The sequence below is a fragment of the Petaurus breviceps genome, unplaced genomic scaffold (assembly GCF_028583685.1).
Source record: "Petaurus breviceps papuanus isolate PSGF00001 unplaced genomic scaffold, PetGlider_PUasm1.0 90638, whole genome shotgun sequence".
Classification (NCBI taxonomy): Eukaryota; Metazoa; Chordata; class Mammalia; order Diprotodontia; family Petauridae; genus Petaurus; species Petaurus breviceps.
The window spans coordinates 7,840,012-7,912,100 of record NW_027187295.1 but is presented as its reverse complement, the minus strand read 5'-3'; the positions used below and the strand labels follow the sequence as shown (position 1 = coordinate 7,912,100).

The 72,089-nt window shown below is 37.2% G+C and overlaps 1 long non-coding RNA gene across 2 annotated transcripts; it reads right to left on the bottom strand.

Moving 5' to 3' along the window:
• Positions 1-23,876: 23,876 nt before the first annotated feature.
• LOC138143319 (uncharacterized) lies at positions 23,877-62,451 on the bottom strand. 2 transcript variants are annotated; one of them, XR_011163668.1, is made up of 4 exons: positions 62,108-62,210; positions 45,537-45,724; positions 37,106-37,245; positions 23,877-24,489 (listed from the first exon to the last, which is right to left on the bottom strand). It is a non-coding gene; the product is annotated as an uncharacterized lncRNA (long non-coding RNA). The 2 variants fall into 2 exon arrangements; XR_011163669.1 differs by lacking the exons at positions 45,537-45,724; positions 62,108-62,210 and adding an exon at positions 62,337-62,451.
• Between the last annotated feature and the right edge of the window lie 9,638 nt (positions 62,452-72,089).

The following is a 72,089-nucleotide window of genomic DNA, read 5'->3' as shown; positions in this document are numbered from 1 at the left end:
AAGAACAGCTTTGTCTCACCTGTTTTAAAGATAAAAGCAGCCAATCATAAGAATCTGCTGTTACCAATGTGTGAGAAGACTCAGGAGGCTCCATTTTAAGCAGACTAGGTAAGCTCAAAATTCTGGATTACAACAGCATCATACGTGAACACCAACTACAGCATACTCCAGATAGTACTCAAAGGTTTTAAGATAGTTCTGGACTCAAACATTTGTACAAGTCAGACTTTTGAGAAGTCCCCTTCAGGGCAACAGTAAAACAATGGAGTAGGACAGGCTCCATTCAGTTTAGTTTGGTAGTTAGTGTTAGAGACTGAAGCAAAATGAGACACTTCTAGTCAATCTAGCATCTGCCAAAAGGAAGTTTACTTACCCATAAAAAGAATACAAGATATTCAGCAAGGATATGGCATTAACTCTTTGGTTGCACTTGCCTTTGTGTTGCCCATATTGGTTTGCTTGTCAGATGTCCAAGGTAAAAACTGCTTACTTCTTGTGCACTGCATTGAGGAAGCTATACACTTTAGTAATTTGAACCAATTAAATCTCAAAGGTCAAAACTACACTAGCAAGAATTGAGGAGGACCCAAAGATAATACAGTTATCCCTTCCACATCTTGACTTCCCTCATCATGGTTTCAGTATATCCTGGATCAGTATAATAAATTAAATGGAAATTTGGGAAGAGTTTTGTGGAAGCCACTCAAAGCCCAGCAGATGACACAGAAAAGTCCAGAAACTCGGAAATGCAAAAAATATAAGAATAGTATTGTATATCAACATATTTTATCTTTTAATACCATGATAATTCGGACTTTTTCTCTGGTTACAGAGGGAGGGCCAAAAAATTTTAGGCAGATTTTTGGGATTATGGTGGCAATGTGTCCCTAACCCAGGTATGTAGAAGGGATAACTGTAATCCTCAGGAGCAAGGTTAGTCCTGTTTATCCAGTCTTGAGGCCGTACAAGATGGGAATCCCTTAGAAGTTCTGAACCTCTTGAATCTGGGTGTTGACCATTGGGCATGATTTTGTGCATGTGTGAAATTCTTGTGCTTCCACTACAGCTTGCAGACATTTGGATGGGAGAAGGTAACAAAACACTGGTGCCTTGTTCAGACAAGAGGCCTTCCTGACATCTATGGCTCAGGAGTAGAGAAAACTGTAAACCTGGGTTTGCTCTTAGGGAGGAATTATCCATGTTTTCATTTCCTTTGGGCTAAACGAGAGCAGGGTTGGTTTTATTTTCCTTTTTTGTGGTGAGCCTTTGGAACTTGTTCACTAACCTTTTCCACAGAAAACTGCCATGAGGTTAAGAATTTTAGTTGAGAGCCATGGAACATACACATCTTGATTCCCATTCATTCTGTTAACTGAGAACAAGATATACTGCAGGACCTTTAGTCCAGTGAGAACCTGCTCCATATTTTAGGTTAAAATCTTATTCTTTTGAAATTTTTTCCCTTTCTTTGGTTTGCCTATTTATTCTCATTTTTTGGAACAAACACCCACACAACCCACACCCCCCCCACACACACACACATACACAGACACAGACTCCCCCCCTCCACTAGCTTTCCTTTCCAAATAAATCCATTAAATGGATACTGTGCTCAGAACACAGGGGTTGGTATTAAGAAAACGATAAAGTTTATGACCCAGTCCCTTTTCTCTCTCCCCAGATTATCATGAATACCTATTTATGTGTTTCATCTTCTTAATATAACATATACTCTTTGCAAACAGGCTATTTTTGGTTTTTGTTTGTACCCCAGATCTTAGCACACACCATTTTAAAAACTGGGACAATTAACTCTTTTGTCCTATGTAATTTCATTTATGGTTTCTTGAAATGGGACTCTGGAAAATCAGATTTTGATAAAGCTCATTGGGATTCAAATGGAGTTACTTGACCGTGCCTTAAATCCATATCATATCATAGGCTCCTTAACAGTCTACCCAATGGCAAACTTTTAATAAACTGCTTTTCTTTGGCTGAGAAAAGACTTAAGTCGAATTCATTTGGCAGGACCCGGCATGTTGGTATTTTAGGGTCTTGAGCACCCCTACCCTATACCTCATCATTTCATGATGACCCTCTTCACTACTGCCCACTGGATTGTTACAACACCCTCCAGGAGGTGATATCACCCACTTTGGGGTGATGATGGAGCTGCTCTATAAGAATCTGGAAGTGCAGGTTTAGAGCTTACAACAGAAGTCAGGTTAGAAATAAAGATTTAGAAACATTAGGTAACAGTTAAAGCTATAGGAGTGATAGAGATTGCAAAGAATAGAGAAAAGTAGTGGGCCAATGATGGAACATTAAGAGTTGTCAGCCTTATAGGGTTAGGAAGAAAATAAGGAGAAAGAGAAAGATCAATTTTAGATAGCTGCATGATGGCATTGTATACATAACTCTGGAATCCATAAAAGCATGTACATCATAAGATCATTCGCCACTAGGGAAATGCCCAGGCCATTTCTTGCTCTACTAAGTTGTTTCTTAATAGGTAAAACCATTAAAAATATGCACCATTATTTGTTGCAGAGAATTTAAAATTAGAAAAACTTATGAAGAACTCAATTTGTTGTTGTTGTTCAGTCATCTAGTCATGTCTGACTCTTCATGACCTCGTGGTTCATAGCATACTAGGCCCTGCTATCCTCCACTATCTCTCAAAGTCTATCCAAGGTCATATTTGTTGTTTCCGTAACACTATCTATCCTTGTCATCTTCTGCCATCCCCTTTGTCTTGTGCCTTCAAACTTTCCCAATATCAACGTCTTTTCCAATGAGTCCCATCTTCTCATTATGTGGCCAAAGTATTTAAGCTTCAGCTTTAGTATATGACCTTCCAGTGAATAGCTTGAAATTAATGTCTTTAAGTATTAACTGATTTGATCTCCTTGCTATCCAAAGGGTTCTTCTCAAAAGTCTTCTACAGCACCACAATTTGAAAATGTCAATTCTGAGGTGCTTAGCTTCCCTTATAGTCCAACTCTCTTAGTCATACATGGCTACAGAAAACCATAGCTTTGACTATATGGACCTTTACTTAACTTTAGGGCAGAGGAAGTCAAGGATATTAAAAATGTTGGGGGGAAAAAGGGTTAAAATTTATCAATTGAAAGCAAAGGCTTGTAGATTACCCAAGAGCCTCATAGCAATAGGTCATCAATATTTTCTTAAAAAAATAATCAAAAGGCACTGGACATACTAAATACTGATTAATAATTTAATTGATTACATTTTAATAGGGAATGATGTAATTATTGTAGTAATCATTCTTGAATCAACTGTTTATTCTCCATCTTTATAAAGGAAAAGGAAATTGTCTGTGATAATCACCAGTAGTTGGATTGGGGTGGGGTGTGGTCTCTTTTTTTAGGTATTGCTAGCAAGATTCTTGTCAGAATCCTCCTTAATAGTATGATCATTCACCTGGAAAATAGTTATCTACCCCAGAGCCAGTGTAGCTTCAGAAAGGACTGAGAAATGACTGGTATGGTATTAGCTGCCCAACAAATCCAGGAGAAATGCCAGGAGCAGAATAGAGGTCAGTAAATGATGTCCATTGATCTGACTGAAGAGGTTACCCACAAAGAGGGTTAGGGTTGCTCTGGAGACCCCAAAATACCAACACCAACACACCAGGTCTTGCCAAATGAATTCAACTCAAGCCTTCTCTCAGCCAAAGAAAAGTAAAGTTTATTAAAAGTTTGCTTGTATTAGACACAGAGTAAGTCTGTGCTAGGTCATTCTATGGTGCTCTCACTATTCTATGGCACTCTTACAAACATGAAGACAGGATAGGGTCTTATATATAGAAGGTTGTGGGAAGAATCTAGGGGTGGTCTAGGGGAGGCATTTGGGGAGGGTCTTCAGGAGTAGTTAATGAGGTCAACTAGTGATTAAGGGTGGGAAGCCACCTGGAGATTACAGATAATGGTGGGCTAGGACAGTTTGGGTGGGAAGTAGATGAATAATGGAGGGCTAGGCTAGTAACTAGGCTAGAGTTAGTAGTTAGCAGTTAGTAACTAGGCTAGAGTTCTGGGCTTAGCCACAATGTAAGGCTTTATTGCCTCATGTAAATGCCTCATCAAATGGGATGATTTAGTCAAGAGTCCAAGGGAGGTTGCCAGAGCATGTACCTCAAGGACTCAAGGAATGGCCTCCCAGAGCCCATACCTCATCATGACCACAGCCTTTGAAACTGTCTGTCATAAAAGCTTGTGGAAGATTATGGCAAAATTTCCTTTCCTGGAGAAATTCATCATTATTGTATGCCAGTTTCACAATGGTGAATGGAGATCACAATGGAGATGATGTTCTCCTGCTTTCCCAGTAACCAACAGGATAAATCAGGGCTCTGTGATTGCTCCTATGCTTTTTAGCATGCTGTTTTCAGCAATGTTGTAAGATGCCTTCAGTGAGGATGAAAATGGTGTTAAGGTCAGTTACCACACTTGAAAAGGCTACAAGCCAAGACTAAAGTGGAGGAAAAGTTGTTATATAACTTTTTTTGTTTGAAGATGATTGTGCACTCAATGTAGACTCTCAGGCTGAGGTGCAATAGAGTATGGATTGATTCTCTGCTGTTTGTGCTAATTTTGGTTTGTCAATTAACATCAAGAAAACAGATGTTCTCTACCAGCCAGCACTACACCATCCATATGTGGAACCACTTGGTTACAGCAAACTGAGAAATTTTGAATGTTGTGAATACATTCACTTAATTTAGTGTTGTACCTGAAACACATACAAGACCCAAGTAACAATTTAGAAGTGAACCCTTTATTGACAATGTTGGCTGACAGGGTCCCTCCCCAAGTCGTTCAGCCCAGATCCCAAGCAAAGCCTCAGCTTTTAAAGGCAACCCACTCGGGCCAATGGTTAGGTATTACATAAGCAGGAACTTGCAGAGACTAAAATCAGTGATTGCTCAGTACACATTTTGAAACTCCTTTGCCCACCAAGTCTCCCTAGTCGGGGCTAAACCTGGCAGCCCGCCCACCTCTGTGGAGAGCTGATTGGGGGAGGGGACCCAGAATGGGGCCAAGTACAACATTCCCCTCTTCTTATGTGCATGTGTCAAACCCTTGACACAGCTGGGGCCACATCACACAGGTCATTCAGCTCTGTGCCCAAGGGCTGGTAGTGGGGATCCCTAACAATTAGCAATTTTAAAAAGTTAATAGGGACTTAACAAATTGTAGAAAATGATTAATGAGGCAGGGTCCTATAATCAGGGCCATAGTCAGGAGGAGGAGGGGGCCATGCACAATATTTACACCACTCCTCATGGACAGAGTGTCAAACCCTTGACCCTTGACCCTTGACATGGTATGGTGGGGTAATATTTTCCCATTGCTCCTCTGGTTGAATTTATTCAGGAAAGAAGCTGTCCCAGTAAAGGTCAGGTCTGGACTCTTGGGAAAGCTGTCTGCATCTGAATCTGATGTCATCTTTTTCAGATCCCTTGGCTCAGAGGAGGGGTAATGTTTAGATGACTAGAGTTCCTCAGTGCTTTTTACCTTAAACAGAAAATTTCACCAATCACAGTTTAGAGCCAGTTTTTATTCTTATGGGCCGCAATCAGCAATAAAGATTTACCAGGTCTCACAAATGTAAGGGATTCCATTTATCATTTTTCTTTCTCAAATCTAAACTTGTAAAAACTAATTGATAGAAAACCCTTCTCCCTGTTGTACATGAACTTGCAACTTCTCAGCAATTCAAGTTCATTGTTTAGGAACTACATGACTAAAACAAGCTCCTTTCCCCATGTTGAATGACCTTGACTAACAGAGATAGTTTCTAGGGGCTTTGGCAGTTTTTCATCATAAGGAAAATTGATGTGAATTCTAAGCAGGAGAGACTGGGGGAAGAGCTAAAAGTGATGCCCCTGTTTAGCCAATTCTCATACATGCAGGAGGACTGTTCTGAATGAGCAGAACTAGTCAGAATAAAGTTTTCACCCAGTTTCCTCCTTTCCTCATACAGTAATAAATTAACAATTTTAGGTTTTATCATTAAAACAGTAGTCCAAATAACTTAGTTGACAATCTTACAAGTTTAAACAATCTTAACTGAAATTTCCTTTTAAATAAAGACAAACTTGGAAGCTTATGATTTCTCAAATTACAATACTCCAAAATATTACAGCTCATTACAATCCCATTCATCATTTTTTCTGTTCCTCTGACAGTATAATTCTCACTTTAACAACTTTTAGACTTTAAGAGAAACTGCTTCTCTTACAACCTAGATAATACAACTGTTTACCGGTAACACAATTATTATGTTAAATGAAATATCATTTATCATGGTAGATATCAGCAGTATTATTACTACTTATTTGTAACCCAATATTACAGCTTTAAATTATCAAATTTTATAACATAAGAATCCAATTTACATGCAATACAAACCAGATTAAAATCGCTGTAGCTTTCTCTGTAATTACAGGTAATGACGTAGTTCCTGCTTTTCTAAATAGCAGAGATACACATTATAAGACAGGACTAGCAGAATAGATAAAGTGACACAGCTGGTTTTACACGATTTTTTCATCTTTTAGTTTTAACAAAATTCAGATAAAAATTGCCTTATCTAACACAATTCTGACTCACAATGGCCCCTCCATTTTTACAGTATAAGAGAATCTTAAATTTAGAGATACCATAATAACACAATGACAACCAAATCATTGCGTGCAAAAATTATTGATAGAAGATTGATAGAAGATCCTCTCCCCACAGTTGCAGAGCCTGTTTGTGGACCCAGGGATTTGAAAGGAGAGAGGATCACTTGCATGCTGAGAGGTGTGTGCTTCAGGTACCCAAGAGCCTAGGGCTTTTGGTTCTCATTTCTCACTGTATTCTGGAACCACAAGGAGCACTGTGGCCCCCATTTGGTCAGAGCTGGACCAGAGTGAGAAGGCACCATAGCCCTTGCCTTGTCAGAGGGGGATCTACAGAGAGAAGAATCTTGATAGATTTTGAAAGTGAGAGTTTTGAATCCACCAATCTCAAAGCTTCACTTCTGAGGCATCTCTTTTACCGATCTATGTATTTTCCCAATTTTCCTAAGTGTCAAACAGTACTTATATTAAGCATCAAATTAAGAGTGAATTCAATTGCCTTTAATTTCATCAGGTGAGGTAGGAGGTAATTAGCCTGCCTGCTTCTTTGATCTGAGGGGAGGAATTCCCAAAGAGGGGCCCACCTCCCCACCTCTGCACCTTCTCTAATGCCCTACTGAGGAGGGGAAGGAACGGCACAGGGTAGAAAGTGTGCTCAAGCAGAGTGAGGTGCCTATTCTTTAAATTTTGGAGACCAAATTTCTTAAGACAAGTGGCCAGAGTTTCCTTTCAGGGAAGGCTCCTGCCCTGCCCCTGCAGTCCCAGAGAGAGAGAAATTTCCCAATTGCCCCAATTCCCTCCAGAGGGAGGGGGTGTGCAAGTCCCAACCCCAACCCCACTCCCTCTTTCCATTTCAGAGGGCAGAGAACTCCTCATGCTGTCTCTGCCTTCCCTCCCACATACACACACACAAACAGCTACAGCAGGCTTGGGTTGGGGGCCTGCACCTTCGCCCACTGTGGCTTTGCAGACACAAGGTCAGTCAGCCTCAACCCTTGTCTGACACCAGAGCTAGGCTGGCCAGCTCTCCCCACCCTCCAGCCACTGCATTGCAGAAGGGATACCATGAGGCCCTCCACCCCACCACCCTGGCTCCCTCTGTGGAGGCTGGGGCTGCTTCCTCTTCACCCCTCCTTTTTTTTATCTCTCTCTTTCTTCAAAGGGGAGAAAAAGAGAAAGTTGAAAGCTCAAGAGTTGCCCTTGCTGTTTCTGAACACAGAGGCTGTTAGTTACAGACATACAGACAGGCACACACTTCACACAGAAACACACATAAGACTCACAGATTCCAACAGATACACCCACAGGTACCCCCAGTCATGCACCAGATGGCAGGCAGCTAGCTCTGCCCCAATAGGTCCCCCAAGATCCAGGAAACTGGAAGTTATTGACTGTGTCCAGTCACCCCAATTTCCCAACAGACGAGTACTCACAGAAACAGAAGCCAGAAACCAAACATAACCTCTATAGTCTGGGACAGAGGTCTGGGTCGCAGAGCTGAAATGAGATCTGATTGATGTCGGGGGATGGTCTGGCCTTTCTCAGCCTTGAGTTGTGAGCCCTGAAAAGATTTCAGGTGCCGGATGCCCAGAGGTCAGGGCTGAGCTGCCTCCTTCCCCTGAGGCCAAGGATCTCTCAGGTTGGGTCATGGGCAGTGACATGGAATGCTGCCAATCTCCCTGGGGCCTCCAAATGTTGTACTCAAAATACATGCAAGACCCAAGTAACAATTTAGAAGTGAACCCTTTATTGGCCATATTGGCTGACAGGGTCCCTCTCCAAATTGTTCAGCCCCAATCCCAGGCAAAAACTCAGCTTTTAAAGGTAACCCACGTGGCCAATGGTCAGGTATTACATAAGCAGGAATTTGCAGAGACTAAAATCAGTGATTGGTCAGTACACATTTTGAAACTCCCACATGCACTAGGTCTCCCTAGGTAGGGATAAACCTGGCAGCCTCCATGGAGAGCTGATTGGGGGAGGGGACCCAGAATGGGGCCAGGTACAATGTATTGGCAATAAACTTTCCAGGAAGGTACTCTTAGATGATGAGGTTGATACACACATTGGCAGAAATGGGTCAGTGTTTGGGAGGCTCCAAAGGGAAGTGTGGGAGAGGAGAGGTATTTGAACACCTTCCAAACTGAAGGTCTACAGAGCTGTTGTGATGACCTCATTGTTGTATGCTTGTGAAACTGGTCAGCATACCAGTGCAATGCCAGGAAATTGAATCTCTTTCATTTGAATTGTCTTAGGAAGATGCTAAAGATCACTTGGCAAGATAAAATACCAGATACTGAGGTTCTTTCTTGAGCTTAACTGCCAAACATTCAAACCCTGCTTCAGAGAGTACAACTTCAATGGGCTGGCCACATTGTTCAAATGTCAAATGTAAGTTTATCTAAAAGACTATTTTACAGAGAACTCACAAAAGGCAAGTGCTCACATGGAGGTCAGAAGAAGCAATACAAGAATACTCTCAAAATCTCTCTGAAGAACTTTGGATTCAATTGTGAGACAGAAGATATTGGCATAGGACCACCCAACATTTCATGCCCACATCCAAAAGAGTGCTGTGCTCTATGAGCACAGCAGAATTAGAGTAGCTCAAAAGAAGCATGACATGTGCAAATTTAAAGACATCTCCACTCCAAATGTTCAAATGAGGTATTTGTGACCAGCCTGTGGTAAAGCCTTCCAAGCTCATATTGGTCTGATTAGTCAACTGAACACATCATACATTGTAATGACATAGCAATATCATGTTGGTCCTCTTCGAGTATGAAGAACAACAATAAAGTTATTTAAACCATTGACTTATTGGAACAAAAATTAAAAATTAATTGAAAACTAGAAGAATGTGAGTACCTACCCCCAAATGATTTCCAGTCTCTGATAGGAATGTGGAGAAGAGAGATAAGGAGACTTCCATTTGACCACATGCCTTTCTTCATACTACATGTGTCTCCTGCATGATCTCTAGCCCCTTCCAGGATTGTAAAGTAGAGAGCTAGGCACCTGACTATCATCCTCATATATTACCTGCATGAGGAAGTAGAGAAGTGCCATTCCATCTTACTAGTCTCCCATCTCTGGAGTATGGGGAAAAACCTCCATTCCAAAAAGTTTCCAGTCAAGTCTCCTGCCTTGGGGAAGGAGAGTAACATCCTGACTGTCCCTCATCTGACCTGCCAACAGTTTTGAAAAGACTCTATGCTTAATTCAAAATAGTGTTGACTTTGAAAATCTCTGAAATTTCTCCTTCATAATTAATAAACTCTTACCTGGTCATATTCTCCATATCCCACTAATTATGAATACTTATAAATTATTTTCCAAACTCTATTTCCCAATTCCTTATGTTCATTCCCCTCAACCTGACTGCCCATTTCCTTTCCCTTCTCCACTGGATCTCTCCAAGGCAGAGAATGTCTTTGTACTGACACAAAGTTGAATGCATTAATGCTCAAGATATGTTAAGGAAAGGAAGATAATAAAGACAATGTCTGGCACATAGGAGTAGCTTAATAAATGTTTGCTGACTTTACTTTTTCAGAACTTATAGTAACATATAAACAGTAGCTGCACAGGCCAGGAAGGTACAAATGAGTTGTATATATATATATATACAACTTGGAATATATACACTTGTTTTGCTGATGAGATAGTAACTCCATTTTATTATTGTGAGAGTAGATTAAAAGACACATGCCCCCATCCCTCTTTTTAGGGCAGCCATGTGGCATAGTGAATAGAGTGCTGGGCCTGAAGTCAGAAAGATTCATCTTTCTGAGTTCAAATCCAGTCTCAAATATTTACTAGCTGTTTGACCCTGGGCAAGTCACTAACTCTGTTTGCTTCAGTTTCAAACTGTGGCAAACCACTTCAGTATCTTTGCCAACAAAACTACAAGTGCAGTCATGAAGAGTCAGACAGAAATATTAAGAAAGCATTTTAAAATTCTAGTTTGAAGTCTACTCACTTTCTTCTAAGAAAGTGTTAAACATGTATTAAGTGCCTACTATGTGCCAGGCACTGTAGGAGCTCACAATCTGAAAAAGACTAAGACTAAGAATAAAAACTAAAGTTGGGGGAAATGGATTAAGGATAGTAACTAGATTTAGAACAGGAAATACCTCAATGTACTTAAGACCAATTTTCCCCCAAGACCAGAAGGGATTGGGATAATTAGAAGAATAAGAAAAGAAAAAAAAATAAGTCTGGCTACCTCTGTTAAAGGGAAGATCTCTTGAGTTTGCTTTTGATCAGTTGGAAAGGTAAGTTTTAAAAGAGAGTCATCAAAGTAGGATTGAATAATTTTAGGAAAATGATTTTTCAAGAGTTTGCCAAAAGTTGAGTATTGTTCTGTTTGATGTAGTAAAATGTTAACTGAACTTCACTCTGAGTTCTGTAACGATTTTGTCTCATTTGTACAGGAATGCTATGACTATAATACTGAAATGGCTGGTACTAGAAAGTGATTTTTCCCAGTCATGGGGTAACTGTCTTTTTTTCTAAGCAGAAATGCTTTTTTAGAAATAATGTAAATTAATTAAAATCAATTTAATTTAAAAATTGTTTTGGTAAGCTTTCTGTAGGACACAGAATACAGAATTTTTTTCCCACAAGTATTAACTTGATAAACAAATTTTAAAAATTAAGTCATGGGCTGCTAGGTGGCTTGGTAAATAGAGCACCGGCCCTGGAGTCAGGAGGACCTGACTTCAAATCCAGCCTCAGACACTTAACACAAAAACTAGCCATGTGACCTTGGGCAAGTCACCTAACCCCAATTGTCCTACCTTCCCCCCTTCAAAAAGAAAAAAAAAACTAAGTCATAACATTTACTGTCTTCAAAAATCAAATATGGCTTGACACAAATAAATAATTTAAAATACCAGGATAGATAATAACCTAGCAAAGTATTAAGAATGTGGTTGTTAAGCGAACTGAATTGTTAAGTGAAGAGACTAGCAAGTCATTTTGACTGTGGAACTTAGTTCATCTGCAAAATTGGAAATATAGTGACTGTTCTATAGACCCAAATGGATTCTTTGAAGACTAAAATTAAACAAATAATGTAACAGCCCCATGAAAAGTTAAAAGCTCATTTGAGAAGAAAGGTACATTATTGTTATTATTAGCAATGACAAGAACAATAAAAATAAGAATTCTGTCTCAAAGATATATCCTCTGACACTTCTCCCTTTCTCCCTACAGAGTAAAGATGGGTTTCCTTGTAGTCCTGGATGGGTAAATCAAGCTAGTATTTTATTTTAGATATTTTTCAATCAAACCTAGTGGAAACTGTATTTTTACTATTTTCTCCTCACTTACTGGCTACTCTCATGAAGGTTTATTTTTTAATCTTTCAGACTGCCTCTGTATGTTACAAAATCATATGAGTAAAACATTTTTTAAAAAATCAGTCATCCATAATTTTTTCTTTCTGCAAGGTACCAACCATCCAAATCTTGGGAAATAATAGAAAGACTGCTTGGCACATTGACTTTTCATCCAGATATTTGGGGCATAGGCTGAGATATGTCTGGAGGATGGTGACACTTTCCACCAGATTTGAGTGTAGTCTCCAAATGCATCTTTCACAATTTCAGAACTATATTGCAGATGGAGGAGGTGATAAAGTTTACTACTAAAACATGTATTGCCCGACCAAATCCCTAAACATGTACAGTCCTGAGAAGCTTCTCTTATTCAATGCCACATGTGGACCCTGAGGTCCAAACACAAATTTCATGCCAACAAATTTGCATCTATTTCTGCAGGTATTCTGTCTTTACAAGGATTTAAACAATTTATCCTTTAATCAAAAGTTTGGACTCATACACTTGCAGGATTAAACATAAATGTGCATATAAAAAAATAACAAGTTATCTATTTAATACTTCTCTTTTCGGGAATGAGAAGAATGTGAACTGATGGTGTGTTCCCAGTTGAAAATTCTCCAAAATTTCTTCCCCACTTATTCCAAAGTGGGCATTGCCAACTCTAAGAGGCTACATAAGTCAAACACTTAAAAGGCTCTGTAGCCAATGCTTTTCTTACTAGAAGAACATCTGGCCATGTTTTCAACTTCTGTCCAAATTGGCCTTATAAATGAAGACATACTGAGCTAAATTTAAAAGCCTTGCCTAACACGGCTCCTTTGCTGTAAGGTGAGCACTTTGGTGCTTGTGTAGTTTGGTACAAGCCAACATGATGTAGTTGTAAGTGGAAATGGTCCCAGGACCAGCTCTTGGACAGAAGGTAGCATACATTAACTAAATAGTCCTCACAATTTAGCTCTAGATCAGTAAATTTTTTTGTCCTTTTTTGTGCTTTTTTTTTTAAAGCTTTGGATGATCCTTGACCAAAACATACAAATCATAATGTAAATAACGAAAGAAAAGTTTATGAAACAAAGAGGATGTTTGTCTAAAATTCTCTCCTACCCCCCAACATTTAACTGGATTAAATCCAAAGCACCTTTTCATTTTCATTTATAACAAAGTAATTTAATAAGTCTATTGTTGAAGATCTTTTAAATTATAGGCTTTAAAAAAATTCCTACTTGTAATTTCATTAGCATAGAGTATAAAAATTCCCTCCAGCAGATCCAATCAGCAGCAATTCACAGTGTATAACAAGGGTGGGGAACCTGTGGCCCCAAGGCTGCATGTGGCCTTCTAAGTCCTTGGGTGGGGCTTTTTGAAGGAGTCCAAGTTTTACAGAACAAATCCTTTTATTAAGGGGATCTGTTCTGGGAAGTTTGGATCCAGTCAAAGGGTCGCAGTTGAGGACCTAGAGGACCACATGTAGTCTCCAGGCAGCAGGTTCCCCACCCCAGAGAATTGGCCTAGGAATTTAAGAGGTTAAATGACTTGCCTGTGGTGGCAGCTGATATCTATCGGAGGCCAAGACTCCATAGGTGATCTACTATACCACACTGCCTCTCTTAGACCTTAACAGTATCAAATCACCTATCTATCTCAAGGAGATTTCTCTTCCTTTTTCATGTCTTCCAGCATGTACATTCCTTTGCACACTTAAATTTTTATTCCCATAATGAGCTCAGCTAATCTTTTCTCAATAGAGAGAATTTTATGAGCAGTATATTTGTAACATTTGTAAACATGGTCAAACACCACATGAGTCATGGATATTATCAGGCTTCAAGATCTACTTCTCCATTCTAGTTCTTATGATGGTAAATACTGTCTCTGTAGAGTTTATCAGTCCTGTAGAGATCCCTACCTTGAGAAATATCAGGCATGGAAGAACAGTTCCTGAAGAATTCAGGCTTCAGATCTGGAAACAAATGGCAGGATCCTGGCAGCTAGAGGAGGGCCAACTAATGAGGAAAGACAGATTGATAAGAAATGGGTATTAGCCTGGTTGGACATATACTTGGTAAAGAATATCAGAAAAACAGAGCAAAAAGAAAAATCCCTCATATAAATATATGTACATATATGTGTGTTTAATATTTTGCAATATTTACTATATAATTAGGATATTTATCTCATGCCCTAATTGATAATGATAGATACATAGATGGTACACTCAGATTTGGAAGATCAATCTATTTCTAACTATTAATTAATATGAAATGGAAACATGATTTCTTTGTTATAAGAAAACACCCAGGTGAGGAAACTCCTTTCAATGCAATACCTTCTCTTCAACTTACAGTCTTAAAGAGATGCCTAGAGAACCAAGGGGTTAGTTGATTTGTCACAAAGCAAGAATGTGTCACAGGTGGATCTTGAACTGACATCTCCCTGACTTCGAGGTCAATTCTCTATCCACTAAGCCATGCAACTTCTCTGTGTGTGTTTGTTGTGTGTATACACATACATATATGTATACGTGTATGTATATTATGTACACCTATGTGTGTCTTTCTGTGTTTGCATAAATACACATACCTATACAGTTATACATGTATACATGTGTGCATGTGCATATGTTTATTTTCATTGTGTGTGTATACACACACATAAACCCACATACAATATACCAATATGACTCTGTGACAGGACTCTAGTTTCTTGGGAACTTAATGAGATTTATACCTCCTATGAACATGTTTGTACCACTATTCCTATGTGATGGATGTTTTGTCTGTGCTTATCTTTATGTGAGCATGTTTATCTATAACCTATGTTTTCCAAGGCCCCTGTGTATTTGTCAGATTATCATGTGTTCCAATGAAGTCATTTTTGTTCTTTAAATAGATCCAGTAAATTGTCACTTGACTAATGAAGAAATTATATTAATTAATGAGACTCTCTGATTTTTGAATAGCAAAATGTGATTTTAGAATCTTTCATTTTTGTGATAGTAAGTCAAGAGTATCTTATTACTAGTTTGTTATTTACTAGGCACTTTCAATCTCTTTCTATATATAGACATGTAGAATAGAGATATATAGATGTACATATATATTTAACATTTTTACAATATAGTAGTTGGAAAATTTTTCCCTATATATATTTACTAATATATAAATATATTTATATTTATTTACATTTATATATTATAATGAGGTAGTTAGAAAATTTTCACTACTTATATATTTATATCCACATTTATATATATATATATATACATAGCAGACATTTTCTAACTAAATAATTTATTTAAAACATGTTAAATGTATATTTATGTGTACACATATAGGCCTTTGCTTTACTTTGCCAACTTCTACTAGCCATGACAGATTGATTGTGTCCTCAAAGTATGGTTGTTTACATCCCCCCTTCAACATTCTAGGAGACCTTAACAGGTTATAGTATCTTGCTGTAGTAGTGATAGTAGTACTATCACTATTGTTTGTTCATCCTTTGTTCTTGAAGAGGACTGATGACATCAGTAGGATGATGTCTTGAATTGCAAGTGAATTCACTTTGAGTGAGGCAAAAATGGTAAAAAAAAAAATCATCAGTCTCACTGTCCTCCTGAGGCACTGGAATCCAAGGGCAAGACATACATCAGAATGACTGCCAATGGCCCCGGATGCAGTGGGAAACCATAGCCTTTTTAAGTGAAGATCTTTCCCAGGTCTCAGTTTATCTGAGGCAGCACCATTCAATGATTAATGGCTGGGTAAGAATGGAGGCAAAAAGACCCTATCTGATATATACTCACATTTGACCTGTTCATATCTCCTAAGAAACATCAATACCAATGCACCCATTGATAATCAATTAATATCAATTAGGTTTTACAAAGGGATATTTACGGAGAAAAACAGCAAGACCTAAAGTAAAACAAGAATCATCTCAAACCAGAACCCTGCTCTTCTCTACCACCCTTGTCCCTGGAGAGAGCAGGCTAAAAACTGAAGTGCATGTTTTTCCAATATTCTTCCCAGCAAGTTCACTTAAGGTACATTTTGGTCAATGGATGAGTCACTCCCTTGCTTGCAGACCATGGTGGCTTGGATGCTAGCTTGATTTTCTGTTAGGCTGAGTCATGTGGGTCCCTCCTCAGGGCTGGCTTCTCTTCAGGATAAAGTGTTATAGGTACTGGCAGACTGCTAGGGACTCCAGTTGCTGGACCTTGCGATGGCTCTTCTTTTACCTTTCAAAGCTCCCAAGCTTATAGCCTGGTCTGTTCCATTTCTGATTAACTCAGCCACCTAATGTCAGCAGAGAATAAACACAACATATATAGAAGGAGAAAAGTGTCATCCACTTTTCATGCACCTATGTAAAACATAGCAAAACTTCAAGATAATTTTTCCATAGCAGTATATGATAGAGTTAAAAGAAGCAATGAAAAGGGGGGAAAGAAAAGAAAACCCTAATGTGATTTACAGCCCATATGGCAATTCAGGAAGTTATAAAACAACCCAGATAGGATTAAGGGCTACAGAAATTCTGTGGAGGTAGAAGAGGAAGTTTCTCACAGAACCTGCTTGAGAGGCCCTATTGAAGGCCCTTGGATGGGAGAGCTTTGAGGCAGGAGAACAAGATGTATCAAAGAAGAGCTCCCAGGCCTCGGGCAGAATCTGACTCTAAGTGAATAATGATTTTCTAAGGCCTGAGACCTTAAAAGATTAAATGTAGAGTATGGCAGTATGGCAGCCTTTTAAAACTACCTTGTCTTGAAATGGAAGTGAAGTGAAGCTTCTCTAGACAGAAGCAAGGAACGTGTTCATGGGAAATTCCACAGGCCATAGTGGTGGATCTGGTAAAGAACAATGGCTGTGGAGATAAAGTCCTGCTGATGGATGCCTGAGAGGCAATAGGAGAATAGAATGATGGCTGTGACTGACAGTCACAAGAAATGGGGATGAAAAAGTTGACAACTAGAAGGTGGAGCTGGCTGGTGTTCCTGGTGGCTGGCACATAATGTTTTTCTAACTGTTGGTTGACATTTGGAGGAATTTGTTTTCCTTCACTTTGTTTATTTGTTAAAAGGGTTTTGTTTTTATTTTTATTTTTGTTTGCTTTTTTTCTGTGTGGGGGAAGGGAAAAAGTGGAAGGAAAAAAATAAATTCATGATAGAACAGGTTCTTGTTGACGTACTAGTAGAAATGCATCTGGGGCAGTGTGGTGATGCAGTGCATATAGTTCCAGGCATGACAAGAGGAAGACAATTTCCTGAGTTCAAATCTGGCCTCAGACACTTACTAGCTATGTGACTCTGAGCAAGTCACTTAAACATTTTTGCTTCAATTTCCTCATCTGTAAAATGAGCAGGAGAAGGAAACGGCAAACCACTTCAGTATCTTTGCCAAGAAAACCCCAAATAGGGTCATGAAGAATCAAACACAACTGAAACATCTGAACAACAAGCAAAGTGAATGAGCCTCCCCAGAAGACAAGAAAGCCACTGCTAGCAGAGGAAATTAAGGCAGCTCTTCTTCCTTTGTTCTATTGTCCTCAGAGTCTCTTTCTTGACACCTGCTTTCCTGATCACTGAATCCTTGATCTACATTGTCATTTCATTAGGGGCCCACAATCCTCCTCTTATTCCCAGCTAACTCACTCTGGACAAGGGGGAGATACAACAAAACAAAACAGGACATACTTTAAAGTTTAATCTTCATTTTCTCTATCACTTTCTTCAGTCTAGACACAATCAATAAAGCAATAAATCAAGCCCCGGTTTTTAGCATCTGCTAATTTCTGAGGTGTCAATGCTACCCCTGAAAATTTAACAATTGGCTTTCCAATATGAGCTAGGCCCAGTACATGCCTCCTCTGGACTCTCTCTCATCTTAGCTTCTGCCTTGCCCATCTCAAGATGCCTCTGCTTTGGGACCTGCTCTCCTGATTGGTGAATCCTTAGCCCCTAACAAGAGGAGCCCCACTCATACCCACTTCACTTCTAGCTCACCTATCATTCCATACCCCTCTGTCTGCTCACCTTCAGCCTTTTCCCCCCACAGGTACCTTCCTCTGCCTCCTATTTTCCAGCTCCCCTTTGTATTTTACTTATCTACATTAGAATATAATTTCCTTGAGAGTAGGGATTGCCTTATTACCTTGTAGTTGTTCCCCCAGCATTTAGCAGTGTGCTTGCAACATCATAAATGCTTAATAAATGTCCTATCTATCCATGTACCTTTCTATCTCCCTATCTTTTTTTTCTCACTTTCTATATAACTGTCTATTTTCATGGTTCCAATTCTACCCTGGTAAGACCTAAAAACTATTGCTATCATGCACTCAATTTATAATATCTCCATAAAATAAGCAACTTCCACATAAATAATATGGTAAACAATCAGCTCAATATACAAGAGATTAGTGGTCAAGAGATTGAATGTTTCTTACTCCTCTTTTCAGAAGAGATAGATTTATCCCTCCCTGCCTCCTTTCTTTTTCCCCCTCAAGCTAATAAGTTACTTTGCTGCCTCTCCCTTTGGCTCATAACAACAAAAATATGTCAGACTTCCCAAAGAGGCAGCTGCAATTCATTATTCTGCTGTAGGCAGGCACAACTTTCAAGTCCACACCTAATTAAATGCTGCAGCAATCACAGAATGTTTCAGACTTCGTGTTCTGAAAGACTAAAAAACAAAATGGCTGCTTTGCAAATCACTCTTAAGTTACATTGAAAAAGGTGGGAGACAAAAGAATGACCCATAGTAAATCAAACACATGATGTGAAAAAGGGTAGTTTCTCAGACTCTGGTCTACATCACCTCCACTGAGGTCACTGGGTGCGGCACTGGTAAAACCACCGTGCAATCTTTTGAATTTTTCCCTAATAAATTGTGAATATTTCGTTTATATTGACTACTTTCCAAGTAGATTTAATTTTACCTTATTCTACTGTTTATCATAACAAAGGATTAATTGAAATGGGACATTCTTGAAAAAGGTACAGATAATAAATATTGGTTATACCAATTATAAGTGGTCCAAAAACAGTGACAGTATATGAATTCTGTACATGATGTACATTTTGTCACAAAAAATCATGTAATATATAATTATTTTTAAAATTCTCAGCTGTACAATATCTTTTTTTAATTGAACCTGCATTTTCATTGCTACAGGGAACTCCCTATGCAGATTAACATTTCTTCTGAAATTTATCAATTTAGAGGATTGCCTGAGAACACAAACAGCATAAGTGATTTACTCAGGATCACACACACTGTATGCATTCAAGGGGAGAACTTGAACTCAGATCTTCCTTAATCAGTGACTGATTCTCTATCCACTATGCTATAATTCATCTCCATACAAATGTGCAGCAGTTGGACTCAATGACCACTAAAGTCTTTTCAACTCTGAGTCCTATGATGAGTATCCTGGGAGCATTAGACCATCACTGAAACTCTCCCATGACCATCTTATTCTCTATTAGTAATAGCCATATGAAAGTCAAAACTTTTTCATTCTCATATTACCCTATTGAATCTATTTGTTGTTTTTCTTCCTTTCCTCTTCAATAGTTTCTTCTTCCTGTGTCATTTTGCCATTGTGATCTTTAGTGATCATGGGTCCATACGTTATGTGGATCAATTTTATGATGTTTAAAACTGTTAAATTCTAAAGCTTTATGTGTAAGAAAGACATTATCTGCATCCAGAGAAAGAACTGATAAATAGATGCAGAGAATGATTTTACATATATATATAATGTATATATGTGTGTATGTGTGTATACATACATATGTATATACACATATATTTGTGTGTGATGATAGTCATCTCTAGGGCAGGGGAGATAGGAGGGAAGAACAAAAAAGAAGGAAAAAAGAAATTTACATGCTAACTTTATTATATACTTTAAAAGAATAGAAAGTTGCACATAATAGATTTTCATTTCATATGTAATGAATTTTTTAATATAATATTGTGTTATGGAAAGCTTGTTTTATTCCATAAATTAAAAACAAAATAAAAAATTTAAAGTTAAAAATCATTTAAAATTTCTATAAGTACTCATCACCATGTCCAAGTATGATTTATTGTTTCTTGCCTATTTGGCATATACACTAATGCAATGGGTATAAGCATAGCTCCCTGCAGTTAGAAATTCCCAGAAGTCTAAGCTTAAGGCTAGCCCAAATCGTCACTAAATCTTAAAGCTACAATGTCATTGGGGATAGAGGACATGAAAAAGTAGAGTAGAAGGCAGCCTCAGATTCTCACAGGATCTATAAACTAGTATTAGCACAATTTCCAATTGTGAAATTACCTTAGATGGTCTCTGTCAGCCTCCTCTAGGATTGGCCTCATCCCTTTTCTACTGGTTAGTTGGGATTTTTTTAATTTAAAAAAAATTGTATTGATATCTTTTATTTTACATAATTTAATCCATCTCCCTTTTCCAAGCTAGCAAGCATCTCTTTTAATGACAAAATTAAAAATGAAGAAAAAGGGGAAAAGAATTCAACATAATTAACCAACATATCCACTGTTTGGCAATATATGCATTGTTCCACACATATAGTCCCCCATTTATCCACTGAAAAGAAAGGAAGTACAATTTCTTCTCTCTTCTTCAGAAATAATCTTCATTATTATAATTATACAATATTTAATTTTTGCTTAGTGTGTTGTTTTCCTCTCTATCGTTCAAGTCAATAAGAAGGTTAACAAGCATTATTAAGTACCTCCTATGTGCCAAGCATTGTGATAAGAGCTGGGAATACAACCAAATGCTAAAGTCTTTCTTGCTCTTAAGAAACTCAATCTAATAGGGCTAGTCATTGTATAGATTATTTTCTGGTTCTTCTTTCTTAACTCTGCATCGGTTCATGTAAGTCTTCTCATGTTTCTCTATATTCATCACTTTCATAGTCTCCTTTGGCACAGTAATATTTCATTATACTAATATGCTGAAATTTGGTTATCAGTTCCCCTTTTGAGGGAACCTACTATTCCTATTTTATTTTAGCCCAAGAAAATTAAGCAGATGGTTTGACAAAACCTCCAATAGGAAAAGGAGATAATAACATTATTTCAGGAATACAATGAATCCTGTAGCTTGGTGAGAGGATCAGCATAGGATTGGTGGCATCAGTGACCTTCTGATGGCAATATTCTTTAAATCTATGCTAGATTTCTCATCCCATCTCATTTCTAAAATTTTGGGGGTTTTCCCCCTTTTGCTTATCTTTTTTTGTCACAGTTTCATGGTAATCACCGTGTTTCCTTTTTCTTCTAATTTATTACTTTCATTCTCGATTTCACTATCCTTTCCTTCTTTTAGCATACCCTATTTTGCTACACTAACAAAACAAAGCATGTCTTCTAGGATTGCAACATCATTTTCATGGTCTCTAGAAATTTTTTATTCGTCAATAGAAAGACAATTTCTAGGGGGTGATTTGATGGATGAAACACATTCTCATGTTGATTTGGCAGAGTAATACTATACCTTCTCCTCACACTCAGTGTTATCTGTGAAGATTTTTGGCCTACAGGACTCTAGTGGCTAGAAAGATTCCATTGGCAGGAAATACCATGACATTTCTATTCCAAATAATTTCTCTTTGGATATAGGTCACCCAGGGAAACTGTCATTGGAATTTCCTTATTCATCAATACAGCTTAAAAGTGGTAAATTCTCAGTCACTAATTTCACTGTGTTAATACAGAGATGACAATCTACAATCAACTGAAAGTTTTGGCATAACAGATATTGTCTAGAATTAAGGTCTCATAGATAGTTTTCTCTCACACTTTGTTGTGAAACATTAGAGGTTTCTTATTTTGGGGGGCTGTAGAAGATAAGTCTGATAACAGTTAAAATTTATACATATATATTTATATATGTATGTGTATATATACATATATACAAAATAATATAATATATAATGTATTTTTAAAGTAGGGAAAAGAAAATGTTGGTCATATATAACTATATATAATATGTAAGTATATTTTATATAAATACATAAAACTATATATTTTACATACAGATATATAGTGGACCAACATTTTCTTCTTTTCCTACATTTATTTTTCAATTACATGTAAAGATAATTTTCAACAGTCACTTTTTGTAAAATTTTGCGTTCCAAATTTGTCTCCCTCCCCAAACCAGGAAGCAACCATACACACACACACACACACACATTATACATGTACAATCATGCTAAACATATTTCCATATTAGTCATGTTGTGAAAGAAGAATCGAAACAAAAGGGAAAAACCACAAGAAAGAAGAAATTTTTTAAAAGTGAAAATAGTATGTTTCTATCTGCATTGAGGCTCCATAATTGTTTTTCTGGATGTGAATAGCATTTTCCATCATGAGTCTTTTGGAATTGTCTTAGATCATTTTATTGCTGAGAAGAGCAAAGTCTATCACAATTAATTATTGTACAATGTTCTCCTAATTCTGTTCACTTCACTCAGCATCATTTCGTGTCTTTCCAGGTTTTTCTGAAATCTGACTGTTCATCATTTCTTATAGCACAATAGTATTCCATAACATTCATATGCCAAAACTTGTTCAGCCATTCCTTAATTGATGGGCATCTCCTCAATTTCCATTTCTTTGCCACCACAAAAAGGGTTGTTATAAATATTTTTGTAAATGTGGGGCCTTCTCCTTTTTTTTAATTATCTCTTTGGGATACCGACCTAGTAGTGCTATTGCTGGATCAAAGTGTATGCATAATTTTATTGCCCTTTGGCATAGTTCTCAATTGTTCTCCAGAATGGTTTGATCAGTTGTAGCAGCAAGCACCCCAGCGTCCCCAGGGTGTCTGCCAACACAAGTTCTTGGATCTGCTTTGTTAAGGGAAAGCAACTCAAAAGGGGTTAACAAGCTTACTTTAATCAGTCAAATATGTATCGTTTTCCTAGTTCAGGGGAAAAATGTCAGCACCCCAAACTTCAGAGAATACAGACAGAATTATCAAGACAGAGAAACAGATCAAGTAGACAGTTTCCAAACTGTCCAACAATTACATCCATACCAAATCACCATCTGGGTTTCAACATCTGGGTTTTTCAAAGCGACTCTCAACAACGGCTTCCCAGAGTTTCATCTGATCAAATCACAGAACACTTTTCAAAGTGAGCCCCAAAACAAAGCTACACATCAGGGCTTATATAGCCTTCTCCTGGCTCAGAGAATGTAACAACCTTATTGACCCACTGGCCAACCAAAAAGTATCTACTGAAAAACAAGCCTCCCACCCCAGGCTCCAGGTGCACTTTCGCCTAGGGGCAGGGAAGATCTTAAAATTTTAAATTCCCATTACATCAGTTCACAACTCCTATCAACAATACATTAGTGTTTCAATTTTCCCACATCTTCTCTAACATTTATAATTTTCCTTTTCTGTCATAATATCAGATAGATGTGAGGTGGTACCTCAGGGGTGTTTTAAGACCTGCATTTTCAAGTTAGAAATAATGGTGCTGGAAGACAAAATTTAAACATGAAAATTATTTCCAAAAAATGTGTCTGTCCCTTTGAATCAAAATTTAGAGTCTGGCATTTTTGCATATGTTATAATGTTTTACCAATATCTTTTGATCAGCAGAAGGCTAAATTGTTCATGGATTATGCAAGTTTTCAAACTTGGGTCATGAATAAGCCAAATACATTGAAATATTACCAGTAATACCACAGACTGGAGGCAACATAGGCGCAAGAAACAGGTTATGGATTATGAATTCTTTTTACATTTGTCAAAGTTGGCGCTGTGGAATTAATCAATAGGGATAGTAAAACAAGGAATGAAAATATTATAAAGGACACAGAGGCAGTGCACTGTGATGAAATGAGTAATATATTTGGCATTAGAGCTTTCAGTTTCCCTCCATTTACACATTCAGGTGTTCTGACTCTAGGTCTCACACTCTTACTATTACTATCACTACTCTTACCTTAAATTAAGGCACTTATTCATTTAGGTCGAACAGTGAGAGAGATTTTGTTTTGAAATGCAAGTTTATTCTTTATTCCTACTGTCAATAGTACTATATTTGGATTGTGCTTTACATTTCTAACTGCACTTTCATCAAAACATAGCACTCTGCACTTATTAGGCCTCCTAAAATGTTTGCTGAATTGAATTTACTAATTTAATCCTCACTACAACCCTGTGAGATGGGAATTTTCTGAGGTCAGCCTAGACATGGCTCAATATGGGTGAGTGGTATGATGTCAGAGGCAAAAAGTTAATGCAACCTTGGGCTTTGTCAATAAAGAATAGTTTCCAGGAACAGGTAAATCCCACCGTCCTCCATGCTCATTAAAGTTAATCTAGAATATTGTGCTGAAGTCTGGACTCTGATGTTTAAGGAGGGCTTCGATAAACTGGAGAGTGTCCAGAGGAGGACAACCAGCATGATGAAAGATCTGGCATTCAAACATATGAGAAGCATTTGAAGTAGTCATGTTTAACCTAGAGAAGAGAAGAAAAATGATAGTCATCTTCAAATAACTAAAAGGCTTTCCTGTGGATGAAAGATTAGATTGGTTCTGTTTGGCACCAGAGGTCAGGACCAGAAACAATGGGTCAAAGTGGCAAGCTGACCCTTTTAGGTTTGATGTCAGGAAGTATTCCAGACAATTAAAGCTGTCCAAAAGCCTGGAAAGCTGGTAGATTCTCCATCTTAGGAGGCCTTCACACAGAAGCTAGAGGACTGGCTGTCATGTATTATAGTAAAAATGTATTTTAGTTATAAGTTAAATTAGATGATCTCCAATTCAAATTCTGTGATAAAATTTCTCATGCATAAATATTGGCAAATCAATAAAAACAATTTCTATTCCTAGGATGATATTCTTTTTCAAATGATTAGTAAGGTTCATCTTTGACTCTTGTACTCTCCTCTGTAATATCTTCCTTCCTTTTGTTGCCTCACTCATCTTTCATGGCCACATAAAGCATTTCTTAATCATATCATCCTATGATAATCTTTATCTCTCCTCTTGACCTGTATCACTATATCACTTATCGTTAGATATTTATGTTAGGTTTTTGGTTTATTTTGGTTTGTTTTTTAGTGGGGGAGGGTGGAGGGGTGAATGCAGGGCAATTAGGGTTAAGTGATTTGCCCAAGGTCACATGGCTAATAAATGTTAAGTGTTTGAGGCTCAATTTAAACTCAGGTCCTCCTGACTCCAGGCCCGGTGCTCTAAACACTGTGCCAGCTAGCCACCCCCAGATGCTTATATTAGACAGCAAGGTCCTGATTAGTTTTAATAATGAATACCCTGAACTGGTTGATTTATTCAGATTTCTACGGCATATTTCCATTGGTGGTTCAAAAGGTACCTCATAAGAAAGAGTGGGAATATTGAGAAATAAAGATGAAGAATAAAGAGGTAATCTGATTTCAGGAAGCAGAGGAGTTTGGAATTAATAAAACAAGAAATAAGAGGCCATGAAAGATTTTTTAAAAAGGTTTTTATTGATATTTTTAATCATGTCATCTAGATTTCTCCCTCTTTCTGAGTCCCTCCTATAGAGACATCCCTTATAACAAAGAATTTTTTCTTAATTGAAAATAAAGAGGAAAAAGAGAAAAAAAAATCATTAAATCTGACAAATATATAAAATAAATCTGACATAAATTATTCGTGGTATTCCCTACATATGGACCACCCTGACCTATGCCAAGTAGTGGAAGGAGCCATTATATATATATATATATATATTTTTAGCAAAAAACTGTAATAATGAAAAAAAATAGAAAGATTATTCTGATAACTGTAGCACAGGATGGAATGAAATCAGATGAGCCTGGAGACAGAGAGGCCAACCTGGAAATGGTATCAGTAATATTTCATTTCCAAAAGTTGAATTTTGAACCTAAATTATCCAAAGGGGAAACAGGGAATGGACCTTCTCCAGGAGGTAGTTCCAAAGATTGGATCCTTTAACCAAACTCATATTTGCTATTATTAAATCAAGTCTCTGAAACTAAAGACCACCCAAATAATTTCTGTATTCTTTGAGGGCTTTATACTCATGTAAACATAATGCCAAGACTTTTAATGAGGAAAATTACTCTTTTGAATACTCCTGGGGAGGCTAGGTGGTGCAGTGAATAGAGAACTGGCCCTGGAGTCAGAGGACATGAGTTCAAATACGGCCTCAGACACTTAATACAAAACTAGCCGTGTAACCTTGGGCAAGTCACTTAACCCCAATTGCCCTACCTTCCCCCTCCAAAAAGCAAAAATGAATGAATAAATAAATACTCCTTAGATGTATGAAGCAGATTTACACTGTATTTATGTATACTCATAAAGACCTCTCTTCACAACTAGCAGCATCTTTCTTTATGTTGACATCAACAGTGTGTTAAAACCAGCTTCCTGGGAGATGGGGGGTGGCGGTGGGGAAGGGAAGTACACAAGACCCAGTTTTAACACTAATCTGCATTATCAACATTTTCTCCATCACTTTCAGAAGTAAAGTCAACCAACAAAATAATAACTAAAGCCCCAATTCCTAGCATTTGCCAATTTGCAAGATATAAATGCTCACATTGAAAATTTAACAAATGGCACCTAAGCCAGTTCAAGTTGGTTCCATCACATCCTTGGCTGATAGTATTGGCCTCAGATCCTCATCTATAAAATAAGGGAGTTTTACTAGATGATCTCTAAAGTTCTTTTCAGCACTAAATCTAAGGAACTTTGAAGTGTACACAAGGATTATTCTTTCACATCCTTCAAGTTTGTTTTATTTGGGGGATCCAGAAATGAATGACTTTTTGACCTTTAATGAATGGGCTACTGAAGACATACAAAAGCCAACCAGAAAGATCTCTACTTGGAGGCAGGGACCCAGGTGAGGCAAACAATGGACAATAAGGCCTCTTTTCCAACCCAACCAAACTATCTCAAGTGTTACACGAGAATTCCAGCAAAGCAAACTCATGGAGGAAGGGGCAATGTTTCATAAATTTATGTATGCATTTGGTGAGGTGGTAGGGGAATCATTCGGGGGGGGGCCTGAATTTGGGAAACTTGTTGTGCCTGTTCTTTTAATAAGATTTTTAAGGTTTTATAGCCATGAAACTAACGACAGCCCTTTCTTACTAACTCATGCATCATGCACTGATAGCTTGTGAATATTTTAAGAGTTTGGAAGATAGCAACGAACATTTTTGGATTGAAGTTTCAAAACTATTCTTCTAAGGAATAGTTTGCCAATTTTACATGTTATGTCTTTTCTCAGTAGAAAATCCAGAACTATGTGCCAAAATAAGCCTCATAGCAGAGGGTCTTCCAGCTGGCCTATAACACTTTTTGTTTCAGATAATTAATTTTGAACCATCATTTTAGTAAATGCACAAGTATTTACATATATATATATATACATATATGTTTATATATATATATATATACAGACACACACATATCAGTTATCAGAATAATCTTTCTATTTTTTTTCATTATTACAGTTTTTTGCTAAAAAAATCTATAATGGCTCCTTCCACTACTTTGCATAGGTCAGGGTGGTCCATATGTAGGGAATACCACGAATAATTTATGTCAGATTTATTTTATATATTTGTCAGTTTTAATGATTTTTTTCTCTTTTTCCTCTTTATTTTCAATTAAGAAAAAATTCTTTGTTATAAGGGATGTTTCTATAGGAGGGACTCAGAAAGAGGGAGATATCTAGATGACATGATTAAAAATATCAATAAAAACCTTTTTAAGAAAATCTTTCATGGCCTCTTATTTCTTGTTTTATTAATTCCAAACTTCTCTGCTTCCTGAAATCAGATTGCCTCTTTATTCTTCATCTTTATTTCTCAATATTCCCACTCTTTCTTATGAGGTACCTTTTGAACCACCAATGGAAATATGCAGTTGAAATCTGAATATATATATATATATATATATACATATATATATATATATATGTACTATCATTTTACCATAGTGTTAAAAAATCCAGTTAACTAAAAAAAATAGAAATAAATAAAAATTTAAAAAATCCAATTAACTAAACACCAAAATGGTTGTGTAAAATATTTTCAGTTGATTCATCTAAGACTGAACACTGGATGAAGGTTTGTATAATCCATTGTTTAAATGGTAAATTTGTTTCACTAATACTAGTTTTTCCCTCAGAACTAGGGATGTGCAGGAACCAGTTTGTACTGGTTCCAGATTGCTAAATTTTCAGTGTGAGCATTTGTACCTCAGACATCAGCAAATTGGAAATCAAGACTTGGTTTGTTATTTTTGTTAATTGTCTAAACTTAAGAAGATGATGGAAAATGTTAATAGTGAAGATTAAACTTAAAATGTATCACAGATATATTTCCCATCCCCACCCCCACTCAAGCTGGTTTTTAAACATTTACCATCACACAACTGCACAGAAACCTTTTATTCATATCATACAAAGCCTTTAGAATCATAGTCATGAAACTGGAAGAGTTCTCATTGTCTACTGTTCCACCCCACAAAGGAATCCCTTCTATACTAGCCCTGACAGGTGGCCATCTCTGTTGGAATATTCTCAGTGACTAAGAGTGATCCATACTCATTTATTTTGAACCATAATTATTAATATGGCCTTAACAAGATCAAATAATGTAAGTATATATATATATATATAACTCATTAAAATGTGGCTATCATTTGGAAATCAGCTGAATATAAACACTCAAGCAACTATAGAATATAATCATCATGTGTGCATGTGTATGTGTGTGTCTTATAAATTAACTATTCTTTTCACTTTAGCACTTGTAGGCCAGTGTAAGATTATTAATTTGCTTAATTTCAACATTGTTGCATCTCATGGAATAGGGAGGCCCAAGGAGAGGGAGAAAGATGGGGACCACTGGTTGGCAGAGCAGTCAGAAAACACACAACATTTATCCATTAAGTTCTCTGTCTGATATAGGCAGGGTTTATGGTTTCCCAAAATAATTACAATAGGAACATCAAAGGAAACTGATCATGTATCACCATAAGAGATATAATAATCATGAAAAAGTTTGAAATATTGTGTGAATTACCAAAATGTGACAGACATGGAAGTGAGTGCATGCTGTTGGAATATGGAGTGAAAGACTCACTCCATAAAGGGATGCCACAAACCTACAATTTGTAAAAAAAACAAGTCAGCATCTGTAAAGCAGAAGCACAATAAACCAAGGTCTGTCAGTACTGTATAGCAAGGACTAGGCTAAGCACTGGAGATACAACAGAAGACAAAAGCCAGTCCCTGATCTCAAGAAGCTCAGAGTTGAATGGGGGGAGACAACATCTAAACACATATGTACAAACTAGCTTTAAATAGAAAATAGTCAATGAAGGGAAGGCACTAGAATTAAAGGAGAATCACACAACAAAGGGATGAAGCTAAAGGGATGAGTCTAGTCACTAGAAAGATTTGCATTCTTGGCTCTTCCCCAAGTATCAACATCTCTGACAGACTTTTTTATCTTGGTGGGAATTACCCTAAGCCTCAGACTTTCAGATTCCTCCTTCCTCCCCCAACCACACAAAGACATATATATGTATATCTCTCTGACTTTTCACATATATATTTCCTGAAATAGCTCAAATGTCAAAGTATTTTTGTTTTCCATCTATCGGTGCTCAGTCTAAACACTTCTGTTAATGAGTGCTTTGTGTCCCACATTGCTCTTCACTGTTCCTTCAGGCTGAGTGCTAGACCTCAGCTCAGGCATATTCATCTTCCAAAGTTCAAATCTGGCCTCAGACACTTAGTAGATGTGTGCCCCTGGGCAAGTCAATTAACTCTGTTTGCCTCAGTTTCTTCACATGGAAAAATGAGCTGGAGAAGCAAAAGGCAAATTACTCTAGTATCTTTGCCAGGAAAATCCACATGGGGTCACAGAGTGTTGGACTTGACTGAAACAATTCAACAACAACAGCAACAGCAACAGAGATGGAACTTCACCCAGAGAGAGTTAAGACAAGAGAGCACCTTCTAGCAGGCTCTCAAGGAAGTTCTTTATCCAGTCTTCCAGAAGGTCTGGGTTAGTGGATGAGGAGCAGAATGAAAAGTAATTCCCTCAGCAAATTAAGATAGCTCCTCTTTCTTTGTTCCACTGCTTTCAGAGCCTCTTCCTTGAGGCCTGCCTTAAAGAGTAGTGAGTCCTCGACATGCATTGCCATTTTATGAGGGGTTGACAGCCCTCCTCTCACTCCCAATAATTTTTAAATCATCTCTCCTGGATCTATTTTCCAGGTCAGTGGTTTTCCAATGAGATATTTCACATTGCCTTCTATTTTTTCATTTGTTTGGATATCTTTAATAGTATCTTGATTTCTCATAAAGTCACTAGTTTCCATTTGCTCCAATCTAATTCTGAAGGAATGATTCTCTTCAGTGAGCTTTTGATATTCTTTTTCCATCTGGCAAATTTGGCTTTTTAAGGCATTCTTCTCCTCATTGGCTTTTTGGGCCTCTTTTGCCATTTGAATACTTTTTAATGTATTATTTTCTTCAGTCAGGTTATTGACTCTCTTTTCATGATTTTCTTGCATCATTCTCATTTCTCTTCCCAGTTTTTCCTCCACTTCTCTTACTTGATTTTCAAAATCCTTCTTGAGCCCCTCCATGGCCTGTAACAGATTCATATTTGTCTTGGCGGCTTTTGATGCAGGAGTTCTGACTTCATTGTCTTTCTCCTGTTCCATGCTTTGATCCTTTTTGTCCCCCAAAAAGGATACTATGGTCTGTTTGTGCTTCCTCTGCTTGATCATATTGCCAGTCAATTTCTTGACTTTTGAGCTCTTTGGCATTGTAGAACTCTGCTTCCAGAGAGGAGAGCTTTGTCTCAAATCACTGGGGTTTTCGTAAATGTTGTCAGAGGTCTGAGGAGGGCACCCTCTCTACAGACACCACACTGGCAAACTGGCATTTCTTACCCCAGGACCACTGCCCAAGAAAATGACCCAGATCCAAGCAGGTCAAAGCAAGAGTGATTACTCTCTGAATGATCACTTGGTCCCCCTACAATCTGTAGGCCAGGAGCTCCTGAGGCAGCCATGTGGCAGACGCTGCAGCCACCCTACCTCCTCCACCTCTTGCCCCAGCGGCAGGATGCAGACCGTGCCCTTCCTTTCCAACAGAGTTCCCTACTGACCTTTTACTTTCTTTTTGGCATTGACTTTTCAACATTGGGTTGAAAAGTTTGGAAACCTCCACAGCTGCTGCTGATTCACTCTCCGGAAGTCTGCTCTGGCCACCACTGCTTCCCTGGCACCAGAACCACGCAGCTTATGCGGGACTGGGCTCGGCTCCTAGTGTGTTGCAATGAACCCTTCCTGTCAGCCTGCCAGCCTGCCTTCAGCAGGAGATTTGTTTCTCTCTGCCACTTTGTGGGTTCTGTAGCTTTAAAATTTATTTAGGGTCATATTTTATAGGTATTTGAGGGGGCTGTGGAGGGAGGTCACAGAATTTCTTCCTTCTACTCTGCCATTTTGGCTCTGTCCCCCATTAATCTTTATTATTAACATTTTCTCTATCACTTTTCTTAAATCTAGACACAATCAACAAAGAAATAAATCAAGCCCTGGTTTTTACCATTTGCTAATTTATGAGATGTAAATACAATTGATTCCAAATTTCTTCAGAGAAAGCTTGAAAGTGTCCTTGTATTGCTTCTCTAACCACCATGTAAGCACTTGCCTTGCATGAATTCTCTGAAAATAGTTTTTTAGACAAATATCCATTTGGCGTTAGGACTGCATGCCTAGCCTATCAAAGTTGCACTGTCTGGAGCAGGGTTTGAATGCTTGGGAGTTCAACTCAAAGAAAGGACCACAGTGAATGGTATCTTATCTGGCCAAGTGACCTTCAGAATCTTTCTAAGACAATTGAAATGGAAGGGGTTCAATTTCCTGACATGGTCCTGGTAGACTGTCCAGGTTTCACAGGCATACAACAATGAGGTCAGTACAACAGCTCTGTAGACCTTCAGTTTGGTAGTCAGTCTGATACCTTTTCCTTCCCACACTTTCCTTTGGAGCCTCCCAAACACTGAGCTACCTCTGGCCATGTGTGCATCAACCTGATCTATGTGTACACCCCTAGAAATTATACTGCCAAAATAAGTGAAAGTATCCACAGCATTCAAAATTTCTCCATTGGCTGTAACAAATGTTTCCACTTATAGATAGTGTTGATGGGGTACAGGCTCTGACAAGATGGGGTACAGGCTCTGGGAACCACCTTGAACTCTCCTTGAATCTTACTGCTTGATGAGGCATTTGCCTGAGGCTATAATACTTTTATTATGACTAAACACAAATCTCTGTCACTCTTAATCTAACTTAGCCCTCCACTGTCAGGGTACTTCCTTTTCTTGATTCTATTAAAATATCTATACCCAGGGGGCACAGTCAAGATGGCAGAGTATAAGCAGGACCTCCCTGTTGCTCCGGCTTCCACCTTCCCCAATCCACGTAAAAAGGGGACTCTAAACAAACTTTGGAGCTGCAGAATCCACAAAATGACACAAAGAAGCTAACCTTTTCCTGAGGACAGCCTGGTAGGCCGGCAGGAATTGGCCAGCGCACCATTCTGGGAGCTGAGCCCAGCCCCACGTGAGGCATTAGCCCCAGGGCAGGCCTGACCAGCCACCCACGAGAGGGACTCCAGATCAGCAGCAGCTGTGGCCATTTCCAGATTTATCAACACATAGATGTGAAGGACAAAGTGAGAGGTCAGTGCAGTCTGGACTTTGGGACCCAGTAAGTGGGAGTGCATGGCTTTTGCCCTCAGGGTGAGAAGCTGCTGAGACACTGGCACAGACAGCCAGCACCATGTGGCAGCTTCAGCTCCTGACCTGCAGAGTGTAGGGGGACCAAGCACCAGTCTGAGGGATAATTGCTCTTGCTTTAACCTTCTTGGATCTGGATTGCAGTCTACGGTGGAGATACTGGGGTGTGTGTCCAGCTTGCCAGAGCATGTGGAGACCTCAAAGAGGGCACCCATCTAATACATCCGGCAGCTGAGAAAACCCCAGGGATTGGGACGAAAGCTCTGGTGGCAGAGTCCTACTGTGGTAAATAGCCCAGGGGTCAAGTGGCTGAGGGGCGACATGACCAGGCAAAGGAAACAAAGCAGACAGAAGATTCCAACATTAGACTCCTATTTGGGGGACAAAAAGGAGCAAAGCATGGAATAGGAGGAAGACAGTGAAGTCAGAACTCCTGCACCAAAAGCTTAAAAGGAAAATACGAGATGCTTACATACCATAGATGACCTTAAGAAGCAGATAAGAGAAGTGGAGGAAAATTTGTGAAGAGAAATCAGAACAATGCAAGAAAATTACAAAATGAGAGTCAACAGCCTGACTGAGGAAAATAACACCTTAAAAAACAGACTAACTAAAATGGCAAAAGAGGCTCAAAAAGGCAAAGAGGAGAAAAATGCCTTAAAAAGTCAAATTTGCCAGATGGAAAAAGAATCTCAAAACCTAAATGAGGAGAATCATTGCTTCCGAATTAGATTGGAGCAAATGGAAGCTAATGACTTTATGAGAAATCAAAATGCTACTAAACAGATCCAAACAAATAAAAGAATAGAAGGCAATGTGAAATATCTCATGGGAAAAACCACTGACCTGGAAAATAGATCCAGGAGAGATAATTTAAAAATTATTGGACTACCTGAAAACCATGATCAAAGTAAGAACCTAGAAATCATCCTCCAGGAAGTTCTCAAAGAAAACTTCCCTGATGTTTTAGAACCAGAGGGCAAAATAGAGCTTGAAAGAATCCACTGATCACCACCTGAAAAAGATCCCAAAAAGAAAACTCCTAGGAATATTATAGCCAGGTTCTGGAATTCCCAGATTAAGGAGGGCATATTACAAGCAGCCAGGAAGAAACAATTTGAATATTGTGGAAACACAATCAGGATAACCCAGGATCTGGCAGCTTCTACATTGAGGAATCAAAGGGCTTGGAATATGATATTCCAGAGGGCAAAGGAGCTGGGATTAAAACCAAGAGTCACCTACCCAGCACAACTGAGTATCATGTTTGAGGGGAAAATATGGTTTTTCAGTGGAATAGAGGACTTTCAAGCATTCTTGCTGAAAAAACCAGAGTTGAATAGAAAATTTGATATTCAGATACAAGAAGCAAGAGAATCATGAGAAGGTAAACAGGGAAAAGAAATCATAAGGAGGGGGCGGCCAGGTAGCACAGCAAGTAAGAGCACCGGCTCCAGTGTTGAGAAGACCTGGAGATCGAATCTCAGGCTCAGACACTTAGCACCCACCCAGAAACACCTGGCCGTGTAACCTTGAGCAAGTTACATAACCCCAATTGCTTAGGGGCGGCCAGGTGGCTCAGCGAGTAAGAGTACCGGCTCCAGTGTTGGGATGACCTGGAGATCGAATCCTGGGCTCAGACACTCAGCACCACATCCAGAAATAACTGGCCGTGTAACCTTGAGCAAGTTACTTAACCCCGATTGCTTAAAAAAAAAAAAAAGAAACCATAAGGAACTTATCAAAGTTGAACTATTAACATCCCTACATGGAAAAACAATAATTGTAACTTATGAAACTTTTCTCAGTAGTTGAAGGGAATAGAAATATATATATATATATATATATATATATATATGTCTATATATGAGGGTATATGGGCATATGTGAATACATATGTGAATGTGTGTACATATGTTTACAGATATTCATAGATAGAGGGCAAAAGACCAGTTTAACAGGAAAGGATGATACTTAAAATGTGAAATTAAGAGGTGAGAGAGGAATATAATGAGAGGAGATGGGGAAAGACAGAATGGGGTAAACTATCTCATATAGAAGAGGCAAGGGAAAATGGTTACAGTGGAGGGGAAGAATAGGAAGGCAAAAGGGAAGGGATCAACCTTATTCCCATTGAATTTGGCTTGAGGAGGGAATGAAATACATACTAAATAGGGTATCTCATACTCTAGGAGAGTAGGAGGGGAAGGGGATGAGAGGGGGGATGATGAAAGGAAGGGCTGTCTGGGGGGAAGGGAAGTTGGCAGCACCCACTTTTGAAAAGGGACAGGATCAAAGTAGAGAATAGAACAAGTGGGAGGTGGGATAGGAGGGAGGGAAATATTGTCAGTATTTTACAATATATCTACTATGTTATTGTTTTGCATTAGCTACACATGTATAACCTATACTGAACTGCTTATCTTCCAAGTAAGGGTGGGAGGCAAGGGAGGAAGGGAATGAATCTGGAATTCAAAGTTTTCAAATCAAATACCCAAATATATATATTGATATATAATATTATTAATACTATTTTATATGGAATTGGGAAATAAGATATACAGACACTAGGGCCTAGAGATCCACTGGAAAAGTTGAAAGGGGTATGGGAGAAAATGTGGGAGAAAGTAGATTGGAGGAGGGGATATTCTGTGGGACTATTTTGGGGCAGTGGGTAGGGGGAAAACGGGGAGAAAATTTGTAACTCAAAATTTGGTGGAAATGAATGATGTAAATCAGAAGTCAATAAAGCATTTGAAAAAAAATAAATAAAAATTATCTATACCCAAATCTGTTACCCTTAAACTAGCCTAGCCCTCCATTGTCTGTCATCTCCAAGGTAGCCTTCAGCTACTTCCCATTCTTAATCCAGTTCCTGGAAATCTGACCTCTAGTCACTCCAGTCTCATCAAGATCCTTCCTAGACCCCTCCTCCCATCACCCCAGACTACTAGACCACCCCTAGATCCCTCCCACAGTCTTTCTGAATATAAGATCCATCTTGCCTCCACGAACATGCTCAGATTCAATCTAGCTCAGACTTAGTCTGTGTCAGATTATTCTGACCTGCTTGTCAATACAAGTGTCACAAACACTTAGGCTCCTTAAGAGTTTACCCATTCTGGAGAATCTTTAATAAACTTGGTTTCACTTTGGCTGCAAGAAGGCTTGAGTTGAATTCTTTAGGCAGGATCCAATATGTTGGCATTTGGGGGTCTTGAGCACCCCTAAACCTAAACTGCAACATTTTAAACCTCAACATTGTGGTGCTGGCTGGTAGAGAACCTCTGTTTTATTGGTGTTAATTGTCAGGCCAAAATTAGCACAAGCGCCAGAGAGTTCATCCAATTCATACTTTGCTCTACCTCAGCCACAGAGGCTACATTGAGTATAAAACCAGCTGTGAACAAAAAAGTTTGTGGACCAACTCCCCTTCCACTTTAGTCTTGGCTTTTAGTCTTTTCAAGTTAATTTGCTATTAGTGCTATAGCTGACCTTGATGCTATTTTAGTCCTCATTGAAGGCATCTGACAACATTGCTGAAAACATGCTAAAAAAACACAGGAGCGAGTGCACCTTCTTGCTTCATTCCACTGGTGACTGGGAAAGCATGAGAGCACTGTCCATTATCTAGGACCCATGAAAGCATGCCATCATGAAATTGACGTACAACACTTCAACTTTTATAAAATGAGCTAGAGAAGGAAATGACAAACCTTTCCAGTATCTTTGCCAAGAACCCCCCTCCTCCCCAACAGGGTCATGAAGAGTTGGACGTAACTGAAACAACAAAAACACTTGAGTGTCCTTCACCCTCTGCTGTTTGTCCTGGTGTGGCTGCATCATTGCCCTTATTAACTTCAATTTGAGATTCAGTGCTCACAAGTCCAATCTAATCCACTTCAACAAGCTTGGATGAAGTATTGACTGCATTCAAGGCATTGTGAATAATACACAGGCAGCTGTATATAAAAAACATCCTTGCATATAACTTGAGATAAGTTTGCACATGATCATCTGAGGAAGGAGAGAGTTCTCATAAGTAAATGGATCAAGAAAGGCTTCTCATAATAGTCAGCATCTTATCTGACCCTTGAAGGAGGCTAGGAAGTGAATGGAATAAGCATTTACTAAATGCCTTCTTTGTTCCAGGCACTGTGCTAAGCACTTCACAAATATTACCTCACTTTGATCCTCTCAACAACCCCAGAAAGTTGGTATTATTATTATCCCCATTTTATAGTTGGGGAAACTGAGGCAGCCAGAAGTTATTTGACTTACCTAGGGTTGCACAGCTAAGAAGTATCTGAGGTCACTCTTGAACTTACATTTTCCTGAATCCAAGTCCACTGAATAGCTGCTTCTCGGAAATCTAAGATGTGGAGGCACACAGAGACTGCAATCCAGTCTTGGGAAATAGACTGTGAAAAGACACAAATGAGAAAATTCCAGTAATGGTAAGGACATTAGTTGGGCTGCAGTGTCAATTACATGAGAGAGATAAATGTACATTTGTCCTTGAAAAATAGGCTGGGCCAGATTGTAATGTGATTTCAGTACTAACATCAGGAATTTGTATTTTATCCTAGAGGGAATTGGGATCCATTGATGACTCTTGAGCAGGGAAGTGACATAGTTAGATAGATGCTTAAGGAAGATTACTCTGGCAGCTGCATGGTAAAGAAATTAGAGAGAGGAGAAACCAAAAACTGGGTGACCAATTAAGAGTCCAGGTAAGAGGAGATAAGGACATGAACTAAAAAGGTGGATGTATTGAGTGGAGAAGAAATCGATAAAATTTTTGATTGCAACATAACTGAACCAAATATGGCATTATATTTATTATGCATTCTTATGTATCTTTTTCCTAAAATAATGTATAGAGATCTGCATTCTGTTAAGGCTACTCTTACCTTATAATACTCACTCCCTTATAATTATTAATTTCCCATATATTGCTGCATATATCACAGTATAAATGTGGGACCTAAGAAGACAGATTTAAGAGGTATTCAGTTAATTATTATTAAGTCAATGAACTGATTTCTGCCCTGTCTAAATCGTCCAGACCTCTGGAGATAAATCTAAACCTCTTTGAACAGGTCTGAAGCACTTTGAACAGGTCTTAATCATAGCCATGTCTAAATGAAACCTAAGACATTCTTCCAGTTCTTGCTGTCCCCTACTCTAGGACAAATCTGTTTTAGTCAGCTGATGCCATTCTCCATAAAAGGCAAAGAAGAGTCAGCCAGAGGCAAAGGTTGTGAATATAACGGAATAGCTCGTTCTGCTCCAAACCAAACAGAATAAGTCAGAGGCCAATAATTACTTGAATAGAGTTGGAAGAGTTCTGATGTATTTTCTTAAGGCACTTAATGACTTTGCATATGTGCCCACTGAAGTGGAACATGTGGGAAAACTTCTTTTTAAGGATGAAGCACAGCTATTTAATTAGCATTGATTTTTGCTAATAAAAATGGAGTACTGAATTTTGTCATGTTCAATCACCAGTACCACATATGGAAAACAAGCAAAATTTTTATATTTATTTTTTAAAATAGCTTTGTGTTCTTAAAGTGATCATTCAATAAGAGATAAATTAGTATATTTCATAGCATTTTGGTTTTTAACAGTTAACACGAAAATATTGAAGCTTGATTATGGTTCATTCTTGGTAAAATGATATCTATTATGTTAATGGGCCTGTAATTAGACTTATTACTGGTCCATGCTTACAAAACAAAATTTGTAATATAATATGACCAAGGCTATGTCAACATTTCATTAATTTAATTCAAACCTCAGGCTTTCATAAAGTATCTAGTACATGCCAAGCACTATGCTAGTTATTGAGGGTACATAAAATGAAACAATTACTATCCACAAGTTTACATTTTATGAAATCTGTCAGTTCACCCAGGAATTTGCTTCTTTCTAAGTGGGTTTCAGTGGCTCTGAAAAGATCAGTTTTCTGCATATTAGAGCTACAAATTGAAGATCTACTCAATGATATGACCTGGTTGCCACATACATCTCTGAAATTACTTATTTGGGTCACTGGGGCTGCCTCAACTCAGAGAATTCACTCTCATTTACTTTAGTTCTCTCTCTCTCTCTCTCTCTCTCTCTTTTCCCCTCTACTATTATACACATACACACATATCATCTATCTCTATCATCTATGTACATAGACTTGGTCTAGTTTTTCAAATTCAAAAGTGGTACTTCAGTAGAAAAATTTGACAGACATTCAATAAATCTATTGAGTTAAGAAAACTAAATTCATCACTGTCAGAAATCACTTTGAAACAGATTTTCTTAGAGGATCTGTGAACTCTTTTTCTTTCTTTCTTTCTTTTTGCTAACTTCGTTTCAATATGATTCATTTCCTTTGTGACCCTATGTATCTTATTTTATGCATTAAAAAAACAACATTATTAGCTGAGCTCTCCCCAGTGTCCTTTGAAATCAATGTTAAATCAAGCCTCTAAAAGAATTCTGGAGGGGCGCCCAGGTAGCACAGTAAGAGCACCAGCTCCAGTGTTGGGATGACCTGGGGATCAAATCAGGGCTCAGATACTCAGCACCACACCCAGAAATAACTGGCTGTGTAACCTTGAGCAAGTTACTTAACCTTGATTGCTTTAAAAAAAAAGAATTCTGGAGTGACAGAATCCACAAAAAAGATGGAGTGAAACAATTTTACAACCCAAGATAACTCAGAAAGATTTCAGGAAAGGTCTGTGACACTGGTCTGGGCAAGCCAGTAAGAGACTCTTAGATACATCAAAGATTAGCAACCAAGGCCAAGCAGATATGGCTCAGCAGGCTAGTGGCACAATAGTCTACATGTGAGGCCCCTAGCCCCACTGCAGTAAGCAGATTGCCAGCCCTGGAACCCAGGGCACAACAGGCATGACTAGGCTGGGCCACCCTAGCACAATGGGCAAGCCACCAGTTCAAGAGGACCCAGCAGAGAAAGGCAGTGACCAGGCCCCTGGTACCCAGTGCAAGAAGCTTGGGACAGTGCCCCCTGTATACTAGGAACAGAGCTCAACTTTTAAAAAATAAGCAAAACAAAAAAGCGACTTGACCACAGAAAACTATTATGGCAACAGACTTGACCACAGAAAACTACTATGACAACAGGGAAAATAAATTACAAACTCAGAAGAGGACAACAGTGTCAAAATTCTTACATGCAAAGCCTCCAAGGGAAATATGTATTAGCCTCAAGCCCAAAAAGTCCTCTTGAAAGAGCTCAAAAAATATTTCTGAAATCAAGGAAGAAAAATTGGGAAATGAGAATTATGAATAAGAGTCAACAGCTTGGAAAAGGAAACAAAAAAAATGACTGAAGGAAACAACTCCTTAAAAAACAGAACTGTCCAAATGGGGAAAAAAACCAAACAAACATCCACTGAAGAAAATAACTTCTTTAAATTAAAGTAGAAGTGGTCAAATGGAAAAGGAGATACAAAAGCTAACTGGAAAAAAAAATTTCTTAAAAATTAGAATTGGGCAAGTGGAAGCTAATGACTCTACGAGATAAAAAGAATCAGTCAAATGAAATCAAAAGAATGAAAAAATAGAATAAATTGTAAAACACCTCACTGGAAAAACAACTGACCTGCAAAATAGGTCCAGGAGAAATAATTTGAAAATTATTGGACTATCTGAAAGCCATGATCAAAAAAAGAACCTGGACAACATCTTTCAAGAAATTATCAAGGAAAATTGCCCTGATAGCCTAAGGCCAGAGGGTAAAATAGTCATTAAAAGAATCCACTGCTCACCTCCTGAAAGACATCACAAAATGAAAACTCCAAGGTATATTGCAGCCAAATTCCAGAACTCATGTCAAGAAGAAAATACAGAAACAATTTAAATATCGAGGATAAGAAATAGAGAGGTGTATCAGAGGAATAGGTTAGGTAAAAGACACAGTAGTAAATGACTATAGTAATCTACTATTTAATAAACTCAAAGATTCCAGCTTCCTGGGTTAAGAACTAACTATTTGACAAAAACTACTTGGAAAACTAGAAAATAGTTTGGCAGAAACTAGGCATACACCAATATCTCATACCATGTACCAAGATCAGTTCTAAATGGGTTTAGATGTGATTTTAGACATAAAGGGTGATAACCGTAAGCAAGTTAGGAGACCAAAGAATAGTTATCAGATCTATGGAGAAGGGAAGAATGTATGACCAAACAAGACAGAGAACATTATGAAATGCAAAATGGATAATTTTTATAACATTAAATTAAACAGGGTTTGCACAAACAAACTCAGTGCAAACAAGATTAGAAGGAAAGCAGAAAGATGAAACAATTTTTTACAGCTAGTGTTTCTGTTAAAGGCCTCATTTCTCAAATATATAGAGAACTGAGTCAAATCTATGAGACTACATGTCATTTCCCAATTGATAAATTGTCAAAAGAAATGAACAGGCAGTTTTAAGATGAAGAAATTAAAGTTATGTATAGTGATGTGCAAAAATGCCCTGAATAACTATCAATTAGAGAAAAGCAAATTTAAACACCTCACACCTATCTGATTGGCTAATATGACAGAAAAGGAAAATGATAAATGTTGGAGAAGATATGGGAAAATTGGAAAAAGTAATGCATTGTTGGTGGAGTTCTGAACTGATCCAGCTATTCTGGAGAGCAATTTGAAACTATATCCAAAAGGCAAGCAAACTGTGCATACCCTTTGATGGATATCAATACCATTACTAGGTCTGTATTCCAAAGCAATCATTAAAAAGGGAAAAGGACCAACATATACAAAAATATTTATAGTAGCTCTTTTTGTAGTGGAACAGAATTGGAAGTTGAGGGAATATCCATCAATTGGTGAATGGCTGAACAAGTTATAGTATATGAATATAATGGAATGCTATTGATCTGATTGTGAAATGATGAGCAGACAGATTTCAGAAAAACCTGGAAAAACTTAAATGAACTGATGCTGAGTGAACAGAACCAGGAGAACATTGTAACTAGTAAGCAACAGCAACATTGTTCGATGATCAACTATGATTGACTTAGCTCTTCTCAGCAATACAAGGATCCAAGACAATTCCAAAAGACGCATGATGGAAAATGATATCCACCTCCAGGGAAAGAACCTCAGTGCAGGGAGAATCATATTATTTTGTGTGTGTGTGTGTGGGGGGGGTTTCCCTTTAGTTCTGATTCATCTTTCATGACATGACTAATGTGGACATATGCTTACATGGCTGTGCATGTAAAAGATATATCAGGTTGCTTGCTGTTTTGCAGAGGAGGTATTGGAGGAAAGTATAGAGAAAAAAATGTGAAACTCAAAATCTCATAAAAATGAATGTTGAAAACTCTCTTTACATGTAATTTGAAAAAAATAAAATACTATTTATCATAAATAAATATTTTAAAAATATTATTCTGAGAAATAGGTTAAACCTGCCAAAGGACATACAAAAAGGTTAAAAACCCCTGAAGAAGACCTATCAAAATTAATCTAAGACTACTGGAGCAAGTACAAAAGATACAGGTATTTTTAAGTTCTTTTCTAAATGGGGTATAAAACGTAGGATTCACAACCCTCAACCCTCAACAAACTCTGACTTTCAAAAATGCCATTGAGTAGCCCACATGGGAGTCAGGATTTAAAGATTAATTAGCCAGCAACTATTGGCAATTGTATGTATTCCCTAGAAAAATAAAGAAAAACCCTTCCTCAGTTTCTTCATCTGTAAAATGAGGCGATTGCAGAAGACCTTCAACTTCCCTTCTGGCTCTCAATCTGTGATCCTGTGTTCCTTTGTGAGATTCACTTGATTGGCCAAAAGGGGAAAATTAAATGTGGTAGGCTATTAGGACATAGAGTCCAAATATAAGAGAATATGCTTCAAATATTGTGAGTAGGTACCTGGACCTTCCTCTGTATTGATGACATGGAAGTCGTGCTTTTGGGAAAGGCCATGCATGGAAGAAAACCTCAGATCCTATCTCTTTTTACTAAATACATTGACAAAGTTAACAAATCACTGTAGTTTTCTAGTCTCCCAATCTACACATCAAATCTAGATAAGGCTTTGAAGACTCCAGAGTTATTCAAAGATTGTGATGGGATGGGTCCACAAAGTTTATAGCTGTCTGTTAACTAGGTTCAGGACAACTTCCCATTTAATAGACCCCAGAAAGAAAGGATGAACTCAGTGTTTAGATGGATTCTGAATGTGGATGGTGACTGATTTCAAATGCTCCTCCCACACCTCAACTAGTCAACTAAAAATTTGAGAATAAAGGTCCGCAACCTTGTAAAATGCAAAGAGTATTTTTTCTAGAATCAAAGACTTGGTTCGATAGAATGCTAATAAATGTTTAATAACCAGCTTTCTGAGAATGTGTGACAAATTTTTAAGTTCAATCTGTGTTACTAATATTTTCTTCATCAATTTCTAAAGTGTGGGCAATAAATAAAACAACAAATCAAGCCCCGATTTGTGGTATTTGTCAGTTTCAGACACCTAAGTGTTCACACTGGAAATTTAACAATTGACTTTCAAGAGATGATATGAATCCTAACTTGGGTTCAAATCATATCTCTGAGGCCTACTAGCACAGGTACTATGGCAAGTCACCTAATTTCTTTGGGTTCTGGTTTTCTCTCATACAAAATGAGGGGCTGGATTAAATGACCCCTGAGGTCCCTTTCAGCTTTAGAACTATGATCCTGAACAAACTCACAAGGACACTTCAGTGACTCTTAGTAAATCCTAGGGTTTTAAGGTGTAAGTCAAGCACAATGAAAAGTCAAAATGTAGCTAGTTGATGAAAAAAAAATTCATGGCTAGCTGGCTTTAAGCTAAATGACAGGTGGCCAGGAATTTGGTAACTCAGCACCTACCATGGTAACTTTTATTTGTTATTGTTCTAGACATTGAGCAATAAGTAATAAAGTTTAACAGATATACCTTCTATGAAGCAGAGACACATATGTAGGAATACTTAAGAAATCTAGTCAAAATCTCATGACAAATATAGAAAAATAAGCATACAGACCTTTTTTCAGAACTACTGCATGGAAAAATATACTGGAAATCAATTTATTCTGTCTGAAGTATCATATGGCACTATTCCATTAACTATAGAGTGAATGATTAAACAATAATTTAAGGGTGTTCAGATGCATACTAAATTTGAACTGTTAATTTTAAATCAAAGGAAATCATCATTTTAAATGCAAGAGGATGAAATTAAGTATTTCTATCAAGTTATATAAATCAAGCCTCCTGAGGGACCTTCTATACTATTGAAACCTTCCCAAGATTAGACTCACTGAGGGCACATTCTATTCTGACCTGTAAAATGGTCATAGAAATGTCCTGGGAGCTTACAGTCTGGTTAGGTATTCAATTTAAGAATTATGGCAGATTGGAAACCCCCACTGCTATATCCAGGTAATTCGCTGTTACATGCCAGGTCCTTCCAACATCCTCAGAGGAATACCACAATGCCATAGAAGCATAAATCAGTAAACATTGAATGGAGCTGGGGACTCTTGATCTATTCTCAGCTCTGAAATCATCAGAGGGAGGATGCATCCTTCATAAAGCATTCTTCTCTCAGTGGTCTCTATCTCTGATCTTCCAAAGTAATAAGCATTATTACAGTGTTCTCTCCAGTGTCAGTGCCAGGAGACTGATGTCAAGACCATAATAAAATGGGAAAGAGAGGAATGTGTTGCCTGAATTTGATATGGCTTTTCTACACTGGAGATTCCCAGTCTCACACTGATTCCACTAGACTCCAAAACACTTGGATACAAGATCATCTACATAGCTAAGTTTCAGGAAACTGGAATATCTGGAATTAAAATGAAAAAAGGAATGGAAAAGAAAAAAAATTCCTCAATTTAAAACATCTTTCTTGTGTTTATTTGAATCTTACTCAGTGGAGAAAGAAGGTTGATTTAGAGATTAGAAAAATAGGAGCCTACCATATCTTTCTATTCTGATTGGTATTAGATTTTAGAATTATGGCATTAAAATGGATCTATTCTCACCTTTTCTCCATCACCCAACCACAAGTATCCACACGATTCCAGGAACTAAGATACTTCTGAGGCTTAGAGTCCTGTTTTGGGTCATAATCCATTGAAAATTAGGATCCACCCCCCAACTCTAGCCTGCAGAAAATATATAGATTTTAAAATAAAAGACATTTAATTAAGACAGTACAGCCAGGAACAAAACAACAACAATGAAAATTGAATCAGGTAGTAAATATATTCTATACTGACATCAAAAATATCTGTCCTCTTCCAAGCTTCTAAGGGAGTGATAATCAAATTCTTCTTTGATCTCCTTGCTTCACTGTTATAGCAGGAACAGGACAGCTCCCACTGAAAGAACCAGGGGTAAAGCTTGGAGTTTGAGGACATATGCCTTTTGAATTTGTTTGCTTCCAGTCTCAGTGGAGGGCCCAGGAATTCCACCTTCTGCAGGAAGTCTTTCACAGGCACCTTCAGGTTCTAATTCTCTCCCCCACCCCCATTGATTTCCACCTATTCTGTATATATCTTGTATGTTATTTAAAATGTAGGGCTATTTTTACTTGTGTTTGTGTCCACAGTGATTAGCGCAGTACCTGGAATATAGGAAACATTTAATAAACTTTTTGTTGACTGACAGATAATCACTGAAACTCAAGTTACCTCTGCCATCATTATGCCATGCTCAGGCTTCCTGTCCCATCTTCCTCTGCCTTTCACAGCCCTGCTGCTGACTTTTACCATCCACTGACACCCAGGGTTATGATACTGCTTCATATGGCTACTATCATTTTCTTAGTTCACACCAAAGTTTTCTCTCTGCACAGCTGGCATCCTCTTCCATGATAGTCCTAACACCAAACAAAACTGAAGTTAGTGTCCAGGCATCCCTGGAATCATCATTCAATTTAAGTAGCAGCTTTATCTGTCTTAGAACTGAGCTTAGCACAATGCCTGGAACATAGTGTGTGTTTAATAAATATTTATTGATTGAGGGCAAACAGAAGCTGCCCTGGAAAGTGGGAGTTTAGGACATGGAGAATATTTACCCAAATTATGAAAAACACAACTTCTTTTTAAGTTATATTGTTAAGTAACTAGTAGCATCCAGTATTTAAAGCATCTATAGAATAAGATCCACAAAATCAATTAAACGAATATAAATAAGTCTGAAGGCATGTTTTACTTATTAAATTAGCAGTGGTACATATGGTCAATATTTCCTTTTCTTTCCATGGGAGGAGAAAGGTAGCTGGAATAATGAACTTACTGGACAGCAAAGGAAACATAAAATAGCACTCTTCTTTAGAAATTTCTTTAATTCTGCTGGTTTTGACAATTTCAGAAATATTTGAAATGGATTTTTAAACTAAATTTTAATGATAAGATTTATTTATCTGGATCAGTTTAGATCATGGGATCATAGTTTGAAGCACCAAGGGAAATTATAAGTAATCTAGTCCAACCTCCTTGTCTTACAAAAGAGGAAATCGAGGCTAGATAGATCAAGTGATGAACAAGGTCACATAGGTCCCAAAATATAAATAAATAGTTTTTATATTGAAGCAAAATTTTATATTGAAATGATCTATTATCATACCACAGTTGTGAGCATGGCCAACGCAACAGTTTTTTTTCCAGTATTTGTTTGACTACTTTGACCACTCAATGCTTTTTCTTTATTCCATTTTGCCTAAACTTCTAGATCATCAATAGATTTGAGTTCAATAACCATTCATTATTCTCTTTCTGGGGGAGAGTCTGGAAATAGAATTGAAGAAGAATTAAGGTTGGATCAGAGTAGAGAAATTGTGAGGTGCTTTTAATGGCCTCTAACTGCTCCCAGTCATGGAAATCCTATCTTTCTAACACCAATTTTTTTATTCAGTGAAGATACATGACTATGAATCATGAAATTCCACAATCTTAGAAAAATCCAAATTGCAGGGCACCAAAAGGACAGTGAAAAAATATCTGGTAAGCATTAGCAGAATATTACTGACAATTAATTGAACACAAAAAATAGCATAAAGACATCATTAAAAATTAAGTATACTTAGAACAAGGGTTGGTTCATTCAGTTAAGGTACCTGTTAGGTTAATATATAGACATCCCTAACACTTCCTTGAAAGAATTAGAGAAACACTTCCAGAATATCAGAGTGCCTTTATGGAGGATTTAACATAAGGATCAGGACAAAGAATCTCACAGGATGAGAAGGTGTGGATGGCTTTTGATCTATACCAGAGGAGAGAGGGAAAGATGGAATAGTCATACCTATAAAATTACACATTTCACCAAAGAAGTATTGATATATGTGCAAAAGACTATGCGAGGTCCTGATATATATATGTGTGTGTGTGTGTATGTATATATAATAAGACCTAAGAATAACAATATTATAAGGTAAAATGCTGTATACACAATAAAAGCTATAAACAGATTGCTATGGGGGTTCCAATTTGATGGAAGCATAAGTTATGTTAAAGAGACTCATGAAAGATAATAGTAGAACAGATTCCCATCACATATGGGGGCATATGTCTGAAGCAGTCAGGAGGTGATGAGTGGGAAGGAGAGAGTAGGGGAATATCCAGTGATAATTGGTAAAGTAGGTAGCATAATTGTTTTGGAGATAAGAAGACTATCTGGAGGAGAATGGGATATGATCCAAATTCCAAGATTTCTAGTGGTCAGACATTTTTTGGGATTTGCAGTCCCTATTTTAGAGAACACTGATCCCCAAAATGGAATGAATATACCAAAGACAGTAAGTAAGATCATTCATTGGGGTATGAGAAGGAAATATTAAAACTTCTATTTAAATATATTTTATCTAAAAAAAAGAAATTAAGCTTCACTCATGCTTACTCCATAGATTGGTTCCATAGACTTGTTCTTTATGTCACATAGTGACATATTTGTGTGGAATTCTGGAAAAAGTGTGGTAGCTCCTTAAATGGAAGGGTTGACAATAATGCCCTCACTCATTTGTTCATCTTCAGTGTATAGAACATTGTAGTTTATATGGGACCCGGTAAGTGGATTCATGAAGTATATTATCAAATTTTAACTAAATTAACCCTCATACAATGGACCAGTCACTTAAAAATATTCTTGCAAAGAATAGAAGATAATACAAAAATGTAAAGGAGAAAATAGCAGAAATTTTTCTACTCCTCTTTGTTTACCATTTTACAAGATTAAAAGTAATGATGTTCTAATTAGATCTAAAAATGTAAGCCAAAAAAAATCTAAAATTATCCGCAAGGTTTATTGAAATGGATTTACATCTACTGTTATTAATGACTGACAACTTTTTCCCTACCCCAGGTTTATATTACAACTGGTTACACAAGAGACAAAGCAATGGATTTGGATTCAGGAAAACCTGGCCTCAGATAAAGTTCAGATAGCTTTGTGACCCTGGGAAAGTTATTTAACCTCTGGTGGCCTCAGTTTCTTTATCTGTAAAATGTGGATAATAATAGCACCTAATTCCCAGGGTTGATATGAGGATAAAATGAGATAAAATAGAAAAATGCTTTGCAAACCTTAAAACACTGTTATGATTATAATTAGCTAATGTTAATGAGAATATATCATGGTTATCAAGACATTTAAAAGCTAAACTTTTGTTTCTTAAAAGTATATCACCTGGGGTGGCCAGGTAGCACAATGAGTGAGAGCATCGGCTCCAGTGCTGGGATGACCTGGAGATCGAATCCCGGGCTGAGATACTCAGCACCACACCCAGAAATAACTGGCCGTGTAACCTTGAGCAAGTTGCTTAACCCCAATTGCTTAAAAAAAAAAAAGAAATTCATTATCTTAACACTTAAAATGTTTGGGAGTTTTAATCTTTGTAAAAACTTGCTAAATGAAGAGGTCCAGGAGGCTTTGAATCCATTTGTTAAAACGTATAAAAATGCAACACTTTATGATTAGTTTATAATAATTGATTAATATCAAGGAAGATGGAAATTTACAATTCAAATATGAACAAAAACTATTGCATAATTAGTATAGGATTGAAAAATGTGTATTGTGATTTACTAAATGCAGTCACTGATCAATCAGCCAATGAAACAAAGTTGATCAAGACCCTACTATGTTCTGGGTACCATGTTAGGTGCTGAGGATTCAAAGACAAAAGTAAAAACTATTCCTGTTCTCAGGGGATTAATATACTAGCCCACCCACTTCTCTTTTCTCTATCTTTGTAAGATATACTTTTTCAATTGTTAGTCCTTAAAGCTAGGCATTGGAGTGGTAGAACCAGACCTTCCAATCACTGTGTTACAAAGTGTTCAACTACAACTTTCAAAATTAATTGGGCATATTCAATCACATCATTCTCACTAAATGTATTTAATGAAAGTAATGGGAGTGAACATACTTCATTAATTTATTAAAACTCTGTTAAGTGAGGGCAAAAAAAGTTTTGTGTGGTCAAGAGAGTGACTGATTCACGTTAGGCACTTAATAAATGTGCATTGACTTAATAAGTAAAAAAAAAATCACCTTAATCTCAACTTTTAATTTTTTATTTTTGCATATGTTTTACACATCAAACACAATGGTACATTTATGTATTATATATATATATATATGTACATATACTTGTACTTATTCTGGAGGGTTGTGCTTTTTTTGATTTACAGAGATGCACAATCAAAAAAGTTTAGAGACTGCTGGTATAAACTGTAGTGTATAGTTGGATGAACATCCTAAAGAACTTGTCCAACAGTACACATATCTTGGACAGAAAATGTGGATGGACAATAGATTAGAACTTAACAGAAGGAGAACAAGCTGAGTTGCTTCTGGGAAACTGTACTTTTAATGACCCCAAATTTCTCTCTGAAAAAAAAAAAGTCCCATCTTTTTAACATTAATATTCTTCAGCTGATGTTGTATGGCTATGAGTCATGGAATAGCACATTCTCTGAAGAATTAAAGTTGCAGGTCACCCAGAGGACAATGGAGAGACCCATGCTGGACAGCAGGCTGCAGCAGTAGACTTTAACATGTTACCACAGGAGAACTGTACAGGAGATACGGTATAAAGGATATCAGTAGAGATATATATGACTAGAGAAAGATTTAGTTTGCTTATGCAGTGACAGAGAGAGGTAATGAATGCACAGCCTTAACATGCCATTTATATAGATGCAGCAACAAGAGATTGGAAACATATAGGCACAGGTTCTTAATCTATCATCGACAGCGCCCCTGGGAATCCAGGGATAGATTTCAGGGGGTCTGTGAAACTAAATACAAAAAAAATTAATTTTTATTTTCATTAACCTTTAACTAAAATTTAGCATTTCCTTTCATTATGAATTCAGGCAGCAAACCCTTATGCCACCGGGTTCCATGGATTTTACCAGGGGTTCATATCATCCCCAGAGCCTAAGTGTCCTGCACAGAGAAGGTGCTTAATAAATGCTTATAATCAATCAATAAACATTTTTAAGCACTTACTATGTGCCAGGTACTGTGCCTAAGAGCCATAGATACAAGAAGAGGCAAAAAAGCTTCTACTCTCAAGGATCTTATAGTCTAATGCAGATCTGCACAATTTAGCTGTAGGTAGGGTACAAAATTAAAATAGGCTAAACTTCTTCCAGCTGCAGATAAGTTAGACTAGAGACAGATTGGCAATGGTTGGTTACTGTGGGTCATGTGACAAACACGAGAGTGCACGGTGGCAACACTACCTTTTTTGCCAACCACCTGAAATCCTTTGGTGACCTATGGACCATAGGTTGTTTAGGCCTGATCTAATGGATTGGAGAGGCTTACCAACAGTTCAGGGGCAGGATAGTGAATTTGCAGGCCGTGGCAACTATCAAAAACCATCTATAAAGTCACAGAGGTCTTAGGTGCTGGGACCTGAGGGGAAGGGTAGGAAATATTCATTCTGAGGTAATCACAGAGAATCTAAGTATTGAAACCAAAGAAGACATTTCATGAATTTCCTACGCTGAGTTAAATGTCAGGTAATCGATTCCTTGTTTCCATCATTTTGGAAAAACACTCAACAGAATAACAACAGCTCATATTACTATACAGCTTTTTGTTTACCAAGTATTGTATATAAATTTTCTTATTTAATTATCTCAAAAATCCTATGTATTAGGTAAAATGTTATTATGCTTATTTATAGACAAGGAATGAAAAATTCAGATAAACTAAGGGTCCTTCACCAAAGATCAAAGATCAAAGGACATGTCAGTGACAGAATTAAGACCTGGGCCTTTTTTCTAGTACTGCTTTTTAAAAGTCTACTATACCTGCCTGTGGATCTATCTCTTAGACACCAAAAACCTCTCCTATATATGAGGTAATCGGGGAGTGTCAGCCTATTTACTGCATCTATATGGAAAACATGCTTTAAAGTTCAACCCCAGCTCCTAAGAGCAAACAAATTTAAGCCCTAGACAAACTTAATGTCATCATATTCTTATTGTTGGTATTGCTTGCTACCCTCAGCTCTCGGACTAGGACTATATAGATAAGAAATGTTTCACAGACCCCAGCCCAAGACCATAAGAACAGTCCTCTTTTCTATGTGGTGACCAGAAGGAAGAAAAAAGGTCAAATTTCCCCAAACTGAATTATATCAGTGAGCATCTTTTGAAATGTTTATTGATTCTCATTCTGGTTCCAGGTTCCATGGAAAGAGGTTGGGGGGGGGGGGGAGTGGAAAGTACTTGAGCCAAATAATAAAAGGAAGGAAAGAGAAGAAGGAAGAGAATAAAGTGTTGGTGCCAAAATAAAGAATGAGGAGGAAGAGGAGGAAATAATGATTTTTGAGAGATTTAGATTATTGAAATGGACCGGAAATTAAATTTGGGGAGGAAAGATTTGGTAAATTTTGGAGAATTATCTTCAGGGCCAGATACTGATTAAGTTTCTATTTTGTGGTTATAAGAGGAACAGGATTAAAAAAAAACAATTAAGAGGTCTATAAAAGGATTAAGGAAAATAAAGGAGAATTAGGGAATGGAACTGAAGAAGAAATCAAAGATATCAATAGTCATTTGAAAAAATGCTCTAAATCACTGTTGATTAAAGAAATGAAAATTAAAATAGCTCTGTGATACTACCTATCTCATACTTATCAGATTGGTTAACATGGCAGAAAAGGAAAATGACAAATGCTGGAAAGGACGTGGAAAAATTGGGATACTAATACACTATTAGGAAAGTTGAGAACTAGTTCAACCATTCTGGAGAACAATTGGGAACTATGCCCAAAAATGTTTTGACTCAGTAACACTGCTACTAGATCTGTAACCCAAAGAGATCAAAAAAAAGGGAAAAGGACAGATTTGCATCAAAAATTTTTCTAGTAGCTCCTTTTGCAGAGGCAAAGAACTGGAAATCAGGGCATGCCCATCAACTGGGGAATGGCTGAACAAGTTGTGGCATATGATTGTGATAGAATACTATTGTATTATAAGAAATGGAGAGCAAGATGGTTTCAGAATAATCTGGAAAGGTTTATATGAACTGATTCAAAGTGGAGTGAGCAGAGCCAGAAGATCATTGCACACAGTAACAGCAATACTGTAAGGATGATCAACTGTGAAAGACTTAGTTATTATGATCATGACAATGATCCCAGACAATTCCAAAGGGCTCAAAATGAAAAATATTACCCATATCTAGAGACAGAACTTATGAACTCTAACTTTCTTTATGTTTGTGTGTGTGTGTGTATTTTCTTTTGCAACATGGCTAATAAGAAAATGTTTCACGTGATTTCACATGCATAAATGATGTCATATTGCTTGTCTTCTCAAAGAGTGGAATAAAATCAGGAGGGAGGAAGATAATTTGTAACTCAAAAATTTTTAAATAGGTGTTAAGGATTTTTTATATATTATCAGGAAATATTTAATGAAATAAAAATATATTACAATAAAATCTTTTAAAATAACAATTGGATTTTAAAGTTTTAACCAGGTTCTTTAGGTTGAGGTACAAATGCTTACAAATGGTTTCACCAAACAAAAATTTTCAATTGTTATAGATAATAGAGGAAATTATGAAGCCACTTGCATTAAGTATATAAATGTTTGTATTTCTGCCACTGCTGAGTGAGTGACTTAGCTCTATTTCAATTGTAGCCCAATCTCCTTCATGGAAGAGAAAGTGAAAGGACTAGAGGAATGTCTCTCCACATTATAAGTTGTTATGGAGGGTGAGTGGTTCTTAGAGGAAAAAAAAGCAATACTTCAGTGGGGGAGAAAAAAACTCTGAGGTAGAGGAGAGGATCTATGACCATTATCAGGGGGGAAAAATGGAAGGCACAAAGTAGGAAAGGAAGGAAAGGGGCACCTGCCCAATGAAAGCTTGAAAACAAATATCAGTCTATTCTAATGAGAAGACAATGAAATCCTTCTAGGAGGATTTTTATCTTAAAAGGTCACAATGAAACCACAAAAACTATCAGTCAATAAGCATTTAGTCAATGCATCCAGTGTACCAGGCACTGTGCTAAGTGATGTGGATACAAAGAAAAATAACAGAAAATCCCCTGCTCTCAAGGAGCTTAAAGTCTAAGAGGAGTCCATCAGATAAGGGACAGAGGAAGATATGATGATGATAAAAATATGATGATATCTGAGGATACAAAATCCTCATGTAGGGAAGAGTTTGAAGGAAAAGACCCCTAGTTCTATTTTGGATATATTGACTTTTTCAGTCCTCTGGTAGTTCATGTTTGTTGTTGGAAGGAAATGAAATACTCATAGGTCATTCAATAGTTAATAAAAGGAAATTTTCTTAGCGACAGGAAGAAGGATATTCAACAGGGATATGCACTGAAGACGAATGGAGCAATCAGTCAGGGTCAATAAACGTTTATTAAGTGACTATTATTGACAGCCACCGTACTAAGCAGTCAGGATACAAAAAGAGGGAAAAGACAATCCCTTCCCTCAAAGAGCTCACAGTCTAACAACGAGACAATAAGTAAACAAATATGTACAAACCAGGATATACAGGACAAATAGAAAATAGATGTGAGGATAAATAGGAAATAATGAAGCAGGAGAAGGCACTGGAATTAAGTGGGGTTGGGAAAGCCTTCTTGTAGAAGTTGGGATTTTAGTTGGGACTTAAAAGAAGCCTGGAAACCAGGTGGAAAAGAAGAGGGAGAGCATTCCAGAACTGAGGGACAGCCAGAGAAAACATCCAGAGGGGAGAAATAGTGTCTTGTTTGTGGGATTGCAAGAAGGCCAGTGTCTGTATCAAAGGATCATGAGTAGCTCACCAGTTTTGACCAGCCAAGAATCAGAAAAGACCTGGATTTCCTTTTTGGCTCCCTTGTAACTAACTGGCAACAGATAGAGAGATGGTCATTGAGACTAATTGCAACCAGTAATTGGCAGAATAGTTGCCAGGCCAAAAGCAAGTGCCAGAAAGATACTCTGTATGAGGAATGGGCTGTTTTCACCACATTCTCTGTAGGATTATATACTTAAAACTTTTATTAAGCACTTATTGTATGGAGATCATGTTACTAAGTACTGGAAATGGGAGATGGGATACACAGTTTAGTTCAATCAGGCACTGCCCTCATGTAATTTATTTTTGATCATTTAGTTAGCCTGCTCAGTGTTTCCCAGGCACCCCTGCCCCCCATTCCCAGGCTCAAAGGGCTACAACTCACGAGGAGTTCAGGGCTCCATTACTGCAATATCTTAGTTACTTGGTTACCAAAGACTGGGCAAAAATCTTTGGGAAGCAGGGAGCATGACCCCTGACTGCTTTGGGTGGAACTGCCCCTTTCGTTTTCTGCTGGAATACCATGAGGGATCTAACTTTCAATAAGGTCTTTATGGGAAAAGAAAATTGCTTCAAAGTTCAGAATTTTAGAAGTACATAATTGATATGGGGCACTTTATTGCTGGTGTCAAAGATGACTGTACTGGATTGCAAACTTGTACACAACTATCAGTAAAACCCTGTTTCCCTAAGAATGTCTTGCTTTTTCTTCATCTTTAAGGGTTCATTACTTTGTCAGCATTAGGTACTTCTTCCCATCCATCTATATAGATGATAATCAGGGGCAGCTAGGTGGCACAGTGAATAGAGCACCCTCCCTGGAGTCAGGTGGAGTCAGGAGGACCTGAGTTCAAATCTGGCCTCAGACACTTAACACTTACTAGCCATGTGACCTTGGGCAAGTCACTTCACCCCAATTGCCCTGCCCTCCCCCCTCCAAAAAGCAAAAAAAAAAACCAAACAAAAAATAAATAGATGATAATCCCTTTCTTCTCTTCATGTAATGGTATTCCTAGGTTGCTATGGCTAATTTGATAATAAGTCTTTGCACTAGACTTGTCCTCAGATGACAAACATACCTGCACTCCATCAGGAAAACCATGAGCAAAGCCATGACCCAAACTGACCATGTTTGAAAAAACTTGCTGGAGCTCTCAAACAGCCTTTAAGAACCCAGGTTCACCTCCACTCCATGACAAGGTCTCAGAAGTAGACTTCAGCAGACCCATTTAGTATCATTGACTAATGAATGCTTTTTGATGGTGACACTCAACTCACAACAGCTATTCTACTCTCAACAAGTTCGTCCTTCAAACTTGTTTCCCATTATTCTCCAGTGATCTCTAATCTCTGCTAAAATAGTAAAGCAAGTTTGGCGTTTGAAATTGTACTGTAAACACAGATGCTATCAATATATAGGCATACCCTCATTAGGATTTCAGAGTAAACCAGGTGGCAACTATCTCATTCAGATTCTCTTTAGCTTTTACAGTCCAGGGATTTCAGAGCACAGAAGCTTCTTCATCTTAGTAAAAACATGTATTGCTTCAAAACATGAGCTCTTTAAACCACAATTCAAGTGTCTTGTTTATCTGTTAAGTCCACTTCCCCTCCAAACACTCTTTTTTCGTTGATAAAATACTTTCCTTCATCTTTTTACTTAAACAAGTCAGATGCTGATAGCATTTTCATAATTCCTTGTTTTTAAAACAAACTAATCAGTATTATAAACTTGCCAGGATTCCATATCAATTAGTCACTCTCTCCAAGGGTTTAACTATCATAAAACACAGAGCTTCTTCAGGGATTCATATATGTGCCTTTCCTGAACAATGTTCATTTGTCTCCATCTTGGGGTAGACTTGCTAAATATTTCACAGAACTAAAAAGCTTCACAAAGGAGGGTTTAGTCAAACTTCATCAGAAAAAAAAATTTGTGTGGAATATGGACATATTACAGTAATATTCTTGTTTTACTTTAATCTTTATTTTTCTTTGTAGTAACTTTTACTTGAAGTAGCTTTCAACATTTCAGGTTACAACTGAAATACTGTAAGAGTTCTATCATCTACAAGCTATCCCAGCGTTAAATTCTTTTTAAAAATTATCAGTCAGCCTGACACCTCATTTTACTAAAAAATCAATCTTACGCAACAAGTGGGGAATGAGTAATGGACTATGAGTAATGGGTCTTAAGGTCATTTACAGTGTATTGCTGTCTATAGGATATTACCACGAATTGCTCTAATTCTGCTTTCTGGGCAAAGTTTCTCAAACTAATCTACAAAGCTTTAAACTGTCTTTGCTAAAGCTGTCCTGTGTATACAATTGAACTGAAAAACTTTTGGAGGCTGAGAAACTGGAACTGATCTCTCTTCACTCTCTTGAGTGTTTGTCAAAGCTTCTAGTCTGTTACATATTTATATGGTAAAGTGCTGCTTAATAAGACATTTTGCATTATTGAGGTTATCCAACTTTTAGAAATTTAATACTAGAAACTTTTTAGAAACTCCAAATTATTGGTGATGGACCTTCTGGCAACCATTAGGTGTTTTTTTTCCAAGGTTTGGTCCAAAAACTGTCTTATTGAATACAGCTGCAAAATTTAAATCTTACAGCTGGTAACCACAATTCTCTGAGATTGAAAAGTCAGGAAATTTTTGCCAGTATATATATTCAACTTTTAAACATGATTCTACCTTCCACAAGAGTAACATGGTAGATTGTTTAGAACTATCGAATCTTCCCCTTAACAAAAAAAAAAATAGAGAGGGGGGAGGAAAGAATGAAAAAATGACTTAAAACCCCAAATAGACAATGGACATACTCTGAAATACAATTCTGCCACAGTAAAGGAAAATATTAAAATAAACCACATAAAGCAAGCTTTGTAGAGAAAGGTACCAAAAACCCTCAATAATCTATAAGCTTTCAGAGCTAGATGGAAATTTATAGTACATGTATTCATTTCCTCTCATTTTAAGCATGAGGATGGGAGAAGTTAAGTGAGTAGTCCAAGATCAAGAAGAAGCATATAACAGAAATGGAATTTGGACCCATATCCCCAAACCCAGTACTCTTTGTCCTACGTCACATTACAATCAGCATCATGTATGCATACTATAACTTATTAAATCATATATCATAAACATTATAACATTAAATGATATCAGTAAAAAAGAATTAAGTACCTACTATGTCCTAGGCACTTTGCCAAGCAATGAAATGCCATTAAAATACCTAAGTTACATTACAATTATTTAATCCTATTCTGGATTAAAAAGATAAAGACTGGTTTGATTTTTTGTTTGTACTGTGGCCAAAGAAAAGTAAATTCCAAAGGATAAAAACACTGAGGCCTATTTTTCCTTTTCTATGTATATGTAAGACCCATAAGCATTAAATTAGTGTTTGAACCAGTGTTATAATCATGAACAAAAATGAAAGCACTTTCAAGGCTTCCATTTTTCTTCAAATGTATTTTATTTTACTTGGGTTCATATAATGACTATTTAAAAAATTTTAATGCATCTTCTAATTTACTTTTTATTATTCCAATATTTTAAGAATGTAGTTTTATCATGGCAAGTCCTTTCCATCAGTGTAGACTGCAAGCCTTCTATGAATTAGTATGTGCTCTCTGAGAACTGTAATAGCTGGAAACATCCTCATCTTCTCTGATGCTAACCTGGTAAAAATCCTGTCTGTTTCTCTTTTTGCCTTAGCTTTTCATTTCAAGCCAATTTCAAGCCAAATTTCAAGACATTTCAAGCCAAATTCAGTGTTAGATTATGGTAATCAATCATCTCAGCAACCTAACATCATCCACTCCCTCACTTTCCTTTAAATAAGTTCTATTCTGAGGCAGCTAGGTGGCGCAGTGAGTAAAGTGCCCGCCCCAGACTCAGGAGGACCTGGGTTCAGATGCAGCCTCAGACACTTAACACACACACAAAAAAAAACTAGCCATGTAACCTTGGGCAAGTTACTTAACCCCAATTGATCTCCAAAAAAGGGGAAAAAAAGTTCTATTCTGTGTTTATGCCTTATAAAATAAGGGAAAAAAATCGTTGCATTGTTCTTAATATTTTAAAGTGCATCAAATCTTTGTGAAGCAGATTAGGAGTAAATCATAACCCAAAGAAACAATTTATACAAATCTCCCCTCTCTTTATTTGGATTTCAGTTTTAAAGAACTTACTATGTAGGAAATAGAAATTGGTACAGGAAATTAATAATAATAACAACCCATATTTATATAGACTTTAAAGTTTGCAGAGTAATTTACATACATTATCTCATTTTATTCTCACAATGACCTCCTGAATTATAGTAGGTAGCAATATTGTCCCCATTTTATAGATGAAGAAATTGAACCTCAGAGAAGTTGTGACTAGACCAGGGTAATACAACTAATATGTTTTGGAGAGAAGCAGTGAATTCAGATCTCTCAGATTCCAACATTATATCCTTTTATATTCTGTCTCTCTAAAAGTGCTTTACAAGTAATATTAGAAAAAACATTTTTAAAATAAAAATAAAATAAATAAAAATTAGTAATATTAAACAGTAAATGGAAAAATTGTATAAATTAATTCTGCAGAATAAATAAGGGATTTTTAGAATTAGGAACTAATTCTAAAGGGATTTTTAGAATTTAGAACTAATTTATCCTTTGGTATGAACCTCTCCTAATTATCATTTATTCAAGTGGTCTGAAAGTTAACTTATCTACTAAAATGCAAACTCCATACCATAGATGCAGCTGCAAGACCCAGGATGTGGCTTATTCACCTGGCTGGGTCAGAACTAATAAACCTCTGTGCCCATCTGTGTAGCCTAGTAAGATATATTCTTTCTTGGTTTTATAAAATCTATTCAGTGTGAGGTTTTGAGGCACATAAGTAGTAAAAGAGAAGCATGTTTATTAGCTAGTTGGAGTCTGGTTGGGTAAAGGCCAGATTTAAACTGTTTCGCAGTGTTCTCTGAGAACCAACCAATTAGGGCTCTCTCACACTAGAGGGACATATTCCAAAGATGAATGCCTTTTACCATGTGAGCAGTGTTTTCTCTACTCTGACAAACTAGAAGAGGTCAGTGTTCAGTAAGAGAACTGGGAAAACTCTTGCATTGTATGGCAGTGAAAACTGGCAGGGGATGAACAGAACTTCAACAAGGCGGTCGCATACTGCTGCAAAACTACTCAGGGCTTGCCTCCTCAGAGGAGATCCATCGCATGCAAACTAGAGGAACAGAAGTAGTTGGAAAACACTAAAGCTGAGCCACAGCACCCCGTGGCATACACAGGGGAAGCCAAACATTGCATCCACAGTTTCCCGAATGCCTGAAGGCCTGAGCAGCAGCTGGCCACTGGGCAAGAATTTCAGCCCGACTACATACTGCACCAGCACTACAGGATGTCACATTTTATACAGAGCTTACACCACATAATCTTCTATGCAATCTAACCCAGGGTCAAGATTACCTCCCACAGAAATAGAAACAAGCAAGAAACATAAGGCAAACATATTGTCTAATAAAAATCACCCATATAATTAAAGTATACTCCATTAGATCAGAGTATAACAATATAACCTGCAGAGTGCATCAAGAGAATCTATACTTTTATCTCTTTGTAAATCTATACTCCAGTCTTTACCACATGTCATGTTTGCTTTCAGGACATTTTGTGGGGGGAGAGGGAGAGAATTCAACTTCAGACAAACACATTAATTAGTTCCTCTCCAAGAATGGCTCTGGTTGCTAAATGAGATATTTAAGACACAGGAGAAACACAATGAATTCATTTCCTGAAAGACTAGCACAAAATTATCAGGCAAATTCTTAATCTGCTTTCTAAAAAGAGCTTCTTGGCATATCACATGTTACACGTGTGTGTGTGTGTGTGCAGTTTCCTTCATTATAAAAGATTTCATTAGATTTATTCTTCTTGGCCCCGGAGGGTAGAAGTAAGGATCAGAAGCAATGGATAGAAGCCACAGAGAGGCCAGCTTTGGGTGGATGTATGGAAAAACCTCCTACAAATTAGAAGTCCCAAAGCAGAATGGGAGATTTTGAGAGGAAGGTGGGATGTTCCTCATTAGATTCTGTCAGGTAGAAGATGAGTAAGTGTTTAGTCAGGCATATTGGAGAAGAGAATCTCATTCGGGTATGGCTTATGTCTAGATGGCCTTGGAAATCACTTCCAGTTTTGAGGTTTTGTGAAAATGGAGAGATGAATGTTGACTTAGTCCCCTTCCCCCCATCCATCATCACTTAGACAACATTTATGGAGTGGCTTAATACCAATAGAAGAGGTGCTAGGCATTTAAAAACAACAAGAAAATTCGATTTTTGAATCTCCTATGATTTTCTGACCATTCCTTTTTTTCTTCTCTCAAAAGATATGTATGATGACTGAAGATGTAGTTATGTGGCTATGACATTTCAGGATTCATCAAATGAAATCACTGCAATTTGTTCCATCTCTTAAATGTTATAGTCATTCAGTGCCAGCCAATTTAAAGCACCCTGTGGTGAAATCTAAATTTAGAACAGGTTTCTCTGCTATAACTACAGCTTATGTTTTAACCCAAGCACCAGCAATAGCTATATAAATTCAATAGCTCAGTTCAACAAATATTTATTAAGGGACTGTTACACGCTAGGTATTATGCTTTGGGGATACAAAGCGAAAACAAAAACAGCTTAAATAGCAATGTGAATAGAAGACTAGCTGTTGTTGTCATTTCAGTTTTGTCTGACCCCATTTGAGGTTTTCTTGGCAATGATACTGGGATGATTTGCCATTTCCTTCTCCAGTACATTTTACAGATGAGGAAACTGAGGCAAACAGGGTTAAGTGACACAGAACTAGTAAGTTTCTGAGGTCAGATTTGAACTCAGAAAGATGAATCTTCCTGTCTCCAGGTCAAGCACTCTATCCACTGTTCCACCTAGCTCCTCATAGAAAGCTAGACCTGTCTTCAAATCCAGCCTCAGTCATTTACTAACTGTGCAACCTTGGACAAGTTGCTTAACCTTTGAATGCTTTAGTTTTCCCAATTATATAACAGGAATAATAATAGCACCTATCTCAAAGGATTATTGTAAGGATCAAATGAGATAATATTCATAAAGCACTGAGCATAGTTCTTGACATGTAGTAGATACTATGTAAATGTCCCTTCCCTCAAGGAGCTTATACTCTATTGGTAGTGAGAGTAGAAGAAAATTAAAGGGAAACAGAAATATGAAACCTGTTCATTTTAAGGATTTGTGCTAGCAAGTGACTCGCCTATGACCATACAAATGATATCTAAGGCAGTTATTGGACCCAGGTCTACTGACCAAATCTAGCAATCTGTCCACTAACTCAGTCTCTTCTAATGTTTGGCTACTTCTCCTATACAATGTTTTCTGATTTTGTCTCCTATCAAGGTTCTAGGCTATTCATGACCGGCGGTGAGGTTCTTCCAATGCCATCAGCTTCAGTCCCTATTTTGGTGTTTCCCCTCTAACATCAATAGCTAGTGACTAGTGCCCCATAAAAATTCAATCAATTAGTGTATCCTCGATATCATCAACAAGCATAAAAGCATTAGCATATTCTCAATATCATCAATAAGCAGTTATTATTAACTAACTTGCACAAAAAGATAATTACCAAAAAGACACAGCAAGAATCAAAATATCTTCATGAGCGAGGGCACCCTCTCCCATCTACCCCAGACCCTGGGGTGAATGGGCTCAAACTTGAAGTAACTCTACAAGAAATTTGCCCCACCAAGTATGCTAATAGTTCTAGCATCAATGTTGGATAAGTTGTTATTGCTTAACAGGACACACCCTCTTGACTGCCAGGTTAATTTGCTGCTGGGCTGGGTTAAGCAGGCTGTTGTTTAAGGCTGTGGGAGCTACAGCTACTTACAAACACTTCAGGCATTTGGAGATCACAAGGTCATTCTGTGTTCAGTTCTCCTTCACCAAAGAACAATTAAGAATTGAAACAGCAGGGATAGAAGCAGCATAGATATAATATTTTCAAAGCCACGTAGTTTCCGGATAAGGAGGGAAAGAGGCTCCTCCTACCAGAAGAACCACAGCTCTCCTTGTCTTATTTGCCACCTGGAAAGAGATTCAATTTGTCGGGTTCATACCTTTTGTTTGGGGGCTTAGTGATAGCTCCATAATCCATTAAAAGGCTTTCCAGCATCACACAGTAAGCTGATAGAAAACAGTCACAGAATTCCTAAGCATGCTCTGGAATGACCAGTAGGCCTTTCTGCTTTTCCAGAAACAGGCACCCCAAACATCTGTGTGAATTGATAGCAGGCAGAACCTCCAGCAAATACCCCCAAGACCGGGTCCTTACTGGATAGTGTCCAGTCCTTGTAAATACTCCGCTTACAGGATAATGTTAGGAGATAAAGCATTTGCAAATAAAATGAAGGGAGGTAGTCAAGTGGGAAGGGTGCTAGATCTCAATTTTGAGGATCTGGGTTTCAACTTAATACCTGTGGGACCTCAGGCAAGTCATTCTTCTCTCTGGTCCTCAGTTTCCTCCTCTATAAATGAGGAGGTTGGACTAGATGGTCTTTTTTTTTTAAATTTTTTGGTCTTTATTAATTTGTTTGTTCACTTTTAGTTTAAGAAGATGGGAACAAATATTTACTAGTCATTCAATATATTTATTAGTGTTTCAAGCTCTGTGCTAAGCATTTTTAAAATACTATCTTACTTGATCCCCACAACAATCCTGAGAGGTAGGTGCTGTTATTGTCCCAATTTTACAGATGAGGAAATTGGGGCAGACAGAGGTTAAGTGACTTGCCCAGATTCACACAGTGCATAGTAAATATCTGAAAATGGATTTGAACTCAAGTCTTTCTGACTCCAGGCCCAGCACTCTGTCCACTAGCTAACCTCTACACCTGAAACTTACTTTGGAAATATTAAAGCAAGAGGCAGTTTTGATTAAGAAATCAGTTCTTCAAAACCAATTTACGAAAACATTTGTATTCTATAGAGTAGAGAACATATTATTAAAAAAAAACTGGCTTTTTCTTAAGGACAATTGATAGGCTAGATTTACAGTGTTTCCTTCCCCCTCTTAAAACATAGCCATTTACTATGCTTGCTTAAAACTCTTTATCCAGCATAGGGAAGTGGCAAGAGATATTACCTTTACAGTGATGTTCTGCTGCTATCAGAACTTTTGAGCTATGCTATTATTTGTTGTTTCAAACACAGGACAACAAAGAACAGATCTGTTCAATCATAATTTGACAAAATTATGGGTGAGGAAGGAAAAAAATAAAACAAAAAGAGTCAGGGCCTTTTTACTGTTACATTTTTCCCCAGTTCCATAATATCCTTAACTGTCCCTTTATCACTGAAAAGTCTTTGCAGAAAAAGATGCTCCTTGGAAAGACTGATTTGTCATAAAGGAGGAACAGATGGCCTGGCAGTAAAATGAAAGAGGCCTTATAAATCATCTAATTATTTTTACCCATCTCCTTTCTCTTCTCCTTTTTTTCTCTTAGTATTAGACCTCAAAAGAGAACTAGATGAAACTGTAAGACCTAAGCAAGTTTGAATAAGTAAATGGACTCAATACATAGTACTACATATGTTTTCATGGGTAAGCACCGGTTAGACAGTAAAGTTATCTGGAAAGGAATGGGTAGCTCTGGTCCTGGAATGGTGAAATGGCCATATTTCAGATTTTTGTTCCCTCAGAAATGACTCACATTCTTCCCAACAGGAAATCCAAACCCATTCACCCCAGCTGCATTGAAAGCTCTTGAGGTGAACTGGGATATGATGAGATTAAATCAAAAGATATTCTTCTCTGTGTTCCTTAAGACACAAGTCAATTACACATCAGGACATGTAACTAGTACAATCAGGACATCTCAACTAGTACAAATATAAATGCCTTCTCATTTAGGACCTCTTACTATCAACACCAATGCTTGAGAGATTGTCACCAGTCATTCTACAACGCATAAACCAAAGTTCAGGACAGTCAAGTACAGGAAACAGTGATTTCTCCACAGTTCCTATTAATTTTATTTCCATAAGTTCTTAGAAGATGTGTGAAATTCCTACAGAAAGGTGGAAAACTTCATTAGGATAGACTTGCAAATAGAGTTAGAGATATTTTGTGCCAAGGAAAAAGAAAATGCTAGACAATGAGGAAACTGGACACTGAGGAAAGTGCCCCCTAAAAGGGCCTGTGCCCAAGCAGGTTTTTCACAGAAACAATGAATAAATATAACTTTAACCTATGTTTATTTTGCTGGCATAATAGATATTGAATCAATAAATTTAGCATAGACTTACCATTACCAGAGTAGAAATATGTTTAATTCTCACATGAGTTTGTGAGATCCCCAAGGTCAGGGACTAGCATTTGTCTTTCTTTATATCCCCAGCACTTAACACAGTACCTGGCATATAGTAAGCTTAATAAAGGCTTATTTACTGACAAATTTCCTATTATTGACTATTTATTTACTAGTATTCTGAAAAGGATTTTGTATGAAAATCGACAATCATGACTGCATACTTTATCATTTTTCTGTTAAATAGTTTTATCAATTTATTTGTTTCTTTCACTTACTAAAATATTTGCTTGTGAGTTGGTAATTTATTCACAACTTTTTACTAGGCTACATCAGAAAACAGGATTCCAGATTCAAATGTCATTATTTCCTTTGCATGGGGGGAACAGTGTGGCACAGCGGAAAGGTCACTGGCTTGAGTCAGAAGACCTAGGTTCAATTCAGTCTTGTGTAACCCTGATTAAGTTTCTTAATCTCCCTGGCGTTCAGTATCCTCCTCTATGAAATGAAGGGGCTAAATGAACTGTGCTATGAGATACCACCCACATAGAGATCTATGATTCTATGGGTTTTTGAATCACTTTTCATTTTTTTTTTGTCTTTTTATCCCTTGTGCCTAATAGTGCCTGGAACAGTTATTTAAGTGATGACTTAATAAATTCTTGTTGACCCGACCTGACTTGAATTAAACTGAATTGGAAGCTTTCATGGGAAAATATTCTTGCATATTTTATTTTTTTAAAGGGCAAGTAGGTGGCACAGTGGATAGAGTGCCAGGCCTGGAGTAAGGAAGACTCATCTTGTCCTAAAATCTAGACTCAGACACTTACTAGCTCTGTGACCCTGGGCAAATCACTTAACCTTGTTTGTCTCAGTTTTCTCATCTATAAAATGAGCTGGAGAAGGAAATGGCAAACTTCTTCAGGGTCATTTCCAAGAAAACCCCAAATGGGGTCATGAAGAGTCAGACACAACTTAGCCAAGCAAGGAAGGGAAAAATCCAGTATTCCCGGGGCCAGACCAGGTGAAAATTGATGGCAGCAGCAAAATGAGGTTATTACCCCAGCAGCTCTAAAATATGACTCATTTTGGAGAAGAGTCAAGAGAACTCCAGGTATGTCTGGTGGTTGGCTTTGAATGGTAGGCCCCTTACAGCCTGTTATAATTTCCTAACAGATGTGATCACTCAACTAAATGATAAGGTAAAAAACTAAATTCAGTGATAGTATCAGAAGAAATTTGAAAAAGAGCTAGCGATTAGTGAAAGTGGGATTTTGGCAGGATGCTTTTCTAAAAAAGATTTGTCAAGGCTTTACATGAAGAGCAGCTAAATGAGATGGAAACATTTAAATCATGGCAAAAAATGTGGAGAAAGGAAAGAAGAAAGTAAAATTAAGGACAATGATGTAAATTTTACTCTAAGGAAACTGAGCATAAATTGCTCATTCAGCCTATTCAGGTTGAACAGGCTCAGAACTACTGCCCTTTTGGAAAAAAAAAAAAACACTTTCAATTTTCTAGGTTGTAGTCTTAAATAAGTAATTTTGTACAGCTAGTGATCTGAATGAATGAAATTCAAAATGAAACAAGGTTCATTATTGTTAAAATTATTAGTAAATACAAAGTTATCATATAACTTACAGAATTCTATATAAACAATTTAAAATAGTTTTATAATGCATCAAAATAAAAATGAATATTTTATATTTTCAATTGATAATAATACAATTTATCACTCACTCCAATGGATTCATGATGTCATTCATGTGAGAGCCTCTCTTGTGATGCACACCTATGGATGCCTTTGGACAATCTACAATTTTAATTTTTCAGAAAGGGATGTATTCTATGACTTACAGCCATACAGGATTACCAAAATAATATTGACGTGCGGGAAGGGGTAAAGGGAAGAAGCATTTATTAAGCACCTACTATTTACTAGGTACTTGCTGAGGACTTTACAAATTATATTCTAATAATAATAATTACTAGTAGTAATAATATCTATCATCTATATAGCCCAACTATATACTAGGCACTGTGCAAAGTGCTTCATAATTATTATCTCATTTGTTCCTTGCAACAATCCTGAGAAGTAGGTGGTATTATTATCCCCTTACAGTTGAGGAAACTGAGGCAAAAAAGTTAATGAACTTTCCCAGCATCACATAGCTATTAAGTACTTGAAGCAGGATTTGAACTCATGTCTTTCTCCAGGTCCAACTGTATCCACTGTGCCACCTACCTGTTCCCTATTCTATTGGCATCCTCAAAAGGCATTTCATCCAAGATACTAGAGTCCTTACTTTAGCTCTCTAGATATTTAATAGATAATTAGAAACATATGTGACACCCATCAATCATCCCATGATCTTGCTAACACAGTACAACAAAGAGGATAACCTCTATGCTGCTTCTCATGTACAATTTTTTGTTGGTAATATGTTGTACTCACTTAAACCTAGCATGCACACTGATGGATGCCTTTGGACAATCTACAATTTTAATTTTTCAGGAAGGGATGTATTCTATGACTTACAGCCATATAGAATTACCAAAAGAATATTGACATGGGGGAAGGGGAAAAGGGAAGAAGCATTTATTTAGTACCTACTATTTACTAAGTACTTGCTGAGGACTTTACAAATATTTCATTTGATCTTTTAAGATCCATCAAAAACAAATGTTTTGGGCTGCCAGGTAGCACAGCGAGTAAGAGTACCAGCTCCAGAGTTGGGATGACCTGGGATCGAATCCGGGCTCAGACACTTAGCACCCACCCAGAAACACCTGGCCATGTAACCTTGAGCAAGTTACTTAACCCCAATTGCTTTAAAAATATATATATATATATATATATATATCAATAAGATGATTATTATTAATAATAGCTCGCATTACAAGGCTTTATGAAATGTACAAAGTAAAACAACTTTTTGAAAATATTTGTGTGAGGTAGGCAATATAAAGATGATAAGGCAATAAGATAAGACCTATTAGGAGACTACAAAACTAATCCAAGTGGGTATTAATAAAGGCATGTACTGGGTTGATAATAGCAGGTATAAAGAATAGGGTAATTTGCTGTTTGATAAACCAAAAGACTCCAGCTTCTGGAAAAAGAACACACTATTTGACAAAAACTGCTGGGAAAACTGGAAAATATGGCAGAAACTGGGCATAGACCAATATCTCACACCATATACCAAAATAAAGTCTAAATGGGTTCAATCTGGGAGGGCAAGGAATAGTTTACCTGTCAGATTTTTGGAGAAGGGAAGAATTTATGACCAAACAAGAGATAGAGAGCATTACAAAATGCAAAATGGATAATTTTGATTGCATTAAAATGAAAAGGTTTTGTATAAACAAAGTCAATGTAACCAAGATTAGGAGGGAAGTGGAAAACTGGGAAAGAATTTTTACAACCAGTATCTCTGATAAAGGCCTCATTTATAAAAGATACAGAAAACTGAGTTAAATTTATATTAGTACAAGTCATTCCCCAGTTGATAAATGGTCAAAGGATATGAACAAGCAGTTTTCAGAGGGAGAAATTAAAGATATCTATAATAATATTTTTAAAATGCTATAAATAACTGTTGATCAGAGAAATGCAAATGAAAACAACTCTGAGGTATGAAATTGGCTAACATGACAAAAGAGGAAAATGATAAATGCTAGAGAGGATGTGAGGAAATTGTAACACTAATGCATTTTTGTTGGAGTTGTAAAGTGATCCAACCATTCTGGAAGGCAATTTGGAACTATGTCCAAAAGGTTATAAAACTATGCATACCCTTTGATCCAGTAATACCACTTCTAGAACAATATCCTAAAGAGATCATACAAGTGGGAAAATGACCTGTATGTACAAAAATATTCAGAGCAGCTCTTTTGTGGTGGCAAAGAACTGGAAATCAAGGAGGTGCCCATCCATTGGGGAATGGCTAAACAAGTTGTGGTATATGAATGTAATGGAATATTATTGTGCTATATGAAATGAGGAGCAGATGGACTTCATAATAACCTGGAGAGACTTATATAAACTGATGCTGAGTGAGGAGAGCAGAACCAGGAGAACATTACACAATTACACAATTACAGACACATCATATCTGTGATTACTAACTTTGATAGACTGGGCTCCTTTCAGAAATGCAAGGCTATAAGACAACTCCAAAAGGCTCAAGATGGAACAGGCTATTCACATTCAGAGAAAGAATTGCAGAGTCTGATTGCAGACTGAAGCAAACTACTTGCTCTCTCTTTTTTGCTTTGCTTTGTTCCTTCTTTCTCGTTCATTCCATTGCTTATAATTTTTTAGAACTGGATTAATGCTTAATGTGCAGGTATCTGTAGAACTTTATTGAATTGCATGTCACCATGGTGGAGGGGGTGGAGGCGGTGAGAGGGAGGAATAGAGAGAAGGCGAGAAAATTTGGAACTCAAGGGATTGTGGAACTAAATGTTGTAAACTAAAAGTAAACAAATTTATTTTTAAAAAAGAATGCAAGGAATTTCTTCTATAGAAATTGATAAATGATCAAAGGAAATGAACAGGCAGTTTTCGGATGAAGAAATTGAAACTATAGTCATATGAAAAAAATACTTTAAATCACTATTGAATAGAGAAATGTAAATCAAAGCAACTCTGAGGTACCACATCTTACCTGTCAGATTGGCTAACATGACAAAACAGGAAAATGATAAATGCTGGAGATGATGTGGGAAATTGGAAAACTATTACATTTTCTTTGGAGTTGTGATCTGATCCAAACATTCTGGAGAGCAATTTGGAACTATGCCAAGGAAAAGCAAACTGTGCATACCCTTTGATACAGCAATACCACTACTACTAGATCTATATCCTAAAGAGATCATAAGACAAGGAAGAAGACCCATATGTACAAAAATATTTATAGCAGCTCTTTTTGTGGTGGCCAAGAACTAGAAATTGAGGGGATGCCCACCAGTTGAGGAATGGCTGAACAAGTTGTGGTATATAAATGTAATGGAATAATATTGTTCAATAAGAAATGAAGGGCAAGCAAATTTCAGAAAAACCTGGAAAGACTTACATGAACTGATGCTGAGTGAAGTGAGCAGAACCAGGAGAACATACACAGTAACTGTAACATTGTGCCATGACCAACTTTGACAGACTTAGCTCTTCTGAGCAATGCAATGATCTAGACAGTTCCAAAAGACTCTTGATTCACATCCAGAGAAAGAACCATGGAGCCTGATTGCAGATCAAAGCATACTATTTTCTTTTTCTTCATTCTTACGATCTTTCCTTTTTGTTCTGATTCTTCTTTTACAACATGACTAATATGGAAATATGTTTAATTTGATTGTACATGTATAGCCTACATCAGCTTTCATACCATTTTGGGGAAGGGGGACTGGAAGGAGGGGGAAAATTTAGAACCCACAACCTTATAAAGCTGAATGTTGTAAGCTAAAAATGAAGAAAGAAAAAAGGAAAGAAAGGAGAAAGAAAGGAAAGAGTACAGAAATAAAAGATTTGGGGGAGGTGGTAGAGATTGAACTCAGCAGGTTAAATGGGTGGAAGAAAAATTCTGTAGGCTGTATTTTGGGTACAAGCTTATTAATTAAATGATTCTAAATCTGAGCACTTCTGAGAAAAAGAGAAAGACAGAGAGAGATTGTGAGATAGAGATAGAATCAATCCTAAGGGGCAAGATAAAATTATTTTAATTAATAAAAATATTCTCTGTCAAGATTGTGCCCAAACCATAAAGTACATACTTTTCTTCCATAGAAATAAGGGAGGAATCATATTGAGATTTTGAACTTCACTCCAGATAATAAAGAGGTAAAACAAAAAATATTTTACATGTATCCCCAATACTTTCACAGAAATTGAAACATAATTGGTATATAATAAATTCTTTTTGATCAACTGATGGACATAGAAAAGTAACATGGGCAGATTAGCTTGGAAAAACATAAATGTTCTAAGTGTGAGAGATAAGTGAATTATGGTGTTACTAATAGAAAGGGGAAATTCGATAACTGTAGCAGGTTAAGGAGGAAAGATCATAAGGCCATTTTGGGACATGTATCCTATATGAGGAAGTAGAAATGCTACTTAAGAAGATGAGGTTTGGAAGGGCAGCTAAGCCTGAACAAGTACACAGAGAAGAATTCTATGCTAGAGGCAACACAATTTTGAAAGAACTTAGGATTCAATATCCAAGTTATCACAAAGTAAGGAAAATACTAAAGGAATGGAAGCAATCATGGGTAGTGAGGTGTGTGTGTGTGTGTATGTGTGTGTGTGTGTGTGTGTGTGTGTGTAAAAAGGTGTTACATAGTAAAATGGAAAGAGTACTGAGATTTGCAATCAGAGGAGCTCCTTCCTCTCTAGTTGGCATTCCAGACTTTGTTTACCATGCCTCAGACACCTCTTTATCTTAAAAGATCACTCCAGCCCTGGAATCGACACAATGGAAATATCCTTTGCAGCCTCTTCATCTGATTGGACTGCTCCTCCAAGGCCTTCCATTTTTCAGCTTCTTTTTATGTGTTGTTTTATCCTTTGAGGACAGGTACTGTCTTTCTTTCTGCTTATGATTACACTCCTGTGCTTGGCATAGTGCCTGGCACATAGTAGAAAGATAAAAACAAGGAAACTATAGAATTGAAAAAAAAAATGTTGAAGAAACTAGAGCTAAGAAACATAAGGGACACATTCTTAATGGGACCCTTAAATAATAAGCATATTTTTAGCACTACATTTCATTTTTGCCAAAAACTGGTCATGTATTAGAGCTCAGTGAAGTTGCAAACAATTGTAAAAAAGTAAAAATAATAAACATACTTTATAGTCCATAATGCAATAAAAATAGTATTTAGTAACTGGAAGCACAAACAAAAGACACAGGCAAAAATGGATAATTATCAATTAACTCTGAATCAATGTTAATATTAAAGAATAAATCATAGGAACAATAATTCTATAAGGGAAAATGATAATAATGAGACAACTTACAAAAAGTTTTGAGATTCAGCTAAAGAAAAATCATATCCTTAAAAGCATACATGAGCAAAATGAAATGGAGAGGATCAATGAATTGAATATAGATTTTAAAATATTAGAAATCTAATCAATGAGCCCAAAAGATCACCAAAGAGAAAATTTTGAAAATTAGAAGAGAAATAAATAAATTAGAAATAAAAATATAGAAATAATAAGATTAAAAGCTGATTATTTGAAAAAACTAATAAAACTGATAAACATGTAGCTAGCCTGATTATAAAGACAGGACAGAAAGTCAAATAAACAACAACAACAAAAACTAAAACAAAAACATGAATAAGGTGAAATCACAGCAAAGCCAGAAGAAATGAAAAAAGAACTATGAGTACAGAGTTTTACACCAACAAAACTAAGAATACAAAAGAAATAAAGAATTATCCTTAAAAGCATAAAATACTCAAACTAATAGAATACCACACAGAGATCATAAATAATCCAATCTCTGATAAGGAACTGGAACTAGAGATAAAGCAACTACCAAAAACAAAAGGAAA